The following is a 72,089-nucleotide window of genomic DNA, read 5'->3' on the forward strand; positions in this document are numbered from 1 at the left end:
TTCAACCAAACCCAGTTTTGGACCAAACCAGTTCCATCACAATACAACACAGAATGCAAAACACTTTACTGGCTGTTATTCATTTATTACCTGTTACATTACATAGGCTCCCCTTTAACTAAATAATGAGAACATGAATATCAATCATCATATTGAACCCAAGCATGTCTATTCTAGGGGTAAAATTTGCCAAAAAAAGCTTACAAGCTCACATCGTGTCGTGAAGAGATTTTGGTGTACACACAAAAAAAGGGTCCAAGTACGCTTGTAACTCTGGTCCGTTTGACTAAGAATAGAGGGTTAAAGTGGTTAAGTAATGTCTACAGTGCATATTGGGTAGAATTGCAGGGCAGACAAACCAGAGCAAACACATCAATTATTAAATGTAAAGTGTATGTGTTTGTTGTACCAGCACACCACATAACTGACACATTGTGAAAATGAGGATTTCACTATAGTAGAGCTGTTTGGCACTAAAAACTTTTTGAAAGAAGGCTGAAACTTTCAGCATAGATAGTAAATACCATAATATAAATTTTCAGACGGGGAGGGAAGTCAGAGATGGCCGTCAGTCTACTGGGTCTAAATGTCTAAATACTTAAGGCGTTCTTTCCAACTAAGTTGGGGTTGCCCATTCATTTGATGATATGTTGGAGATTGCCAGAACCCAAGAACATACATTAAATCATGGTCAAGGTCTAATTACATAGTAATAAGTATATTTAAGCTTTGACAGTGGGTACTGCAATATAGTGGAACTGTTGTGTGCCAATGGGAATAATACAAAACAAATGAACAGATTAAACCTATGGTGGTAGTCTATTTTAATACTAAATTCATAGTAAACTAGAAAATGTGCTCCTCGGAGCAACAGGTCTCCGCCAGTACTGTTCCTGATTAATCCTGTCTTACCTATTTATATTACATATTGTCACGTGTCACTTGACCAATGTTAGCTTGACCAATGTTACCTCACTTCAAAAACATAAAGGCTTTTTGAAGTGACACACCTATTTATAGGATTTTATTTCGTCATGCGTCTCGCTAGCCAATCAAAAGCATTGGTGACAACATATTGTCACGTGTCACGTGAAGCTTGACCAATGTTAGCTTGGCTAGGGGGGGGGACACACAGCGGGACGGGAACGAAAACATACTCTCCACCTCTGGCGGAGACAATGACAATAATCAAGGTTCTAGGCTTCTTTATTGTCACATCTTCTATACAGGAAAGAGAAAAACAAGATTATCTCAACAAGAAAGTTGTGATAATGATAATGGTAATAATCCAAATTTAGCAGTCTCCACAACAGAGGCACAGTGCAGTACATTTGAGTGCAGCTTTGGCACACTTGCATCGTCCAGTACACTCTTTTGTGCAGCGACAGTGGATTAATTCATGGCACGATTTGGATGCTTCAGAGAGAGTGGTCTAAAATGGTTGCCACCCAGTTGTTTCCTTTGTCCAGCCCCATTCAGATGGCTCTGGCATCTCTGGTTCCAGTACCAATGCCTGGTTCCAACAGTTTGCCTGGTAGCAAGTGTGCTTGATGTGTTGCTTGAGTGCTGCCTGGGTTGGAGGAATGCTCTCTAGTGTTCTTGACTTCTTCGTGAAGAGCTGTTTCCTGGCATCATTCACTTCCATGCACTCACTGGTTCGGTCATACATGAGCACCACAAATCGCTCTAGCAGGAACATTGATCCTTCACTGACCTCACTTGGCAACTGTAGGAGTTCACTGAAAGCCTCATTCACCTCTGGGAATGACTTCCAAGTTTCCCAGGCAGTCTTCTTTCCTCTGCCAGCAAACGCAGATACAGTGTCACACCCGGTGAAAGCGTGAAAGACTGGGAGAGTCAGACACTGTGTTGGAGTCATTGTGGCAACTATTTCATGAATAGCTATGTACCGAAAGCTTGATTCAACACCAAAGGCAACCCACAGCTCATCAGGACCTATCTTGATGAATGAAGCCACAGCCAGTACTACCACATCAGTATCAACAGTGCGTATGGTCACTTTCTTACACCCCTTTTGCACAGCATCTGCATCTCTTGCGAATATGGGGCAAGGCAGGCCAAGTTTGAATCAGCAGGAGAACTGAGGACTCCACTCCCATTGGTTGCATGAAGTTCCTTGCCCTCTACTAGAGGAATGTTAATAAATTAATTGTCTGAACCACATCAGGTGTGTCATTGTTGGTGTCGCCTGTATATGAGACCATTGATTGTTACACTGCCATTTGTTGATTCTGAGGAAATCACTGCATTTTTTGGGCACATTTTTACCTTGACCTCGACCTAATTGCATTTCCTTGAAATCTGGCGATCTCGATAGTATTACCACATGAAAAGGCATCCCCTATTTAGTTGGAAATGATACTTTAAACGTTTTTCTACTGTGTTTGGTTCCAAACTTAAGTTGGACTAGCGGCCATTTTGAATTTGACCTCTCACGGTCCTCAGAGGTCAAATCTGACTTCCCTCCCCGTCTGAATGTTATTCTTACCTTTATTATGACGTTATGATATATAAGACGAGTGGTGCTGTACAGAAATTCCATAACTGACCGGAAGTGTCGTGAAAGCTTGCCTTACGCTCAAGTGTTCAAGAACAACAGGTTGCATAATGTTCTCTCACTGTAAACATGAGATCTCTCCAGAAAAAAAGAAAAAAAAAGCTATTCAAATATGTGATTTCAAACAAGACCTTGGCACAGATTTTTAACTGTGGCGGATCCGTTATGGAGTAATGGAATTTCTGTACTGTACCACTCGTCCTAGGATATCATAACGTCATAATAAAGGTAAGAATAACGTTGGCCGTATTACTCCTTTAACCTGAATGTGCCTTGTTTAAAGGAATCTTAGCGTGTCAGTGCTCTTGGTGTCTTGCTTTTTTATTATCATTATGTTTTTTTTTGCAGAGCACAATGGAATTGGAATGGAATCAGAAAATGGAATGGAATGGAATCAGAAATTGTAATGGAATCAGAAATTGGAATGGAATCAGAAAAATCTGACTGATACATCTTGATCACACAACCCCAGAGATAACGTGTACCCATTTGTGTGGATCTCTAGGAGTAGTGTGTTTTGAATAAAAGGTTCTACATTTGTTTTACAAAGTTTCACTTACTAAATTTAATTTTACAAAGTTTCACTTACTAAATTTAATTTGGAAAAGTAATTATTTTACTTTTTTTTGTAGCTTACAACTGTAATGCCAATAATTAATTAATTCTAGGGGTAAAATTTGCCAAAAATAGCTTACAAGCTCACATCGTGTCGTGAAGAGATTTTGGTGTACACACAAAAAAAGGGTCCAAGTACGCTTGTAACTCTGGTCCGTTTGACTAAGAATAGAGGGTTAAAGTGGTTAAGTAATGTCTACAGTGCATATTGGGTAGAATTGCAGGGCAGACAAACCAGAGCAAACACATCAATTATTAAATGTAAAGTGTATGTGTTTGTTGTACCAGCACACCACATAACTGACACATTGTGAAAATGAGGATTTCACTATAGTAGAGCTGTTTGGCACTAAAAACTTTTTGAAAGAAGGCTGAAACTTTCAGCATAGATAGTAAATACCATAATATAAATTTTCAGACGGGGAGGGAAGTCAGAGATGGCCGTCAGTCTACTGGGTCTAAATGTCTAAATACTTAAGGCGTTCTTTCCAACTAAGTTGGGGTTGCCCATTCATTTGATGATATGTTGGAGATTGCCAGAACCCAAGAACATACATTAAATCATGGTCAAGGTCTAATTACATAGTAATAAGTATATTTAAGCTTTGACAGTGGGTACTGCAATATAGTGGAACTGTTGTGTGCCAATGGGAATAATACAAAACAAATGAACAGATTAAACCTATGGTGGTAGTCTATTTTAATACTAAATTCATAGTAAACTAGAAAATGTGCTCCTCGGAGCAACAGGTCTCCGCCAGTACTGTTCCTGATTAATCCTGTCTTACCTATTTATATTACATATTGTCACGTGTCACTTGACCAATGTTAGCTTGACCAATGTTACCTCACTTCAAAAACATAAAGGCTTTTTGAAGTGACACACCTATTTATAGGATTTTATTTCGTCATGCGTCTCGCTAGCCAATCAAAAGCATTGGTGACAACATATTGTCACGTGTCACGTGAAGCTTGACCAATGTTAGCTTGGCTAGGGGGGGGGACACACAGCGGGACGGGAACGAAAACATACTCTCCACCTCTGGCGGAGACAATGACAATAATCAAGGTTCTAGGCTTCTTTATTGTCACATCTTCTATACAGGAAAGAGAAAAACAAGATTATCTCAACAAGAAAGTTGTGATAATGATAATGGTAATAATCAAAATTTAGCAGTCTCCACAACAGAGGCACAGTGCAGTACATTTGAGTGCAGCTTTGGCACACTTGCATCGTCCAGTACACTCTTTTGTGCAGCGACAGTGGATTAATTCATGGCACGATTTGGATGCTTCAGAGAGAGTGGTCTAAAATGGTTGCCACCCAGTTGTTTCCTTTGTCCAGCCCCATTCAGATGGCTCTGGCATCTCTGGTTCCAGTACCAATGCCTGGTTCCAACAGTTTGCCTGGTAGCAAGTGTGCTTGATGTGTTGCTTGAGTGCTGCCTGGGTTGGAGGAATGCTCTCTAGTGTTCTTGACTTCTTCGTGAAGAGCTGTTTCCTGGCATCATTCACTTCCATGCACTCACTGGTTCGGTCATACATGAGCACCACAAATCGCTCTAGCAGGAACATTGATCCTTCACTGACCTCACTTGGCAACTGTAGGAGTTCACTGAAAGCCTCATTCACCTCTGGGAATGACTTCCAAGTTTCCCAGGCAGTCTTCTTTCCTCTGCCAGCAAACGCAGATACAGTGTCACACCCGGTGAAAGCGTGAAAGACTGGGAGAGTCAGACACTGTGTTGGAGTCATTGTGGCAACCATTTCATGAACAGCTATGTACCGAAAGCTTGATTCAACACCAAAGGCAACCCACAGCTCATCAGGACCTATCTTGATGAATGAAGCCACAGCCAGTACTACCACATCAGTATCAACAGTGCGTATGGTCACTTTCTTACACCCCTTTTGCACAGCATCTGCATCTCTTGCGAATATGGGGCAAGGCAGGCCAAGTTTGAATCAGCAGGAGAACTGAGGACTCCACTCCCATTGGTTGCATGAAGTTCCTTGCCCTCTACTAGAGGAATGTTAATAAATTAATTGTCTGGACCACATCAGGTGTGTCATTGTTGGTGTCGCCTATATATGAGACCATTGATTGTTACACTGCCATTTGTTGATTCTGAGGAAATCACTGCATTTTTTGGGCACATTTTTACCTTGACCTCGACCTAATTGCATTTCCTTGAAATCTGGCGATCTCGATAGTATTACCACATGAAAAGGCATCCCCTATTTAGTTGGAAATGATACTTTAAACGTTTTTCTACTGTGTTTGGTTCCAAACTTAAGTTGGACTAGCGGCCATTTTGAATTTGACCTCTCACGGTCCTCAGAGGTCAAATCTGACTTCCCTCCCCGTCTGAAAATGAACATTATGGCATATACTAACTATGCTGAAAGTTTCACGCTTCTTTCAAAAAGTGCACGATTTGCTCAAAAACGGGAGTTAAACAGCTCTACTACTAGATAACTATTTCACAAATCCAAGGGATATTTACAGAACATGATCGGTCGTTCCATGCTCCAACACCTGTATAAACCTCAACACAGTCTTCGTCTCCATAAGAGTCACTAGGATTATTCTTGAGCCAGTACCTGTAGAAGTAGGAACATTTAATACATCATAATACCGTTGCAAGAATGTTTTTTCTCTTTAAAAGTTAGTTTTTTAATCAAAACTTCAAATGATGTTATAGATTAGATATAACATAAAAATGTACAGGATAATGAAATAGACAGCCGACACAATATAATCATATTTTATTACAGCGTTTAATACCATTTGGAAAACAATGTGGAGAGGAAATGTAGTTAAAATGTTTGATGAAATGAAGAGTAGAAGAAGGTAAAGTCTTACGTTGGTATGGTCAGTGGTGTTCCATCTACCCACATCCAGACTCCTTCTACGTCTCTGTCAGTCAATCCCAGCCACAAAAAGCTCTGAGTCTGGGGGAGACGGACAACAAAGTCCTGCAAGGACAGAAGAGCAGTAGTAGTACAATAGATGTATTTCTCAACAAAATGGAATAGGTTACACCATGCACTAATGGACACGCAGGCGCGCACACACACGGACACGGACACGGACACACGGTCGCACAAACACACACACACACACAGGCACACACACACACACACACACACACACACACACACACACACACACACACACACACACACACACACACACACACACACACACACACACACACACACACACACACACACACACACACACAATCATACTGTACCTGTTTTTCTTTGCTGTTTATGATCATCAGGTCAGATTGTTTGGCAGTACAGTATGCTCTGCTCTCCTCCCAGGTTTTCCTCTCAGTAGAGATGTAATAACACACACCACCATCAAAGGTAAATCCACGTGATTCTAACAACAAAATATAATGTTAGACACTGTTTTTGTGTCACAGCATGATAAAAGAATGTATAAAAAACTGTGATATCTCACTGACCACAAAAAATCTTGGTCTTCCACTGGTCTCTCTGTTCAGTCAGGTTGTCATGTCTGGTCAGTAACTGGTCAAAACTGCTCTGTAACTGGTCTTTCTGTTCAGTCATGTTGTTAAGTCTGGTCTGTAACTGGTCAAATCTAGTATTCCACTTGTCTTTCATTTCGGTCAAGTTGTCATATCTTGTCTGTAACTGATCCTTCTCTTTAATCAATACACAATCTGTAAAAAGGAGAATCAACAAGCTGATGAGTTTCACGTTCTGATAGTTATCTTCATTTGACATCAATGATACAGAGGGCCTTATTTTGGGGAAACAGGTGAACTGGCATGACGAGCCGTCAACAACATGGTCAGTGGTGGAATGTAACTAAGTACGTTTACTTAAGTACTGTACTTAAGTACAATTTTGAGGCATTTGTACTTTTTGCGCGTATTTCCAATTTCCAATACTTTTACTTCTACTCCACTACATCTCGGAATAAATATTGTACTTTTATTTCGGCCATTTGAAAATAATAACTTGAATTTATATAGCGCCTTTCTGAAACCCAAGGAACGCGAATGCGAAGCATTGTGAGCTTGTAGATCTGCCATTTTCAAAAGATCTTTTTACATTTGAAAACTTGAAATGGGACATTCTGCACAATGAATATTTTTACTTTTGGTACTTTAAGTACATTTTGATGCCAATACTTTTGTACTTTTACTCAAGTACATTTTGAATTCCGGACTTTTACTTGTAACAGAGTATTTCTATATTGTAGTATTGATACTTTTACTTAAGTAAAAGTTTGAGTACTTTTTCCACCACTGGGCGTGGTGACAGACATTTGATGTATAACATTAGTGTGGAGCACCTGCAGCCAATGGTGAGGCAGGAAGGATCAGACTGAATATATTATCAGTCGGTTTGTTGCAGGTGGATTCAATCATGACCAATCGAATGGAAAGGGGAGTGTTTTATCATCACTGAGGAAGAGGGACTTACAGTACATACTGGCAGTGATGGAAGAAGTACTCAATGTTATTTACTTAAGTAAAAGTATCAATAACACAATCAATATGTACTTAAAGTACCAAAAGTAAAAGTACTCATAATGCAGAAATGTCCCATTTCAAGTATTCAAAATGTATAGACATCTTTTGAAAATAGCCTATCTACAAGCTCACAACGTTGTGAGCTTGTAGATCGGCTATTCTTAAATAGCCGAAGTATATATAGGGCTGAGGTTAATGTAATATTAATGTAATAATAATACAAATCTGCAAAGTAACTAGTAACTAAAGTATTCAAATAATTGAAGTGTACAATAGTTTTGTTTGAGTTGTAGAGTAGAAGTAAAAGTATTGAAAAAAGAAAAAACTCCAGTTAAGTAAAAATACCTACTTAAGTACAGTACTTAAGTAAATGTACTTAGTTACTTTACACCACTGCTTACTGGACATCTGCATAGTAACTTCTGCACAGACCTTCCGGCGGACATCAGCTCAGATTCTTGGGTGGACAGATGGTGGACTCTGAGTAGAAATCCGTCTAGGAATGTGTCATGATAATTTTGTTATGAAGCACTATGAGTATTTATGAGTTAAAAGCAGAATATAATGCATTCTAAGTATGCTTAAAATTAGGGCTGGGACTCGATTAAAAACATTTATCTAATTAATTAGATGCTTTGTAATTAATTAATTGAAATTAATCGCAAGGGAACAGTGAGAAGCAATTTTTTTTTATGGATTTTGGTATACATCAAGTACATGTACTCAAGTACTTAGGTACAATTTTGAGGTATTTGTGACTTGTATTTGTGAGTGACCCGCACTGCATCGCGCACCCCCCCAGCCAATCTGTAATGGATCTGGTCTAGGAGGTCCATACAGCAACATGAGTCACTGAAATACCAAACACGCAGGCACGGAAAAGCAAGGCACTTCGCCTATACAGACATTTAAAATCTGTCCGTCTACTGCATGTCTCATGCCAATCCACCTGCCTCACAATAGAGCCCAAAGTATTTCAATCAACATCCATCAACATTAAAAATAGTGTTCTATAGAATGCTACTTACAGAGTATGACCAGGACAATGATGCCAGCCAATAGGAGAAGACACAGCAGCCCCACACACACTTTCACAGCTATGTAGAGATTCTGCTTTGACTCTTCACAGCCTGAAAAACATATAAAACAGCAATATTAAGTCTCATCATCACACTTATAGGTTTAAAAACGTTTTGTTCCAAAATAAGACTTTTAAAATAAGTGACACGTTTTAACAAGTTGTAATGGTATACTGTAAGTAATTTATTGTATTAATTGACTGAGCTGAAACGCATGTAGAGTAGCATTCAGAGTTACTGATTATTATCATTATTATAATTATTATTATCATTATTATCATTATTATCATTATTACCCTTATTATCATTATTATCATTATTATCATTATTATCATTATCATCATTATCATCATTATTATCATTATTACCCTTATTATTATTATTATTATCAGGGCACGGAAAGAGTAGTGTATACCCACTTCTCCAGACACCACTACACTGTCCTTGTGTAACACCATACATAATGTTAGTTAACCTTTTTGTACATAATTATTTAGTTTTACCTCCACGCTGCTCTTGTGCTGTGTTCTTCTGTGCAGCATCCTGCTGTGTCCCAGGGTCAAGGTCGTCTGCAGTCGCATTGAAGTCGTCATAGATGGGGTCTCTGTCGTCTGGAGCGAGATAGATATCTTCTATCCTCTCTTCTCTCTCTCCTCTCTCCTCCATCTCCATCTGGCTCTCTCTATATGGCCCGGTGTTGACATACACGTCCTCAGACATTGTAGTTCAGTGTCGAACTGCATGTGTCCTACAACTTGTTGGAAAACTTAAAGTCACAAAAGAGGAAGATGAAGATGAATGCTTTGAATGAATAGTGAAGTATTATTCTTCTGTCAGTTGCGCAAACTTCCCATTATGTAAATGCAGGCAGCTGGCCTTTAATGGGACAATGGTAGCAGATATATCCTCAGGCCCTCTGGTCAGTAATGTGAGGTACTGTAGCTGTCACACTTGACAGCTACAGTACCTCTTTTTCTTCTTCTCTTTTTGTTTCAGCCAGCTAGGCCAGATGGCCGAATATATCTCTGCTGTCCGGCAGAAACCAGCTAACTCCAAAATGTTTTGAGCACCACTGATATAGCAACATAACTTGTTAGGATTTAGAAGACATTTGTAGAATCAAAATAATCAATAGATCTACAAGCTCATAGCGCGGCACTCGGTGCCGCACTATGAGCTTGTGTATCTTCTAAATCTTAAAATGACACAGATGCGGTCCTGGATTTAATGGGTTAAGACAGCTTTTCAATCCATCGTCTCAGAAACCAGTCCACATAGTGTACACTGATATCAGCCCCAGATCAGCTACTGCTCGTACATCTTTGTCCAGCTACATCCAACAGTCTCCAATATCATTGGAAACAAGACCGCAAGGACTTTCATGAACGGACCTGTTAGACAAAGTATTTTAAATGTAACTGTGCTGTTTTAATTTTTTTGACTAATAAAATATTCAATCAATATTCAATCAATCAATCAATCAAAAGCCAGAGTAATTGGGCTGGACCAAGACAGAAGGGGGGGTTGTAATGTGTAGTTGGAATTGCTAGGGATATTGTGTAAATGTTGTAGTAGAATCATTATTGGTGTAGTTCATGGAGTTTTAATAGATGTTAAGAGAGTTAATGTTATCTGTATTCATGTATGTGTATTATTCGGTAATCTACCCCTTGACATGGTTGAGTCCAAACTAATTGCCTCCAGCTGAGTATAAAAGGCTGCCAGCCACAAACACACTCAGCTGGTGGTATAGTAGGATGGGAGCTGGACACCACCATGTCACCTGTGTGGAGAACTTCCTGTTTTCATGTATTGTTTGTATTGTCTGTGAACAATCGGAATAAATACACCTTTTTGGTTGCACCCTATCAAGGCCTCTGTACTAACTCCAACCGCAAGTCGGGCATTCTCACAGTCCTATTTTAAACTTAGCTATTCAATTATAGCAGCTCTACAAGTTCGCAACACATGGTGATGTAATGCGTTGGGAACTTGTAGATCTACTCTTTTCTTCTAGAACATTGTGAAATGGGAGTAGGTCTATATTTAGATTTTCTACATTGTGCTACTTTTACTTAAAAAAACGAATCAGAATACTTCTTCCACCACTGTAGTTTATTTCTTTACATTGTTAGGATGGGTGAATGCGAAAAATAGCCAACATCCCAAAATTATTACGATCAATACATTCTGCAATAAATTCACCCTTTCTTGGAGCTCTTTGACTTTAACATGACTGCTCTCTCTGTCACTGAGTATCTCATTCACCACTGTGTGCACGGCGCGTCTCACTCTGTCGTCGTGCTTGTCTACTGTCAACCCAGACCAGTCTCTGGTGGGTGGTGGGGTGGTGAGGGAGGGGAACTTGAGGAGGAAGTCAAGGTGGTCTTCTGTTGTAGACAGTTTCTCTATCGCTTCCATTCTCTTCAGCAACTCTTCCATTTCCTGTGTAGAAAGAAAGAAAGAAACTAGCAACCCCACTTAAGAAAACAAATTAAAAAGTCAGAATATATATACTTTTTAAACTAATGTAAAAAGCAAAAACTGTAATAACCTTTGTGAGTTCACTCTGAAGTTCAGTCACCAAGCTGAACTCTTTGTCCTGTATCTCATTCAACTGGGCCAGGCTTCTGTCCACTGATGCCTTGTGGTCGTTGAGTGATTTGGTGCCCTCTTCTGTGTCACTTTTGAGTCGCCGCAAAGTGCCCTGCAGTTCCACGACCCTCCTCGCTCTCTGTGCTGACATCTGACCCAGAACCACGGCTGTGGAAGACAGCTTGGACCTCTTGCCTTCGCAGGCTTCGTCCAGAGGAAGGGTGTCGTCGTACTTGTGGTTCATCTCCAGACAGAAGCTACACACCAGGGTCTGATGGGTTCGACATCAATAATAATAAGGTAATAATAATATAAGACATCTATCTATCTATCTGTCTGTCTGTCTGTCTGTCTGTCTGTCTGTCTGTCTGTCTGTCTGTCTGTCTGTCTGTCTGTCTGTCTGTCTGTCTGTCTGTTTGAAACAAAAAAAAGGCATGGGTTTAGTGAGTCCAAAGCACCACCTCGTGGTAGTATTTGGAACTAAATTTACTGCGTGACGTGGGTTAGCTGCATGGAGCAAATGAGAAACGTGAGTCACATGAGAAACGACAAACTCACAAGGCACCAACTGTACTTCTTGTTAATAAACAATGTGTGACAATTTCAAGCAATAATATGATGACAAGCACCTTTCAGTCACGTGCTTATGGATACCACCGATTTTCGAGGGAGACCCGCTGTGATTGGGGAGTAGTCGCTGTGATTGACAGTTCTCGTTTTTGCATCTATGCCTAAACCTAACATTAACCCTAATCCTAACCTCAGTAAAACTATGTCTGCCAGGGAGCCAATCAGACACAGGTAAGGAGGGTCTATCGCATAACGTTGGTGGAATTCATAATAACGCCTCAGTCACTCTTACACACTCTACTATGATTCATTATGCTAGACACTAGGGGGTGGTGCTACTCTGTTGAATGTCAACAAATATGGCGTACGGACACGTGTTACAAACGATGTATGCAATGCAGTCAAATGTAGCACTGCCTTGTTTTCTTTTCTTTCTTTTTTCATTCAGGCTTGCTTGGTCCTCAACACATATAATCCAGATAATGATTGAAACACTGGTGATTCAACCTCACCGCTCCATCACTGTTGACTGAGACACACCCAGGCCCTGTTTCACTAGAAAATACGTCACGATATAAAAGTGAAATGCCATTTCACCTGGTCTTTCAGGACAGACAGAAGACACCCGATCCTCTCTCCCGGCATCTCGTAAACGTTCGGCGACGTCCCGCAGCGTCGTGTTGACCTTCAGCTTGGACTTCTGCTTTTTGCTGAACTGCTCGCCACACAGCGGGCATCGACACTGGGGGGCGCTGTTCCAGTGTCTCTCGATGCAGCTTTTGCAGAAGCTGTGTCCGCATGGCAGAGAGGTGGGGTCTCTGAAGACGTCCAGACAGATGGAACACAGCAGCTCCTCCTCAGATAGGCCACCACAGTTGTCACTCGCCATATGGAAACGAGACACTGTGATGTGAAACATCCATGAATTGACTCACCCTAAAGCCTTTAACTTAACTCAGTTCAACTTGCCTTTCCTCAGTGTGATTGCTTCTGTGTATAAAGGTAAAGTTTCAGATCGATATCTTTTAACCCTTCCATTGTGTTAGGGTCTTTTTTGACCCTGTTTTCAAGTTTAAATAGGTAAAAAGTACCCTTTACATTTCTTTATTGGAACGAGGCTTCATGATATCCTCAGAAATAGCCATTTTAACGCAACAAAATTCTGTATCATCATTTTAATTAATTCTGATGGTCTCAAAAAAAAAAGTGACACTTGTGGTGTTAGGGTCCGAAATGACCCGGCAAAGAAGTGTGGCTCAATTCCCCCCCAAATTGTCAATATTCAATGTTTACATGTTTGAGAGTGAGAGAGACTTGTCCTCAATTAGCATTTGCTATCAGGAGTAAAATAAAGTTTGAGTTTATGAAAAATAAATGACTTTTTACCTTCTATTGTATACGGGTCATTTCGGACCCTAACACCACTAGTGTCACTATTTTTAATAATTCTAACATTTAAACAGTTAAAAAACAAAAACAAGTATTTTTTTAATTTATTTATTTTTTAAGTTTGTTCTAATTATTATTCTTAATTATTATATTCTAGCTAGATAACATCATTATCCATTGCCTTCATTATAGGAAATTTAATGAGTGATTTTTTACATTTTTATAATAGAAAACGAGATATTTTGAAAGATGAAACCCTAGCCCTAACCCAACATAATATCTGAAAAAGTGTTTACATGGATATGAATGCATTACAAGTCAGCTATGAGGTGGGAGATTTTTTTTTATGAAAATACTTATTTTTTGAGTATTTTGGGCTGATTTAAATCACGGGTCAAATTTGACCCGCTAACACCACAAGTGGATGCAGTTTTCTAACACAATGCAAGGGTTAAGAAATAAAAGGTGCATGTTTTGCATAATGTTGATGGATAACACTTTTGTACATGTGTGTGCAGTGAGGATTTTTTTCTGTGATGTCACACGTGCACGCACACACACACACAAGCACGCACGCACGCGCGCGCGCACACACACACACACACACACACACACACACACACACACACACACACACACACACTTAAAATAATCATCAGACAACTTGTGTTTAGTTTAGCTACTGTCTTACAAAAACAACATTAACAACAACATTAATGTGTGCAGCATTGCTTCCTTCCACAGAAGTTGTGCCAATGTATAGCTAACAATAGCAAACACACAGACTCTGTACCAATTCACAGCAAACCAAATGCATGCAGTCACGTATGTATCAGACAGACCACCATAATAGCATTGCATTTGCTTGTTATTCAACAATATCTCTTACATTCGTATCAAAACAGTCAAAGCAATCACCACACTGGTTGGTTCAGGGGGATGTAGGCTGGTCCTGTTCCTTCAGCTGAGCAATGGCATCTCAGCCAAGTTGTCACATATCCTGTCAGATCCCACTGCTTTTAGAGGTGGCCTCTGTACTGTAGCTTGATGAACACCAAGGCTGATACCCGTTCAACCTGTTTTGCGCAGGTAGGCGTGATTTACATAATATATTTGCTTTGAACGAATGTTTTTTCTTCAGGTGGCTATCTGCCCTGCCAAGCCAAAGTGCAGTAACTACGTTTTTGGACACACCCACTTATTTGTGTATCCCAAAGGTCAAATTAGCCTTCGTGATTTGGGGGGGGATGAACAATTACCTCAAGAACAGATGTACATTTATTGTAGTATCACTTCATGCCGATATCTCATTTGGCTGACCAGTTGAATCACTTTTAAACACATTTTTCAGTGATTTTCCCCCCGTAGTTACTGCACTTTGGCTTGGCAGGGTACTGCTCTGTGTGTTTATACAACACAGCTCTATGAGCTACCACCCACTGCCTCTCCCAGGATACAACTAACATATTAACTCTTCCATACAATCAGGCATATATTCCCCAAATCCTTCAAGATAGCTCTCTCAAAACTCAAGCTCAAGAAGTCCAATCTGGACTGCACTGATCTAAACAATTACAGGCCCATTTCCAACCTCCCCTTACTCAGTAATATGAGTACACTCCTTGAGAAGATGGTTTTTAATCAACTACTTAACCATCTTATTCATGTTAGATACATTTAAGTCTGGTTTCCGATCCCAGCACAATACTGAAACCGCGCCACTAAAAGTAGTCAGTGACCACGGAATTGCAAGCGATAAAGTGTCTGTCCTCGTCCTTTTAGATTGACCACAGCATTTTAATTGACAGACACAAGAAATGGGTAGGTCTCTCTGGTAGTTACCGGTATTGATTTTAAAGCCCTTTTATGTGTTTACAAAGCACTTAACAACCTGGCACCTTCATATATTACAGACTCTATTGCATTTTATGTTCCAACCAGAAGAGTCAGGTCTGTCTCCAACCTCCTTTTAGATGTTCCCAAGGTGCTTCATGAAAACACTGGTGAGGCCACATTCTGCTTCTATGGTCCTAAAAGTTGTGGAATACGCTACCACTTGAACTCATAATGGAAAGCTCTCTTGTTGTTTTTAAGAAAAAAACTTGCTTTGGCAATGTAAACGTATGTTAATCATGCCAATTATGCTCCTTTGAATTGAATTGAATATGGCATTTAATTAAAGGACGACTTCACCCATTTTCAACCTATCTTCATGTAATTGGTCCTCACTAATGCTCATGATGATATGGTACCATATTCTTCTACTCTGTCTGCGTCTCAGGGCTGTGGACACTTCAGAAACCCACCTACCAATGACATCATTATTAGTCAGGTTTCTATTTTCAAACATCTTTTTTGTTTTTGTTTTTGTATTAACACGAGAACAATGGCTTCCATTATACCATGCTAACTTTCCAGGAATAAAAAGCCTGCCATTTCTATTAGCTTGGATTCCCCATTAATGATGTCACTGGCAGGCAGGTTTCTGAACTGTCCACAGCCCTCCTCCGAAACACAGACGGGGTAGCCAAAAAATATTATAATGACCATTAGTGAGGACCAATTATATGAAGATAGTTTGAATCAATCTCGTGTCCACATTTTATACTTTTTTGTCTTGCTCTTTAACTTTACTGTTTAATTGTGTTTCTTTTTGCCATCTTTGTATTTTCTTTTGGCATTCTTTTATTTGCTATTTTAATGTGAAGAACTTTGGGCTCATTATTATTACTTTGAGTGTGAGGACGTAGACCTAATGTATTGGTCTTTATACATGTGGTGGGAGGGTTCGTTGTGAGCTTGTATATCTATTGGATTTATCCAAACGAGGAACCACGGATGGTGACGTACGTGCTGCACTACATGCACGGGAATGTGGGAAACTACCCATGCTGACCTCCAGAGAACGATCAGAAAGGCCAAGCGGGACTACAAGGTCAAATTGGATGACCCGTTCAACAGTGGCGACACGAGGAGCATGTGGCGAGGGCTACTGTCAATAACAGACTTTAGCGGGGGAACCAGATGTGCAGAGAACCTCTCTGCTTCCCTCCCCAGAGAGCTAAACACTTTTTTGCCAAATTTGAGATGAACAGGACCAACACCAACCAGCCAGTAGCACCACCACCTGAGGAGATTAACAACACCAACAGCAACCAGCTATAGAGCCTTCACCATCTGAGGAGGCCAGCCCACTAACCATTCGTGGAGGTGTGCATGCAGCAGAGTGGCTCAGAGCTTCTGCCTGTAGATCAAATGACCAATAACTCCAATTAAGGGGGGGATTCCCCTTTAGGCTAGTGGTTAAGATCTTTAGCTTTAGTGTCCCTCCCCGCAGGGGACACCCGGGTTTTAATCCCATGGCTTACATTGGTGCCGTGACCTGGATCGTGTTTCCTGGTGGGGGGAGGTCAAAGTGGGGGTGAGTATAGCAGAGTGGCTCACATCCTCTGCCTGAGGACCAAAAGCCTAATATCTCCTTTATAATATCAAGTTCTGGACCAGAAATGAAGTCACAATGACCTCACCATCACCAAGTTAATAATAATAATAATAATAAAACCATCTTATCAACAGATAAAACACACATAAATCTTATCAGAGGATACTTTCCACTTCTGCACTAATAACACTAATAACACAGTTTGGACAGGAGATAAACCTGTTCAGTTATTTATTTCACATTCAAATTCAAATAGTTACGTAACGTCTCTCTTCAAAGGAGGACTTCTGGACTTTGTTGTTTGAAACACTCTCATTCTCTCTGGGTTTGATTTGTCCCCTTAAGACTGTGGTTATAACACACGCACGCACGCACGCACGCACGCACGCACGCACGCACGCACGCACGCACGCACGCACGCACGCACGCACGCACGCACGCACGCACGCACGCACGCACACACACACACACACACACACACACACACACACACACAACACACACACACACACACACAGAGCATGATGAAGGCCAAAGGAGGAAGCAGGTGAACGAGATGACAGCAGCCCAACGTTCACGGTCAAAGGTCAAGAGCAATGCACTTTGGGGGGTCCCAGGAGGTCACTGGACTGGTTACCATGGAAACACTGCTTAAGTTGTATCTCAATACTGACTCACACACTTTGTATATTTAAGTTATTTGTCATTTTCTGTCTTGTGCAAGTTTTTGTTTACAAAGCCTAAAAGGCTCTATTTATATGTTCCAATGTTCAATGCCAAAAACCCAATTGAATAATTAAACACAATTATTTGTATGACAATTATTTGAAAACTAAAATGTCAGACAGACAGACAGACAGACAGACAGACAGACAGACAGACAGACAGACAGACAGACAGACGCTCAAACAAGCATTAAATTAACTACTCTGTTTCAGTTTGTAACATGGCTGCAGACAGTACATAATACTCTTCATGAGTCTGTATTAATCAGTGGTGTAAAGCCACCAGTACAAGCCAAAACTAATCAATAGAATAGTGGAACGTCTGAGGTCTGAACATCAATTTGTTACTTGTAGTTTTACAGCACCCTCTTGTGGTCTTCTATATACAACACACACACACACACACACACACACACACACACACACACACACACACACACACACACACACACACACACACACACACACACACACACACACACACACACACACACACACACACACACACACACACACACACACACACACACACACACACACACAGTGAAAATAACAGATGATGGAAAATATGAATTGACAACGAAATCAATAACATCCAAATCTCCTTTGTGTCACTTTATGTTAATAACTGTTGCAGTTTATTTGCAATATGCACGAACACAGTGATATATTTACATATTTGATTCATACATTTTATATGATTTCCACTGAAAGTAACATTCAAGATTTTCTCATTAAAAATATCATGTTTTAATTTAATGCACACTCACTGATCTTGTATGTATGGATGAATCTAATCTGTGCGAGTGGCAGGAGAGATGATCAGAGGAGCAGAGTTTGTACACCTTCATTAAGATAAGGACTGAAATAGTTCTCAGTGAAGGTGCAGCCAGTGAAAGAGTAGAGATGAACTCTGGTCTCTGGCCACTCCTAAATCCCAGTCAGTTTTATCTTTAACCTGAACCTCATAGTAAAACCTTCCAGAGGAGAAGCCTTGTTTCCCCAAGACATGACACAATATGAGAATCTCAATTTGTTGTCTGGGAGATTCTTATTTACGTCTCCATCATTCACTTGTTTTCCATCCTCAGACAGAATGAGAAAGGGAGTTGCTGTATCAAGGTCCAGAGTTACATCCACTGCATATTGCTGGATCCTCCTCAGCTCAGCATCACATAGCTTCTTCTCTGGACATTGACCTTGGTGGGTGGAGGGGTGTTGATGGATGTGAAGTTCTGGAGGTGGTGGGGGTGGTCTTCAGTGTGTGAGAGCTGCTTTAGCTCAGAACTTCTCTTCTTTAACTCAGTGATTTCCTGTTGCGGCTCTTCAATGAGGCCTTAACTTCTGACTCAGTGCAGAACGGACAAACAAACATGTGGTCTGTCTTACAGAACAGCTCCAGAGGTCTGTCATGTTTCTTACACATAAAGCCTTCCAGTTTTTCACAGGGTCACTTTGTTTGTGTTGTTTTAACCCTGAGACTCTCTGATGTGGCACCAGGTGAGTCTCCAGGCAGGTCTTCAGGGCTTTGAGTTTGGTCTCGGTACAGACGTCACAGGAGACTAAAGACTTCATCTGGTTTAGCAGGTTCTTGGTTTGTGCTGGAATTTATTTTCAGCTGCAGTGACTTCCTGAACTGATCAGCCATCTCAGAAATGAAAGTATTGACAATTAAAAAATATTTTCGGTTTAGACTTACTGAGAAACTCCTCCTTGTACAGTAGCTGTTAACCCTACGTAGCCTCCACTCTTCTCTGTCCTTTTTGGCCAGGCTACACAGTTTATGCCGACAGCCAATACATCACATTTAATTTCTTTTACAAAATAATCCCTGCTGGCAAATATCTGTACTTCATTGTGAACTTGCTGCACACTAGTATAGAGATGTGAGCTTGTAGACGTGTTGTGGGCTTGTAGATCTGCTATTTTCACTCTAATATAGTGAAAATAGCAGATCTACAAGCTCACAATGCATCACATCTCTATGTAAGCCCTATTTAAAATATAATTTAAAATAGGGCTTAAGTGGTTAATTCATAATAATGTACCTTTTCTCTTCCTAGAAATGTAGTGGAATCAAAAGTACAATATTTGCCTTTGAAATGTAGTGGAGTGAAAGTACAAAAATACAAATAGCCAAGTAAAGTACAGATATTCAAAATATTTACTTAAGTACAGTACTCAAGTAAAAGTTACTGACCACCACTGCACACTACCTGATTTCATCTGTTATTTCAAGTATGCAACAAAAAACAAAACCAGTCTGAGATCTCTGTGGTTCAGATGTACATCATTTTATGATTCATATGATAAACTGTCACCTGAGGGCGCTATAAAGCAACCAAACACAGGTGTGGCAGAAGCTATGCCTGCCTGTGTTGTGTTGTGTTGCTTACAGTAGTAACCTACTACTACAAGTAAGTAACTTAAGTACTTTGAAGCTAAATCAGTCTGAAAGAAGTGACACTACCCATAAGCTATACTGGGAAATGTAAGCTGCCAAACGTAGGCCTACTACTACTACTACTAGTATTAGTAGTATTACTAGTAGTAGTAGTAGGCGACTTACTTTGAGAACTGTTCCTCTCTGCTCCTCTCTCCTCCTTCCTCCTACTTCCCTGCAAATTAACTATGTCCTGTTTCCTGTGTGTGTGTGTGTGTGTGTGTGTGTGTGTGTGTGTGTGTGTGTGTGTGTGTGTGTGTGTGTGTGCGTGTGCGTGTGCGTGTGTGTGTGTGTGTGTGTGTGTGTGTGTGTGTGTGTGTGTGCGTGTGCGTGTGCGTGTGTGTGTGTGTGTGTGTGTGTGTGTTCGTGCGTGCATGCGTGCGTGCGTGCGTGCGTGCGTGCGTGCGTGCGTGCGTGCGTGCGTGCGCTTTACCATTTCCTAGTTACAATGTTCATTCTAGTTTTACATCTGGATCTGATAGAATAGAATGCAATAGAATAGAATAGACTTCCTGGCTGGCATTGCACAGCTGCACATGCTCATTTGTAACATGGCACAACTCCTGTACTTGCACCATGACCAAAATGAACTACAGTATATGTGTCTTGCATCTGAATATATTTGGAATAGAAATATAGAATTATTCATTGAGCTTTCCGACCTACAAGCTCACATCCGCTACGATGCGCTTTGAGCTTGTAGATCTGCTATTTTCAACATTTAGAGAAATAATTGACAGTTTGTGAACCAATTTCACCTATAATGACTTGCTAATCGAATACATCAATAGTTCAATGAACTGTTGCACCCCTAAATCCAGTGATGGAAGAAGTACTCCAATTTTTTACTTAAGTAAAACAAAAGTATCGATACCACAATGTATAAATACTCTGTTACAAGTAAAAATCTGGTATTCAAAATGTCCTTGAGTAAAAGTACAAAAGTACCGGCATCAAAATAGCCAATCTACAAGCTCACAATACGTCACATTGCGACACATCGTGAACTTGTAGAGCTGCTATTTTCAAATGGCTGAAATATATTTAGGGCTGTAATGGTTAGTGTGTGTTTTGTAATAATAATAAAAATGTACAAAGTAACTATAGCAACTGGAGTTTTCATGTAAATGTAGTGGAGTAAAAGTACAACATTTTCTTCTGAGATGTAGTGGGGTAGAAGTAAAAGTATTGAAAATTGTACTGAAGAAAGTAAAAATACCTCAAAATTGTACTTAAGTACTGTACTTGAGTACATGTACTTAGTTGCTTTACACCACTGATTAATACAGACTCATGAAGAGTATTATGCATTATTATAACATAAAACAAAGGGCAGATGGAATAAGGGAACAAAAAAAACGTATTCATGTATTTATTTATTTGTTCATCTGGTTAGTTATTTCGCAGGCAGCCAGGCTAGCAACCATGTGGCATTGTTGAACATTGTTGTTTGATTGATTTGAATATGATTTTTATTATGTCCCAATAGCTGGACTTCCTGTTGGTCTATTTATGTTGCCTCAGTGAGAACCTGCAAAGAAAATGTCAATACAGTTGAACTCGTTTTCACAAAGTAACTCAAGCAGCATTTTAATGCAGCATTCAAGAATTAACTTCTGTCAGTACCTGCTAAACATGACTTCAAAACAATATTAAAAACTGTTAAAAGAGACATCTTACTAAATCTGACTAAATGAACTGTTGCCCCACAGGCAAGAAACCTTGGTGGTATTTTTGACCTTTAACCATGACATTGACTTTGAGTAACACAGCCAACTAATGGATATTTTTATTACCAGCAAATATAACTATTGTAGTACACCAAAACAACAACAATTAGATATATATAATACATTCTAATCGAGCCCTCAAATCCACTGACTCCAATTTTTTGCTCATCAAAGAAAACAAAGATAAAGACATTATGCTGAGGCTGTTTTCACCACTTTCTCCATTTATGAACTGAGTCAGCTGAGTCAACTTCTGAGATCAGCAGTGTTGGAAGAAGTACTCAGATTTCTTTATTTCTTTGTAAGAAAGTAAAAGTAGCAATACCACAATATATTCATGCTGGAGTAAATGTACAAAAGTAATGACATCAAAATATGCATACAGCACCAAAGCAAAAGTTGAAGTAGTGTGAGTAACCTTTTCAAAAATGCGACGCCTTGTGATCTTGTAGAATAGATCACAAAGTATAAAATAGGGCTTAAGTGGTTCATGTACGTTTTGTAATAATAATCTAAATACATCAAATAGACGACCATCGTGTTGTTTTGAGTGCTTATTAAAACTTACCGATTCCTAGTCTGGGCATACTTCATCGTATATCACTGTTTCTTTACCTGGCTCAATCTGCTAGAAAAAGATAAAAAAGCAGTCTACATATTTATACAACTTATAAAACTAATCAGGAAGCCCTGCTATAAGTGTAAGACTTGTACCATTTGTTGGGTCCAGCTATCTGTTACGATGGTACCGTATGTCACACCCTCACTAGGCGTTTGGACCTGCTGGATAGAGATATGGTCAAAGTATCTTTTGATGTTGTATTTAACTTGTACTTTAGGGAAATAGTAGTGTTTCTGGGGCCACCAGATGGAAAACCCAGTGACAACATTTTGGAAATTTACCTTCGGGACTGTTCGTTGCAGTGGAACCACAGTGGTGTAGACCACGTCAAGATCTAAAGGAGGACTCTATGTGATGGATAAGAATAGGACATTAAATTCAATTCAAAACTTACACTTTTTAGTATAGTCATGTTCCAGTGCTAACATTTTTGTGTTATCAAAGGATTAAGGTTGATCAAATGTATCAACCTTAATTCTTTAATAACACAAAAAAGTTAGACCATGCTAGTCCATTCACAGTAAGTGATTGATCATGTTGCCATTTACAAGTCGAATACTGTCATAAGAAGGAACTAGATTTTAGTTCCTTCAACAGTGTTTATTCTGTATACCCTGATCAAAGTGGGTTGGAAAAGTCTTCATATTAACATAATATAGCAAGCTATTATGGATTTCCCATCATCAAAAATGGCATGTGGAAATGCATGGATAAAAGGAAAATTAATAGGTTTATCTTACCACTGTGATGTTTGATGTTTCACGTTTGGCCTTCTCTTAACAAGAAAAACAACATTAATGATATTAATATTAATAACCTGATTCCTTCAAAGAAATGAATCTATGATGACAGAAATACTTTGAATCTGACTTTAGTTTGACTATAGACTTACTTTATCTTATGAACACGGGCATCAAGGCAGCAATTAAAACCACCACCACCACCACCACACTCAGGGAGCTAGCGAGAATGGTTACATCCATGGAACTAGCAAATGAGCATTGAGAAACACATCAAATAGATTTGATTAAACTACAAACACTTTGCACATGCGTGGGCTACGTTTACCAACACACAGGAGGATGTGTTGCAACTATCGCTGACGCTTTTAGGATGCAGACCAATGCAGACACCCATTTTAAATGTTAGAGGAAATGGGGGTACTTGGGCAGTGGATGTATCATTGGGGTCTTTAATCACGGATGTTTAATTTAATTATATTTATCATGACAATGCCAGAAGGCTCACCAGTGAATTATCTACAATTCCACAATCTGCCCCACTCTCATGGGGGTCCTTGAAACGTTTGCAAACCACTGGTATAATTTATATGTTTTTTCATATGTTGCTGATTTGCAGCGAGCGATGAGGTTTCACAATGCAGTATGAATTCGCTCACAACATCAGCAACAGACTAACGATGGGACAGCGGCTGGCTTGAAACAGCCTGCTCAGCAGCTCAAAAACCAAATTGTATGAATCATCACAGGTTATGGCAGTGTTTATCAAGCACCTGGATGCAACCATCTGTCCAAGAGTTTTGGTTTGTCTCCTATAGCAACATTTATATGGGCAGTGCTGGACACTACTGTGTTGTATTGGGCTGTGGACAGATTCACACCACTGGCTACTGAAGGTAAACACTAAAAAGTATTTCAGTTTGGAGTAAGTTGATTTTTTCAATATTTCAAGTACATAGTGTACGTAATTTACTTGAGTATATCCATCTTTCAATACTTTATACTTTTTGTCCACAACATCTCAGAGGCAAATATTATACTTTTTACTCCATTACAATTATTTGAAAACTTTAGTTACAAGTTACTTTGTAGATTTAGATTATGATTAAAGCATGCATTAACCAAGTAAGCCCTATTACGTTGTATACTTTGTTTATTGACAATTTTGACACATTTTGTGGGGAATTCTGGATAATGAGTACTTTTATATCATTAATATCAATTTATTAATGGAGCTTGTGTATTGGTGTAAATGATGGGTTTTCCCCATATGAAATGATATTATTATCATTATTATTATTCATTCATTATTATTACACCCTTACAGCCCGTTACGCAGTAGAATGCAAATTATATCATCAATCAACAGACTTTAAAGATGATACTACCCCTTTACATTATGATGTAAAATTATGTTTATGTTAAACCATGCTAAGGCGAATCCTGCTGACCTGTGTCCTACTTGGTGTCCCCCTCCAGTGGTTCCAGCTGCGGTCAAGGCTGTGGGTGAGGTGGAAAGTGTGCAAGTGGTTTGTGGTTGTGTCCCTGTAAAGATCCAGTATGGAAAAGGTCAACCGCCTGGTTTTCATCATAATCCAAATCTTAACCACTTAAACCCTCAAGACTTAATAAACTGGATCTGAGTTGGCTCTGCACTTGGACCACTTTTTTCGCTCTAGTCAGGACCAAAACATTTTTGGCCAAGCTCACAATGTGTTGCTTTGCGACGCATTGTGAGCTTGTAGATCGGCTATTTTTGGCAAATGTTCACCCCAGAATATGGACGCTGGGGTTCAAGTGGTCGATGAAAGATGAAAGGGTTTGAATCTTACTCATTGTTGTGGTGGTTGGTGCAGTTGTGGGTGGTTCATTGACAGTGATGTGCACTGGCATCTGTAAGCCTTGTCCTTTCTCACACCAGTACCAACCAGTGCTCTCCATCCTCAGTGCACTCATTGTCACAACCAACATATTAGGGACACTTGTATCGATAGTCACTGATGTTTGATTCATCATTCCTGAGGCTGCCGTTATACAGAAGGGCTGGTACAGGCTGGGCCTACACCACTTTGCTTTCCCAGATTGTTTTGTAAAGTTACAGATGACAGTCATATTCTCTCCTTTAAATCCTGTTCTCTTCTGATCGTCCACATAGAGCACATCATTACCTTCTACAACTAAAAAAAACGAAAAATAAACAATTAGTACAGAGAAATCCGGTGTTTCAAAAACAATTCGATTCACACCTATCTTGTTCAGTTTCCCCTCTCTTCTCCATACGTTCTGGATTTTGGTTTATTAATAAACAAATAAACAAAATGTTAATAGTGTATAATTCAGATGTTACACCTCTGTGTCTGTTAAGCTTAATTTGTCCTCATGTCTGGAACTGAATCTGTGTACAGCCGAGACTCTCTGCACACGTGTGCACACACATACACGCGCGCGCACGCACACACACGCACGCGCACGCACGCACACGCACACGCACACGCACACGCACACGCACACGCACACGCACACACACACACACACACACACAGTATTCATAGACATGCTAATAGGGTCTCTTACTTTCGTTGACAGACAGCTGAAATCTTTTCTTAATATCTCCTCCCATTGGCTCTTTCACAGCACAGAAGTACCGTCCAGTGTCTTTCTGTGTTAGATTGTTAATGGTCACAGTGAAGATGTTGCTGTGGACGTCATCAGAGATTAAAAACCTATTAGAGCTTCTTGATTTGTTTGTAGATACTAGATGGGGACAGCCGTTAAACGGTGCTTTACACAAGTATTTCACGTTGTCTTGGTATGTTGGACGGTAGAAGCACGGGATAGAGATGGAACCTCCTGTCTTCACTGAGATTCTTTGCACTGTTGTTATACTGTAAATTCCTTCAAAACAAACAAACAAAGGTGATGAGTGATATGCCTATACAATTGAACGTATTATAGGTCTGCTTAAAATAGCATAATACTATAATAATTAAATATTACTGATATTAAGCATAACTTTCCTCTTCTACCCCGGATTTGAACCCGGTTTCCTGCGCAAGTGCTGAAACTTTCACCATTGAGCTAAAAGAGCCTGCCTGCATGCTCAGGGGATAAATCGAATCTTGACCATCAGGTTAAAATTCATGTCAGATCCTGTGTCTAGGTGAGACATGATCTTTGACACGATCTAAATGTCTCAATAGAAGAGCAGGGATACAAAATACAACCACCCCAATTGTATACGTTATATTGTATTAACATGCTCTACCATATAGATTGGATAAAATTATATTTTAATAATTTAAAAAAGTTACATAGTGCTGCTTTAACTATATAATCGGTGGTGTACTTTAGAAATCCTCAAATGTCATTACTCATTACCCACAGAAATGCATCTCAATCAATGATATAGTAAAAACGTCCTTAACTTACGATTAAGTCCAAGTAGGATGAGGAGAAGAATATAGTGAAAAGCCATGCTATGCTGCATCAAAGTGAGTCAAATGAGACACTCTGGAAAGTGGAAACCTTGATAACATTAGATCCAAATCTAGACAGACTCTTCCTCATTTTTGACCCTTTAGCTCCTGTCATAAAAGCTGCTGCCAGATAGCTATGGCATGTGTTGACGCGGGGTCCGTTTTCCAGTTAAACATTAACCAAACCCTATAGTTAGTTCAAATCAAAATAAATCCAAACTTTGTAATGCATTTTATTCGTTTGTTGATTGAAAGAAATATTTTATTTACCTAAAGCCTTTATTTTAAAAAAGCGGATCTACGAGCTCACTAAACATTGTCTTTATTCATAATCTAAATAGGCTAATTAACCATAACTAAAGCTGCCAAATAAAGGTAATGGAGTACACTAATTAACTCTTACATGTAGTGGAGTAGAAGTATATATATATCAGAAAAAGGAAGTAATAAATTAAAAGTACCTCAAAAATGTACTTAAGTACAGTCTTTGAGTAACTGTACTAGTTACTTTCCTTCACTGCTTGTATGCATACAAACACTAAACTAAACAATGTTATATGGGCTGGACACTTTAAATCGAAGTAGCCTAATTAAACACAGAAATATAATCCTTCTAGTAAGATTTTGACTGCAGGACTTTTACTTGTAACAGTACTTCTTCCACCACTGATTATAACCACTATGAGTACTGTCTGTGTCTGCGAGGACTGAATGCCTTTCTCTACCCCATGTCTTTATGATCAGAGCTATAGAAATATACCGGTATGTGTGTCAAGGATGGAATGGTTGTTTTATTGCAGTAAAAATGAATAGATAAATAAATCAGTCCCCTCAGTGACACAAATCAAACTTTTCTGTGGCTCCCAATCTTCTCTGTGATACTGCACTGTATATTACTGCTGAGCTGTGGAGACTGATGAAGAGGAAGATATTTGGAGAACTATACTGTGTCAAGCATTAAATGCTGGTTATGAAACCACTTTTATTGCATTATTTATTTATCTTATTTGATGATATACTGCAAGTAGGCTACTCTCGTAAAATCCCTAATCTCAATCACTAAAGCAGTAACCTGCAGTGACTTTTTAATTTCAAGGACCGCCAGTTCTATATGCATTCGGCCACGGACCCCCATTCTTCTCTCTGGAACCCTATACACTGTAAAATCCTCAGTGTTCATTTAACTCTGAGAGAGTACAAAATGGAACCAAATGGACCATTTGGGTCCATTTGTACACTCTCGCAGTGTTACAGAAGGGTCCATTTGGCTCCTAATGATCAATTATTTAGCAGGGGACCCCCTGGAACCCCCTCGATGCGATGCAAGTGTGTGGACTAGCCAACACTAACACTCGTGACTCCTGAATCGCTGCCCTCCATACCCTCCTGTCTAGCATCAGGGTCTTGAGCTCTGCAGTGTTGTTAGCTCCGCTGTCGTGCGGCAGTGTGTCTACTTATGTGGTGCGCTTCTTTCCCTTCCTAGCCGTACCTTGTGTTGGCTCCCACAATGTCAGTTTGCTCGCCACCAGTTCTGGGTGCCTGACACAGTGCCCATGCATCCTTCTCTCTCCGACCTTGTCTGTGACCCATGGGAGGCTCCTGTAAAGGTACTAGTTTTATATGTAGTCCGCCCGTGTGACACCAAGTGCCGTTCGTAGCACTCTTGTGTGGACGCCGTCCAGGGCCTTTTGCTGCTGTGCTGTGAGCGTCCATGTCTCTGCCCCATACAGCAGCACTGACTCCACTGCACCTACGAACTAGCCTCTTGAGGTTATCTCCCACGTCACGTCAGATTTCAGCATTCTTGGGATGAGGCAAGTGCCCTCCTCAAGGGCCCATTGATAGGGAAAAGTGAATGAATGGCTTCATATGCCCATATTGATACCACATTGACATTGATACTTATGCCTATAGTGCTTGCTGCTTGCCAACGTGTCGTCACCACGGGGGCGTGGCATAGTAGCTGCAGACATACTGGTTGGGGGTCAATGTTAAGTGAACCTGTTTATACCCCACCAAGATCTCCGCGCCAAATGACACTTGTTGACGCCCCCTTCAGGATTTTTTGGTACGCACTATACATTTACATCTATTCATAGGTCATGGGTTTGATCCCGGGCACCTCCAACTCAACGTATGAGTACTGTAGCACGCCTTGGGTCTGGCAAGTCCTGTTGTTGGTAAGTGGTACTGGACGCTGATGGTAGGTGTTGCGCTCCACCTCAGCAATCCATCTAGCAGGGGTCTAGCACATTGAAACTGGGTTCTCGGCTGATACAGACAATAAGCCACTCTGACCCTACTTACTTACTTATCTACCTGTCTGTCTATTCTATCTATCTAAGCTGGGACTGTTTGAAGCCTTGCTATTGGTCAATGTTCATGATTCTCGTTGACTTTCATTGCTGATGTCTGATTGGCTCCATGATTGCACCTGTCTTCACTTGTTCATCAATGCATGCCTCCACTGTGGAGCATATTTTGGTTTGTGTCTTTTCACTCTCCATGTGTTCGAAAGAAGGTAATGTTACCAAAAGCTCAACAAATAAACCATTGTTGTTTTCAGTACTGTGTTGTATTGAGTTTATTTTTTACATAATAGAAATAGAATAGAATAAAATAAAAATAAAACAGACAACATATAACACAAGAATAGAGTAGATAGACACCTATACAAGTCTCATAGAGTCAGTGTATTGATATGTTTATTGTCTAGGCTGATTTTTCATTGTACAGTAGAAGACCCTTCAATAGAGCGTCTAGGCTGATGAAAGATAAAGGAGTTAATGAGTTAATAAGATTAACACAGGTGATAAGAGGATTCTTTCCCTTCCCCCGCTCTGTCTCTCTCTCTCTCTCTCTCTCTCATTCCCTCTTTCTCCATTTTCTGTCCATTATCGCAACTTTTCACACACACACACACACACACACACACACACACACACACACACACACACACACACACACACACACACACACACACACACACACACACACACACACACACACACACACCCCCACACACACACACACACACACACACACACACACACACACACACACACACACACACACACACACACACACACACACACACACACACACACACACACACACACACACACACACACACACACACACACGCTGGGCTGGGAAGGCAGTGACCCCCCTCTTGTGGTCACCTTGAGGTACTGCATAGACCACTTCACTTGTCGGGGATCTCTTTTGAAATTGATATGTATTTGGGCCATTTGTCGGATATTTTGTAAAAAAAAAAGTAATTACTATTTAAATACATACATAACGACCATCAAGCGTTTTGGCAAATTACAATTATGGATACATTGTCTTTACAAGTAGCTATACCGCTTTAAAACCAGATAAATGATGTAAGAAAGAACTGAGAGGGGCGAGAGACCAGCAGCTGACAAGCGCTCCCGCGCGCGCGCACAGACACACACACACGCACACACACACACACAGAGCGCGCGCGCACACACACACACACACACACACACACACACGCATTACAGGACACAGATGGTGAAGCAAGCTCATCTCGTCTCGGCCCTGTAAAGCCCTTACTCAGAATTGGAAGGAGTAGAAGCAGCCACACATTTATTTAGGATCACAGCGATGGAGGAGCGTTGTATAAATCATATAATATTAGGAAAAAACATTACACGACGTTCTAGTGTGAGACTCAAACAGCTGAAGATTCACATAGGAGGCGAATGCGCCATTAGACCGTGAAACATGCACGTGGTTTATGTAGGCCAGAAGAACATTGTAGCCTACATTTAGATGATCTGACGATCACTAAAACCCCTTGCACGTACAATAATGTGAGAACACCGATTACAGTTACCAAACACCGTCAACAAACTATACAAGTTGCCATTTATATACCAAGATTAAACATGATCTGTCGAGCGTGCCTGTTCTATGCGAACTAGTTCTGTGGAGGAACCCCCCCATAGACGTTGGCAGTGGAGTCAAGATCCCATTGCCTGGGGTGACAGTAGCCCTGTGGTTGGCTAGTTGGTTGTCATGGAGACAACGTTGCCCAAATGAGCATGCAATAATCTACCTCGAGTCTCTGGCTTTAAAGTTGGGGTAAACATTGTGGTAAAACTCACATTCAAGAAAAATCACGTCTATTTTAACACATCGTTGGTGTGAATATAAGACTAGGGTTATCATTAAGTATTTTGTAGAGGGAAAATATATATACATTTATGGTTCAAGTTTTATGATGAGCAAATTGCAGAACTATCGTCAAAACAAACCATCTTGTGTCCTTGGCTACTAAAATAGCCAATCTTGTGTGACCGTTCCGTCGGCCTATGGGATTTAGACTCTTGCTGTCTGCGTGGCTCAGGGACAGAAGACAGCCATTTTATGTTCACACACTCCTGTGTGTATCCTCTACGGCTGCGATCAAATGGAAGAAGACACTATGGAGAAGCATTGTATTGTTCTGGACAGGAACATTTGCATAACAATATTTCACTTAATGTGTGTGTGTGTGTGTGTGTGTGTGTGTGTGTGTGTGTGTGTGTGTGTGTGTGTGTGTGTGAGCGCGCGCGCGCTCACACACACACACACACACACACACACACACACACACACACACACACACACACACACACACACACAGGGGGAGTGCAGCAGCAATGGCAGCAGACACTAGGCTACAAAGCCATTGGGTCAAGGTTGAATAAGGTTGAATGATCAATATTTTTAGTAACAGTGTTACTGCTCAATTTGTGACCCTGTCAAATTCTGTGGTGCCAGGTTATGGCTGTCAGACAAGTTTCTGTTTCTGTTTATTTGTAGGCTAAATCAGGTCACACACATCCCGCGGTGGCTATTATCGACCATGGTATAAAAAAGGTGGGGGGCTCTAACTCACAACCACAAACTAAACATAACTGCGAATAAGTCACAGAATTCAATAGGTCACCAATTTCGGTCTAACAGCTCATTTCTTTAGGTTGTGAGACGTCATGACAGACCCAGGACATGCGCGCGCGCGTGCGTGCGTGTTGTCTGTCTCTGAGTCTGATAAACGTTTCAGGCAATGACCATATGGCGGGAACGAGTGTACATTCAAATGTAAAATAAAGAAAACTTCATATACATCTCATAGTCATAACAATAAGGAATATCTGACAGGCTGCTGCATGTGGTCACCATATAAATAAAATTCCTCGCGCGCTCCTCTTGTTTCACATAGGATACTTTTTTGTCTTTCACTCAGGTTTCCTCTGAAGTCACAGTGCAATTAGGTTTAGAACTGCTTAAGTGAAATACTTACATTAAATGACCCTTAAAACACACACACACACACACACACACACACACACACACACACACACACACACACACACACACACACACACACACACACACACACCTAGGTCTATATATATATGTATATATATATATATATAGATATGTATTGTTTCCCTTCGTTTTCTTTTGTCGTTGGTGTTCCGTGAGACAGCAATAAATATACATCAATGTAATAATAGAGATAATAGTGGATTGTAATTATATTTTTTAAAAATGAACAAAATAAGTTACAAAAATAATGTTTAAACGGTACAGTAAGACACACCAGAAACCCTCTTTAAAAAATGCAAACATCGCTTACTTGTACTTGTACACTAAATGTAAAGAATATCCTACGATGTCAAATCTTGAATTTCATTCAGTGTTGTACTAATCCAACCTTGTACAAACCTATTTTTCCAAAATATAAAAGTAAAGCAATACATGTCTTGGAAAAGGGTCTGAAATAATGTAAGTATACATGATTCAAACATGCACAGTACATCATTATTAGACCTAAAGTTACCCTACAACTTCTTGTTAATTCCCTCCTAAATGATCGAAAATCATGGAAGATCAAAAATATCCATAGGTTTGTAGCATTTTTTTTTTAAATATTAGACCGTAAATGAGTATTTGGCCTTCAATTTAGCCTATACAATTAATGTAAAATAAAATAAAATAGACAAATTTAATATAAGATAAATGGTAAAACAAATGGTGCCCAGACTTCTCAGGGGCCTACCATTCTGGTTACCACCCCTGCCTTACGAACCCAGTTAAAGGCACAAAACATTACCCTCCACCCTTCCCTTCGCTTCCACAACCCCCACTAACCTCCCTCCCTCCCCCCCACCCCCCATCTTCCTTCCAAGCCGCGGATTACGTCCGTTCGGGCACGATCAAAAAGTTTGACGGACGCGCCGCTCATCCAATCGGCGTCGGAGCAAACGGGACGGACCAATCGGCTCCCGCGGGGGGCGGGGGCGGGAAAGTGGGGGCGGGTCGCCGTGTATCATGGAGGATCAGTAGACCGAAGTGTGTGAGTTGTACTCAAACACATCACATTCTGATCCTGTCACCATCATCCACTTCACCGTTCGCCTTTTTTTGGAGGATTTATTCATATTATTTCCAGCATGGAGATGAAGAAGAGGATCAGTTTAGAGATGAGGAACAAGGCGCCGGCGCAGGTGAGAACCATCTTTATACATTTTGATCACATTTTTTTTTTATATTCGCTATCTCCGTAAATAGAGCGAGAGAGGTGATGTATGAGAATGAAGGAGGTCTTCGTTATCACATGTACTTTAATGATGGGAGGCTTGGAGAGAGCAAGTTCTGTTCATTACTAGGCACCAATCATAAAGTCATAAAGACATAATTAGTTTCGATTATTATTAAATCAATCAACTACCAGGCCGGTAACATCAACCACCGTGGAACCCCGGGGATGTGGAAAGCATCTTAGCGGACACCGTCCGTCCTTCCGCCTCCTTCTTCTCCTCTCCGGGCTGCAGAAATCCCTTCGATCAACACGGGTGGCTGAAAATGATCCGTGATCGATGTTCACCAACCGTTCACGTTCAACCAAACACTTAACTCCCGTTTTAAAAAGAAGAAAAAAAGTTAATAACGACTCGCATCGATCATCTCTAACGTGCACGGGCGTGCGTTTAAAGACCCCCAAGAGCAACTTCTTCTGACAAACTCACAAGTTTAAACGGCTTTTCTAAAAGATGTCTTATAGGCACGTGCCCGTTGGATTTAAACGATACTTTTAGTGAAGTTATTAAAGTGATGATTCAGAGACGTGATCGGTCGACCCCCCCCCCTAAAAACAACGACGTTGTTTTTTTGGGATGTGATGATCGCACCGCACGCGGACAAGCCGGTGACCCCGAACGTCAACGCAACAACAACGGCGGGGCATTTTCTCTTCCATCGTTCCGCTCGGTTCTCGTCTTTTTGAGCAGACATTTTATTTAAAACTCTTAGTTCAACGGATTTTTTAAAACTTTTACTCTGCTGTTTTTTGTTGTTTTGTTAAGTTATGCATTCAACATTTCCTCGTCGTTCGTAGTTGGAAGAGGAATGGGAAGAAAAAAAACGACACGGTATTAAACGAGTTATTACACCAATTCAAACGACGGTTTTAACGTCCCGCCGTCGACGACGTCGTTCTTCCCAAGCCGATATATGTATTTATATATAGATATAGATATATTTTAAAGTGGGTTAATAATAATCTTCGACCTATTTAATTGTTTGTCTTGTGAGCTTGTTTATCTATGGATTCCTCTGCCATTTTGGGCCGCGGCGACGGTCAGATTGAATGCCGCCGTCGCTCGTGCTTGTTCTCCATCTCATTGCACTATGGGTGGCGCTTTGTGGCGCAAGCCGCTTAGCCCCAGTGGTGGAAAAAGTACTCACACTTTTTTTTACTTGAGTAAAAGTATCAATACTGCAATGTAGAAATACTCTGTTACAATTAAAAGTCCGGAATTCAAAAATTATTTGAGTAAAAGTACAAAAGTATTGGTATAAAAATGTACCCAAAGTACCACAAATTTGAAAGTACTCATTTTTCAGAGTGTCCCATTTCAGCAGGTTTTCAAACGTATAAAAATCTTTTGAAAATAGCAGATCTACAAGCTCACAATGCCACGTATTGTGAGCTTGTAGATCGGCTATTTTCAAGTTGCCGAAATGTATACAGAGGCGAATTGATTAATGTATGTTTTGTAATAATAATCAAAATCTTCAAATTAACTAGTAATTAAGTTGTCAAATAATTGCAGTGGAGAAAAAAGTATAATATTTGCCTCTGAGGTGTAGTGGAGTAGAAGTAAAAGTACTGAAATTTGAAAATACTCCACTGAAGTAAAAATACCTCAAAACTGTAATTAAGTAAATGTACTTAGTTACTTTACACCACAGTGCCGCCTAGCCCCCTCCAAAACAACTCTGTAGTACGACGGTGTCGCGTGTGCCAAAAAGAACAGACCTACAAGCTAACAACGCATCACGACGCGACGCGTTGTCAGCTTGTAGATCTGTTCTTTTTTGCAAAAAAAGCACTCAAAATGAAGCGCCAGCTCGCGCCGTTAAAGCGCCACCTGCCGCCCGTTGGAGGAGGTGTCGTCAGATGATGTGTGACGGTCAGGGAGGGGGAAGGAAAGAGAATGGTGGGAGTCATTTTGTTTGGTACAATCAAAGTGTTCAAATAAATGGAATTTATGAAACGTATTCATGATTCTGCCCGATTTAACCGGCCCCGTTTGAATGATACTAATAAAAAAGCACCGTCCGACCGACGGTTTAACGTCGAAGCTCAACGACGGCGGACGGTCGATAGTGTTTGAGCCGTTTTATTTGAACCGTTAATGCGCGTCGTCTTTGTGTGCGGCGCAGCAGCAGCCGTTGTTTTTGTGCCTCCATGATGTTTTGTTGGTTATGTTATGTAATGTAACCCTGCTAACCCGCCCGCGGCACGCGCTGTTTCACGTGCCAGTTATCGCCTAAAATATCGTCGTCGATTAAACTTCAAACGCACATAATTTTGATTTGTACGTTTGTGGGTGGCGATATTTACTTTTTTAAGTTGGCTGAGGAAAGTCGATCGTTGAGATCCCATATCCCGGATGGACAGTCTCGCCGTGGTTGGCTAGTTCGTTGTCAGGGAGACAAAGGTGTAGCCTAGTTGGCGTGTAGATGTAGGCAACGAATATTTATTTATTTTGTATTTTTGTATCACGTATATACATTGATGAATATGTTTCGGATGTTATAACATAACTATATTGCTTCACGTCCACCCCAATTCCATTAACAAATCGAGGTTCCTTTGACAACCAACTGACCAATCACAGCTTGACTCCCCACGGGCTATGGGATGTAGACTGTCTTGGAGGGAGGTCGGCAGATGGTGTGTGTGTAGAGGGGGGGCGGGTGTCTGTGGTGTCCTAGACCAACCCCCCTATTATGTGTAGATTACTGTGCAGGCTACCCCCCCTCCCCCCAACACACACATAAACATATTTCAATATTAATAAAAATGTTGGTGGAAACATTTATTTTCATGGTGGTAGTATAGTAGTAGTAGTAGTAGTAGTAGACTGACTACATGGATGAACATATGTACAGTAGGCCTATAGGACTGAATATACATTCATATCATAAATTAATATTATAAACGGTATCAATGAGTATGCAGGTGGATATATGCATGGTCTATTAACAATCTATTAACACTATGAAGCTAGAATGCAGAATCACAGAATTGACTTCATTGTCACATCAATGAATGAATACATAATTACAATTTAGGCATTCAGCAGACTTGGAAGTGCAAGATCAGAGTAAATGTCATGAACTCTAGTAAACAATCAACAGGGTAAATGGTCACTTGAGTACAGTGCAAAGAAAACAATTAATTGTTACTAAAGTAGCTAGGATACCATTACTAGGTAGACATAAAATCTAGCATGTATTCAAATAAATAATCAAACTATTCTATTCTTGTTTGTGGTCAAGCAAAAGTATACAGTATGTCTATCTAATTGACATACAAGTGTAAATATTTTCAGAGAGCACCAATAGTTTAAAGAATCATCACATTATCTATATCAAGGTTTTTGGTCAAAAATATCCGGATGTTTGACTCTCTCTCTCTCTCTCTCTCTCTCTCTCTCTCTCTCTCTCTCTCTCTCTCTCTCTCTCTCTCTCTCAACAATGAATATGAGAATGGATATATATTTACATATATTTACATACAAACAGTGAATATGTGAAATAGAGTACAGTAGGCCTATCTATACGTTGATGGTCTGTCAGCAGACTTTCAGCAGTGAGTATCTGGGTGATTGTATACAGTATGTACAGTAGTGGTGTCAAAAATAATCAGTTCATAGATTAATCGCGATGCGGACATGGACGGTTATGAATCGATTCATAAATATCAAAACTATTATTAATTTTAAAACAATTAATATATATATATATATGCAGTAATATAGAAAAGTGTGATGCATCACACGTAATTAAGGTTAATCGTAATCGAATCGTTACCTGGTGAATCGTAGTCGAATTGAATCGTGAGGGCAGTGCCAATGCACACCTCTAATGTACAGTGACTGCCTCCTTAACGGGTATCTGTCAACGTTTGGCAGGGTCCTAGTAGTCCATGTGCAAATGTGCCAGAGCCCATGCAGGAGTCACTTATCAATAGTCTGTAACAGCATCCTTTCCTCTTTGTATACAAAGTGAAACATTATTATTATGTCATAAATGCAAGGCAACCAGGACATCAACCACTTTAACTCTATATTCTTAGTTGACCGTGGTATCTCTTCACCGAAATAGCTGATCTACAAGGTGCTCGCATTGTGAGCTTGTAGATGTTATCGGCTATTTTAGCCAAATGTTTGCCAATTATCTGACATATCCATAATAGGAAGGCTAGGGTTCTAGTTAAAACCATCCTACATTCCAATACCAAGAATGCTCTTAAAACTGTTATCTGTCCTGAATTTGAAATATTATTTATTAATTTTTTTATCTCCTGACTTTGACATGTCTGTGATTTGCTATGAACCAAGGTTCTTCATAAAAAATATATAAATGTCTCTTATGTCTCTCTCTCTCTCCATCAGGTAGCAGAGTTGGTTGTAGATAACTGTCGATCCACAGATGGGGAAGTAGAAGGATTGACAGATGAATTCAAAGAGTTGGAATTTCTCAGCATGGTCAACGTAGGACTCACATCCCTGGCCAAGCTGCCCTCCTTGCCTAAATTACGCAAGGTAACACACACTTGTATTTATAGTGGCCACTGCTCCTAATAGTTGGGATGGTTAAATGTAGAGGACGACTTTCACGTATGTGCAAATGACAACAACTAGAGGTCTTCACGGGTGCAACCGAAACCTGAAAATCACTCACTCACTCACTCACTCACGCACACACGCACACGCACACACACACACACACACACACACACACACACACACACACACACACACACACACAACACACACACACACACACACGTATAACTACCTAATCCTTCACTCTTAATTTTCCAAATCTCTTGTATATTATTCTATTCTATTGTACTCCTGTTGTACTCCCATTTTATTCTATTGTACTCTCTATTGCTTGTAGTTGGAGTTAAGTGACAACAGCATCTCTGGAAATCTGGAGACTCTTTGTGAGAAATGTCCAAACCTGACGTACCTGAACCTGAGTGGAAACAAGATTAAGGAACTCAGCAACGTGGAGGCACTGGTCAGTAATACAAACACACACAAGATACATTATGATTACATTGTAATGCCACAGACTACAAATGAAATGAGAACCGACAGACATAAATCTGCAGTTAAGATACCCAACCGCTCCATTAGAACTAACCACCTTCAACCTTATGTCCCTATTTGGGGTATATCTTTATAGGCAAAAAATATTCAAAAATAGCAGATCTACAAGTTCACAATGCGTTGCATCGTGCAGAGCTGCTATATCTGCCCTTCATTGATTGATTGATTGACATCTGTATTGACAAAATCACATGTTCATGTGAATACAGGTGCATACAACGGGCAAAAGGATAGACACAAGAAAGCTCAAAAGCTTATTTCCATTGTGATCCTGAAGTATATAGAGATTAAGTGGTTAAATATAAATGGACATCTGTAGAGGACATTTAACCTCGCCTAGTTGTCTTGTGGAAAAATATGAACCACATAACCCTATACTTATTTGACTAGGGTCCCCCAGAATTGCTAGTATTTCCCCCAACACTCTTCTGCAAAATAGCTGGTCTTCAAGCACACAGCGCATTGCGACCCGTTGCGACGCATTGTGAACTTGTGGATTTGCAATTTCCACCACCAGAATAGAGACGCTAGGGTTCAAGTTGTTAATTTATGCCAGTGGTTCTCAAAGTGGGGTCCAGAGACCCTGAGGGTTTCTTGAGGGTATTCCAAATGGACCCTTACAGTTCTGTTAATCTGAGACCGTTCAAATGGAACATTCCATTTGTTCGTGGACGTTCCCATTCGTACGCTCTCAGAGTTATGGCAGTCTTTGAAATTAAAAACTTTGAGAACCACTGATTTATGTTATATATATATTTGCCAGATTCTGTGAGAGAAACAAGCAACCAGGTCTAGGAAAACAAGCCCAAAAGAAGCGACTATGGGCCACATGAGCACTTAAAAACATATACATCAGCTATATATTTGAAAATAGCAGATCTACAAGCACACAACGCGTTGCGATGCGACGCGTTGTGAGCTTGTAGATCTGCTATTTTCAAATATAATCTTGGGGGGAAATTATAATAAGCAGACCTGGCGGCAACACTGATTGTAATGTATATTTGTGTTTATTATTGTCTTGCCTTAACAGCAAAACCTGAAGAGTCTGCGTAGTTTGGATCTGTTTAACTGTGAGATCACCACGCTGGAGGAGTACAGAGAGTCTGTGTTTGAACTGCTACCCCAGGTCACGTACCTGGACGGTTTCGACCAGGAGGACAACGAAGCTCCCGATTCAGAGGCCGAAGACGATGGTACGCTGTGTGTGTGTGTGTGTTAGGGGGTGCAAGACCCTCTAAACTTAGTGACCTGAGTGGCACTGTACTTGGTGTGCTCTATTTTTTCTATCTACACCAAATCTCTTTGTCGAAAATAGCTGCATGGCTGCTCTAGGAGCTCAGCTTGTAGTTTGGCTCTTTTTGGCCCATTTTCCCTCAGAATAGGGATGCTTAGTTAATCGAACTAATCAATTGAATCAATTGCAAAAAAATATCGATTGGTTTTTGAAACTAGAGAAAATGGATGAGCTCTTTTAGCAATTTATTTTATACAAAATAGGGGTTTATCAGACTATTCAGGGGGGAAAACTTGCTTAATCAAAAAAGAATCGCTAAGAACATAATCGATAGTTGCAGAACATTTACCTTTTGGTGCATATGCTGGAAACGGTCATCATCGTGTGTGTGTGTGTGTGTGTGTGTGTGTGTGTGTGTGTGTGTGGTGTGTGTGCGTTGTTTTTCCAGACGATGATGAAGATGGCGAGGAGGGGGCGGGGCGTGGCTCGTTTGACGAGGACGATGATGATGATGAGGAGGAGGAGGAGGGGTCAGAGGGAGGAGAGGTGGGACTGACCTATCTGATGAAAAAGGGAGCTCAGGTGGGAGAAAAAAACACAGCTGACCACCTGGAGGTCAGAGGTCAAACCCCCCACTCATTCATTCATAGTCTCCTGACCTGCACTCAGTGTCTGGTTAACTGGTTGAGTTTAACTCCTTTTAATTAACTAGTTGTGCTTAACTAGTTCTGTTTAACTCGTTTTATTTAACTTATATTGAACTAGTTGGATTTAACTTGTTTTATTTACGTTAATTCCTTTTGTTTAGCCTAACCTATTTTATGAAACTACTTTTATTGAGCCAATCTCATTTTATTTTATTCAGCTCTTTTTTATTTAGTCAAACTAATTTGATTCCCCTAGTTTTATTGAGCTCAACTTATTTATTGATTATATATTTAACTTGATTTTATTGATGATATAACACTGATATGAAACAATGTAAAAATAAATGTCGTGGTAATTTTTCTTTAAAACCTTGAAAACTTAAGTTTTCATTGTGATATCAATGAATAGCAACTTAAAGTTGTTGGTTCCATTGGTCCAAGCCGGAACACAATCGATTGATTGATCATTAAAATACACTAAACATGATCTGAAAGGGCACGAGGCCCACCCATCTGACCACATAACACGGCATCCTGTCAGCTGCTGTGTTAAGTGGTCAAATGGGTGGGCCCTGATCCAGAAAATGTTGGGGACCACAGATCTGAAGAGTACCCCTAATGCTTAATATATCAACTTAAGCTTTAAACAGGGAGAGTAGTATCATAAATACAATAGATGATAATGTACAATACTTTATTACAACTGACATGGTTTTGGGAGAGCATATCAATACATGCAGTTACAGCTTTAGAATATTTTGTGTACGTAAAGAACTTAAACTGAAACAACAAAACTAACCTAAACTAAAAAAAAGCTGCTGAGTTTGAATGGAGGTGGATTGACCGTCTGACCCCAGGACTGAGGTGGGTTGACCTGGTTTGGCTCCAATATGGCCGTCTCAGACAAACTGTCACACAGCTATTCAGAAAAGTTACAGCTAGTCTGTCTGTCTGTCTGTGTCTGTGTCTGTGTCTGTGTCTGTGTCTGTGTCTGTGTCTGTGTCTGTCTCTGTCTCTCTGTCTGTCTGTCTGTCTGTCTGTCTGTCTGTCTGTCTGTCTGTCTGTCTGTCTGTCTGTCTGTCTGTCTGTCTGTCTGTCTGTCTTGTTTTATCCTTTTATAAAATCACATGGAAGTTCTCTTCTCTATTATTTGCTCAATAAAGCATGTCAATGTTTTTAGGGTTAGGATTATTATTAAAGATGAGTAAATTTACTCGTCTTGCTTGCATGTCTTTCTTGTCCACTCCTTGGTAGTCCCACCCCCTGGCTCAGGGGCGGGTCTACCCTGATGATTGACAGTTGTCTGAGGCATTTTGATTGGAGTAAAACTTGGTCAATGACTCTGTTAGTGTGAGTCGTTGTTGTGGTGTTGTTCGTAGGACAGAGTTGTCACCTCGTATTAACATCCACGATATGAAGAGTTTTGGTTCCTGTTCTTACGAAAATACTTGATAATTCAATTAAAGTCAATTAAAAAGGTAAATAACGTTTCTTTAATAAGAGACATTTAACTCTATATTGATACCAGCTGTAATAGTTAAATGTAATGATTGATGCCAGTCAAAATATTTATCTTTAATGATTGATTTCAGAATAGTTAACTTAAATTGTTTACTAGTGATTTATTTGTATTAGTTCATCTTAATTATTGTAACAGTTAACTTTAATGATGTAAATGTAAAACAATAAATTCATATCCTAGTGTGTGCTATCACATTTATGATGGCCACTGAACTCTCACTGAATGAGGTGACATTCTCATAACATCCATAGTATTTAATGACTACGTCGACCATGTGATTACAAAAAATATTATTATTTTAATAGTGAAAATAGCAGATCCACACTGGTAACTCCTCAGTGTTAATTGAACTCTGAGAGTGCACAAATGGAACCAAGTGGACCATGGTGCATTTGGGTTCATTTGTGCACATGTTGAGAAACCACTGTTTTAGACGGCTGGCCTCGCAGCTAAAATGTCACACCATGGAACTTTAATGACAGTAGATGACGTCTGGTTCATGCTTGTCTCTTATTAAACTGTAATTAAATATCCAACAACTAGAGGGAATGATTCAGAACTCTTCATTTAGTTAGAACACATTATGTGTACATCCTCCCTCCTCCATTTCTTTCTTTCTTTCTTTCTTTCTTTCTTTCTTTCTTTCTTTCTTTCTTTCTTTCTTTCTTTCTTTCTTTCTTTCTTTCTTTCTTTCTTTTCTTTCTTTCTTAGGTGATTTCTTTTCATCTCATGTCAAAGGTGCTGTGAATGATCGTATATAATACAGATGATTATCCTGTATTATTTATTTATTTGTTTGTTAAAACAAGTCCTAAATAGCTCTGTATTCTGATAGTAATCGTGTATAGAGTGTTTGTTCACTTACAGGAGTGTCCAGCTCTTTAGTGAGCAGAAAAAAACATTTTCAGTTTGGGATACTAATTTCCTCCAAGCAATTTTGGAACTGGAACACACACTGATAAATTATCTTATGGGGTTCTTTCTCCTGGTTGGATCAAATTTGTAACCCACCTGTAAATGTAATTTCTGTTTACTAAAGAGCTGGAGTTACTAAACACACACTCTAGTCTATTATAGCAATCATTACTATCAGAATATAGCTTTAACATTTTAACAATTGTTTGGGGTTTAACCTAAAAGTATCACTTGCAGCACCTTTAAACAGTAGTGCAAATAAAAAATAAATAAACTCACGTTTGTCTTTATGCCTCTCTCTCTCTTTCTCTTTCTCAGGATGACGATGATGAAGATGAGTTTGGAGATGAGGAAGAGGAGGGTGAGTGGATATATTATAATTTCTGACAGACACAATCTCTTCAAATAAAAGTTTAGTTTTTCTCTGCTTATGGAGATAAAGTGTACTGATTGGTTCACACATCCAAATGAAGACAACGTATTTTGATTGGCTGATAAGGTAGCTTGATTGATTGATTCATAGATCAATCAAAATGCATGCCAGGCAAGTGAGACTGGCCACGATTCTGTACGTAGACTTTTAATTGATCGCGGCATTGTGATTGGTTCTCAGCACTGTCAGTTAGGCAATACTGACGTCGCGATTGGTTTGGTTTTGTTTCCTCAGAGGAGGCGGCGGCTGGCGTTAAAGGAGAGAAGAGGAAGAGAGACGCAGAAGACGAAGGCGAGGATGATGACGACGACGACGACGACGAAGACGACTAGTCCCACCTGTCCGTCTGTTTGTCCCGTTCTGTCCATCTCAGCGTCAAACCTCTGGACCCCCCCTCCCCAGACCCTCAGCTAGAGCACTGGTCCTCAACACGGGGTCCGGGGACCACCAGCGGTCCAAATGGACCCTTGACGGGTCTGTAACTCGAGTTAAATGAACACTGTAGATTTTATAGTATATATTGGGGTTTCCGGTTTAGTAGGTTAGTACTGTGATTCTTAACCGTTTTAATTTCAAGGACCCCCAGTTTGACATGCATCAGGCCACGGACCTCCATTTTATTTGATTTTTTAATCTCTGGGACTCCAATAATCTACTTGGTAAAATCCTCAGTGTTCATTTAACTCCACAAGTGGTACCAAATGGAACCGTTAGGGTGTACCACTGTCGGGGAGTTACAGACCCGTAAGGGTCCATTTGGACCGCTGGTGGTCCCCGGACCAGACGTTGAGAAGCCACCAAGCTAGAGAATATAATAATACAAACAGTAACTATAGCAACAAATACAACAACTGTTGGTATCTATAGCAACAGCAAACGACAACTATAACAACAACGACGAGCTACTAGAAACGGCACCAGCGATGACATCGAAATCAACCTCGACGACTCCGAAGAGCGAGCGCTTTACGGCAACAGGAGGACGGACAAACGACATCGACTGATATGTCATATTTAGGATTTACCTACGCAACAGGGAGATTTGACCAGCCATTCATTCCCCCGGTTGAAGAACTCTTGGTGTCCCTATTGAAACATCGCTCACACGACCAGCCTGAGAGAGACCCCCTGGTCGAAATCCCAGCAGCGAAACGCCGGTTTAGTGTCAGTTCGGTCTGGTCATGAAACCATCGAGGGTCTACGCGTGTTCAGGTTTTCATTATAGATGTCACCAATCAACTTTGTTGTAGGACTGAAGACCCACCGCACATCAGACAGAACCATCTCACCCCCCCATCCATCCTCATACAGGCATACTTCCTTCCCATTAGAGCCCAACCGATATATAGGTTTGGCCGATATCTCGGCCATTGTTTGACTTTCTTGGCGACTTGGGTATCGGCAGTTATGCAGCCGACGTGTCCCGATTTTTAACCACTTTCAACCTGGCGTACCTATTTTTGGACATTTGATTGTAGGCCAAAGTTTTTCAAAATAGCCAATCTACAAGCAAAATACCTGTAGAACTGCTTTTATTTTATTTTATTTTTTTACATTTTTTAATAGGACATAAGTGGTTAAATAAACTCAAATTCAAATTATATTGGTTAAAAACATCAGTAATCGCTAATCGTTGGTCTCTCCAAAATCAGGATCTGACCCAAAAGTCTGGCATCGGTCGGGCTCTACTTCACAATTCATTTAACCAATGAAGTTCTGAACATTGCATCACGACCCCTTTGTTCCATCTCTAGACATCCGACAGTCGCAACTATAGATGATAATAATAGTTATAATATACCCCATTTTGTGTGTGTTTTTAAATTGTCATAGGGAATTTTACGGGGTGGGGTGGGGGGGTTGTTTGTAGTTGGATAGGAGCGCTTTGCAGGTCTGCCCGGATAACACATCAAAGAATTACAATATCCTGATTCAGGTTCAGCTGCAGCCGTAAGAAAGTCCTCACCATGGCCCGTCATTCTTGCTGCGACTTCTCCCCGTTGCAGTTCGGCTCCACCCACAAGAGGAAGCGTTTGGAGTAACCCTTGCAGTACCGACGCAGGACAACAAGGAAGGCTGCCACTGTAGGAACACTGTAGACGACCATTAGCTAATCCACTGTAACGTTTTTTAAATTATTTCTTTCACCCTGTCCCATCCACGTGTCATTATGAGCTCAGCCCTGTCCCGTCGAAGACGAAACACGTTTAGTGTGTGACTTTTCCCAAACAACCTGTATAATATTCTCCACATGCAATAATAAGCTGTTTGTGTAGGAACCCTCGTACGTAGGAGCTCTTACTTACTGTTAGAGCAACAACAAAACAAAGTCGAATGAATAGTGGTTCCAGGTGACCTGACGTCCCCGGTGTGTTATCAGAAAATGAACTTCAGTTTTAGGAGTGTAAAGGGTAATTCAGACCGCTGCGATTTTTATCTGAAACGTTGTAATGCTTAGATTTATGCTCCGTTGTCGCGCACTGAATATAGCCGACTTATATAAGCTCTGTGACGCGTATGAGCGTGTAGATATGCTACGTTCGGGCGCATCATACGATGAAGTATATATCGGGCTTAAAACTGTTTCTTTGGTCACGAATCTGTGGTCTGAACTGGGCTTAAAAGGTGAAGGTCTCATCAAATGGAAGAAACTCAAGTTTTATTCTGTCGCGCAACGCCGTCGCTTGTCGAAAAGAGCGGATCGACAAGCTGTCATAGCTTGTCACTCGGCTCTTTTCGGCAAGCGACGGCGTTGTGCGATGTGGTATAGATTGAGCTTCAGACTGTTGTCACGTTACTCTCTGTCATCTGTAGACCAAAGGAGACATAGTCGGTATCCAACGGTCATTTTGAACTGGGTCCGTGTGTTTTTCTTTTTTTCCAAGGCAATATTCTTGTAAATAGATTCTGCTTCAATCAGTCTTTCTTTTTTCCTTTTGTTTTTTTTTGTGTTTCATGTCAACAGGGGGATTAATTTTTTTTAATGAGAAATACATTTTCCAGAAGTTTTGTGGGGCTTATTTTTGTTTGTTTTTCTTCTTTTGGAATAACTGTCTCAGGACAATTGTGATATTTAGTTGAAATATCTGATATTTGACCCCTGACCCCATTGAATCACTTCCTGTAATATTGGTTGTATCGGTTAATTTTTCATCCCTTTCGGCTGTTTGTGACGAGTTTTTGTGTTTTGACGTTTTTGTGTGTAAAAAAAAATAAAACTACTTAAGAGGGTTTTGAATAAAAATATAGAAATGGATCAAAGTGTTGCTGTACGGTATGTGTTATGTGTATAGTACTGAACGAGCCCTGACTGTATATTTGATTTATAGGTCGATGACAGTATAGAATGACTTGACGGAACACACATCTACATGATACTGTTGTTCTGAGGTGTGTGTGTGTGTGTGTGTGTGTGTGTGTGTGTGTGTGTGTGTGTGTGTGTGTGTGTGTGTGTGTGTGTGTGTGTGTGTGTGTGTGTGTGTGTGTGTGTAATGTGATCTATAGCCATGGGCTACTGTATGAGTTACAGTTTGCTGCATATGCCACTGCTACTGTGAGAGAGACACACACAAACACACGATGAGGTGCAACATGGCTGCCATCTGGTGGATAGGCATTTATAATACATGAGAACAATTTCTGGAGTAGTGTGTGTGTGTATGTGTGTTTATCTGAGACAGAAGCATGTGTGACATGTACAACTATTCAATAATAAATATGGAGGAGAGATAAGAAGGGAATACAGATAAATAGAAAAATATAAAGGAAGAAATGAAAAGATGTTGGTGATTAATATCACATATCAAACGATAACTGTATCTGGATGGAGTATGATGATGTCACTTTTAGGGAGTGGGTGTGGCCCACACTAAAACATGGCATTAAATATTAATATGGCTGATGTCATACATCAGCCATATGTATGATGTATACATGTCATACATATTAAGGGGGGCTGTGTGTGTGTGTGTGTGTGTGTGTGTGTGTGTGTGTGTGTGTGTGTGTGTGTGTGTGTGTGTGTGTGTGTGCGCGCGCGTGCGTGCGTGCGTGCGTGCGTACGTGTGTGTGTGTGTGTGTTATTTAACACCTGTTGTCTATGCTGGTCATGTGAGCTACATGTGAGAACTCTTTTTCCCTCCTTTACTTACTATAGGTGTGGTAACTTTTGTACTGCTACTATGCTGGACAGGGCTCCCAGAAGAGATCTTGTCTCTTAATGGGATTTCACATGTATAAAGATACTAAAGGTCAAATAAAAATAAACAGACGGACGGACAGACAGACAGACAGACAGACAGACAAAAAGCAACAACTGTTGGGCCCCTGCCTGGGATTTCATCATTTTAGGGACAAGGCCACTTGGCCTTTGGTGTTGCACATTGTTTTCATTAAACATTGTTTTGAATGCACAGAGGCCAAATGCCAGGGCATAAGGCCATCAAATAAAACTAAGCATGCACCTCATGGTATGACTCTAGCACCACAAAGGCATTAAAAGCAAAACTTCAGACATCTCAAAACAAACTGATCAGGTTACTACTTAACCTCACACCTAGTACTCACCGTCCTAACCCCTGCTCATTATGCTAGGGTGGGATGGCTCAGGGTAGAGGTCAGAGTACAGAAACTTGCAATGGGCCTGGTCTTCAAGATACTTAAGGGATCAGTGCCCAGGTACATGATGTACCTGTCAAACAACTTCAATAACGTGAGAGAGACACAGGCACAACACCACAGGGAGCTCCACTGATCTTGTTCAACCCAGATTCGGCACATTTTATTTTTAGTACACAGTATATCTATCACTGAAATAAATAAATAAAATGCTGTATATCACCCGATAAATTACCAATATTTGCCAAATACTTTTTGAGGGGCAGAAGGCCAAACTGGCAACAGGCCATTCCTGCCCTAGTTTGGCCAATCATCACAAGTACATGAAACATCCTCTGGAAATGTCATTAAATCTCCTGTAGCCTATGTTTTATTATTAGGCCTGTTATTATTAGACTGTTGATGTTTCGGTCACTGTATGTCTCCACTTGTAGAGTGTGATTACACAATGTGACCTGTAGGTGTCACTGCTGTATTTATAGAGTATCGTTACTACCTGTGTCTGCAGGGCATTAGGGAAAAGAGACTCACAGACTCAACAACATCTGATATGCACCCATGAAATGATTGATGTATATCCACAAGTTTCCTAGGGCATTGTGGGCATCACTTCCTGTCGACTTGATCACTGAAACCTAATCAAATCGACAGGAAGTGATGCCCACAATTAGACAAACTCTGTATTTACATACAGTATATTCTCTATGTAAGTTAATAACAGTTATTAGCCTGGATGTATTATGGACCAGGCCAATTGGCCAGTGCCCAGAGACCCATTGATTACATGGGGCCCCTGGGGGGAGGACTTCCATTCGGACTTCTAAGCCAATGGTTCTCAACCCCTGGGGGTCCCCACATTATTTTGGGGGGGGTCCCCAGATGACAGTGAAACGACAATTTAAAGGACTTTTAAGACCTAAAATGTGGGCTCCTCAGGCTACAGTATAAGTCCCCTCCACAGCTGCCTAGCTGTAAAAGAAAAAGGTTTATACATGCAAATAAATATCGTATAAATACTGTATGTTATAGACTCTAAATCCTGTATGATACAATGTCTACAGGTGATTTCTTAACCCACACATGCTTTACAACTGGAGTAGTGTGTTGCCCATCCTGGGTCAGTGGTGTAAAGGAACTAAGTACTCAGTAATTGTACTCAAGTATTGCACTTAAGTACAATGTTGAGGTACTTTTACTTCTACTCCACTACATCTCATAGACAAATATTGTACTTTTACTCCACTACAGTTCTTTAAAAACTTTAGTTACTAGTTATTTAGATTACTAGTTACTAGTTACTTAGATGTAGATTTTGATTATCACAAAACATACATTAACCACTTTAGCCCTATTTAAAATGTAACCCTATAGCTGCTACGGTATATCATTATTCTAGTAGTAAGCCTATTAGTACACACGCAGTTCATTTTTTCATCCATTTGTAACAATCCATTTGGTTACATTTGTACGACTAAAGATTTAAATTAACATTGATTGAGGATTTTATTGTGTCGTAGCAGCAGCAAATCAAATAAAAAAGTGTTCATACGCAGTTTGTAACTACAACAATATTTCATATCCTAAACAATTCTGGAATCAGTTTCAGTAAAGGTCTTATAAAAGCCTGACCTACATACAATTAACATCAAATATTAACACTGTGTGTAATTAACTGATTCTATTGTAGCTCATTCATATTTTATTACATCTGTTATGGATGGAATGCTAAAATGTACTGTCACACACACACACACACACACACACACACACACACGCACACGCACACGCACACGCACACGCACACGCACACGCACACACACACACACACACACACACACACACACACACACACATGTAAGCATGCACGCACACACGCATCATGCATGCATCATGCATGCACCAATGTCATCAATGCAGTGTCAGCGTCTTTATTCCATATATGGTGTCTATAGGGGGTGGTCAAGCCAATCAATCAATCAATCTGAGAGGGGCGATTACTTTGTATTAAACTCTGATTAAATTGTACTAAACTGATTACAGTGTATTAAATTGTATTACATTTTATTAGTATCTGATTAGAATGTATAAAACAAATGATGACACGTTGTGAGCTTGTACAGTAGATCACCTATTTTCAGTTAACGTATTTAGTGGAGAGTGACCACGGTATAGGGGCCCTATTATAGAGCCCTGGGGGACTCCAGTCAACTAAAGTATAGGGTTTAAGTGGTTATCTAATAATTAGGCTTAATCACCTTTCTGCAGCTTGTTGATGATGATCAGACACTATCGATGGATAGTCTAATGACTATCCATCCGATCCGATGCCACGTAATTGATCACATGATGATATTTCATTTATAGTAATATTTTTAATGCTTCAGTTGACTGTTTTGTACTCTTACTGTAGTATTTACATTATTATTTTATTAACTTGTAGCTGCAACTTGTTAATGGAATTTTCGTTTATTCCTAGATCAGTGGTTCTCAAACATTTTCATTTTCAAGGACACCCTTAACTCTGAGAGTGTACAAATGGAACCACAGGTCCATTTGGTTTCATTTGTACACTCTCAGAGTTACAGACCTGTAAGGGTCCACTTGTAATCCCCTCAAGCCTCAAGGAATCCTGAGGGTCCCTAGACCCCACTGTCCTAGAAATGAGCTTATAAAGCATTATAGAGGCGACCTTCATAGAAAGTGTTACTGACTTTTTTAAATTACACACTGGTATCGGATAGGTACTTGGTATCGACCAATACGCAAGTTATGGATCGATATCGGGAAGGAAAAATTTGTATTGGTATATCTCTAATTTAAATAATGCCAGTTCCATGGCAGAGCTAACCTGACTCAGCCAGATGAGGGTGTGTGTCGCAAGCTTCTTCCATTTGGCGAAGTCAGGTTATGGCAGAGCAGCCAGACAAAGTAAAGCATTTATGCCAGTTCTTTATGTTGGTCTTTTCCATTGTGCTGCTGCTGCTGCTGCTGCAGCTATTTTGCTGTCTTTCACAGATTCCACTGAAATACTCTGCTGATCTTTTGCAGCTGCTGAAACCAGAAACTCAGCAGGTGTTTCAGTACAAACTGCACTGGAATGCAGCAGGAACACTTTAGCTCTGCTGCGGCTTTTCACACATCATGACATGTCAATCCGCAAAGTTGCCAAAAATGCAGTTCATAAAAATGTGTGCATAAGAACTTACAACTGCCTGCAGGTGCATATCAGGCATGAAATTCGTACAGAATAAGATCATGAATGTAGAATGAAAACCATGCTGCTATTCAACCTGTCACATCATCAATAGTACACATGGGACCTTGTGACCAGGGTGTGCAATTAGATGTTTGTGCATATGTTTTGCTGTCAATCAATCAATCAATCAATCAATCAATCAATCAATCAATCAATTAAAAACATGTTCATGTTGCTGTTTCTTAATTGTTTAGAGTCGAACATGACATATACGGCCCGAATATCTAGAGTTCTTATTACTCCGAGATATACGTGTGTGTGTGTGTGTGTGTGTGTGTGTGTGTGTGTGTGTGTGTGTGTGTGTGTGTGTGTGTGTGTGTGTGTGTGTGTGTGTGTGTGCGTGTGCGTGTGCGTGTGCGTGTGTGTGTGTGTGTATTCTCACTCTCACCTGACCGCCCAGCACACATGGGTTCTCATTAAAATAACATGACTAGAGCTTTTAGGGCAGATGTGAGCATGCACGCACGCACGCACACATGCACATGCACACATTTGTTGTATATGGGACATTTGAGCACCATTGCACTTTGATTTTGTCCATCCAGTATAAAAAAAAAATAAAAAAATCTGATTCGAAGGCTCTGATTCCATTCTAAATTGTTCTTCTAAAGTTTAACTTCTAACAGGTTCTACTGGTTCTTCTAAAGGATTTTACTGCTTCTTGTAAAGGTTTGTTTTTTCTAAGGGTTTTAAAGCTTCTTCTGGGTATAGGGTTCTTTTACAGCTTTGACATTACAATCAACCAATAGTAAGGACTGGAGTACAAGGATCCGACCCTAGATCAGCAGCATTACTACAATCAACAAACAGTATTCAGTATATGCATTCAGACAGTAGACTATACATTAGACATGACATGCTGACAGTAGACTATACATTAGACATGACATGCATTCAGACAGTAGACTATACATTAGACATGACATGCTGACAGTAGACTATACATTAGACATGACATGCATTCAGACAGTAGACTATACATTAGACATGACATGCATTCAGACAGTAGACTATACATTAGACATGACATGCATTCAGACAGTAGACTATACATTAGACATGACATGCATTCAGACAGTAGACTATACATTAGACATGACATGCTGACAGTAGACTATACATTAGACATGACATGCATTCAGACAGTAGACTATACATTAGACATGACATGCTGACAGTAGACTATATACATTAGACATGACATGCTGACAGTAGACTATATACATTAGACATGACTTGCTGACAGTAGACTATACGTTAGACATGACATGCTGACAGTAGACTATACATTAGACATGACATGCTGACAGTAGACTATACATTAGACATGACATGCTGACAGTAGACTATACATTAGACATGACATGCTGACAGTAGACTATACATTAGACATGACATGCATTCAGACAGTAGACTATACATTAGACATGACATGCTGACAGTAGACTATACACTAGACATGACATGCTGACAGTAGACTATACATTAGACATGACATGCTGACAGTAGACTATACATTAGACATGATATGCATTCAGACAGTAGACTATACATTAGACATGACATGCTGACAGTAGACTATACATTAGACATGACATGCTGACAGTAGACTATACATTAGACATGACATGCTGACAGTAGACTATACATTAGACATGACATGCTGACAGTAGACTATACATTAGACATGACATGCTGACAGTAGACTATACATTAGACATGACATGCTGACAGTAGACTATACATTAGACATGACATCCTGACAGTAGACTATACATTCGACATGACATGCTGACAGTAGACTATACATTAGACATGACATGCTGATTTCATTCATGCTGACAATTCCTATTCCTTTTGATTTTGTGTGCATGTTTGCTTTTCTTTATTATTGTCTCCGCCAGGCCGAAAGGCATTAGGCGGGCGCAGTTATGAAAAAAAAGCACCTTACCCAAAACAAATTGCAACAAAACGTTTTTCAACAGTTTTTTGTAGTATTAGGTGTCCTTAATAACATACTAAAAGTTTACCAAAGTTTGATCACTGGAAAGGTGTTATTTTCAAGATGGCGTCCAAAATGGCCAAAAAATCGTTAAAATAACCTAACTCCTTCATTATTTATCCTAGAAAAGTACTTTTTGTGTCTAACCCTATGTTTTGGGGGCATAGAAATCCACAGGACTTGTCCAAATTGCAGACATACATTTAGATAATTGTGAAATCCAATATTTTGTTTTTGACTATTAAAACCATCTGAAATGTTCACCCGTTTCAACTAGTTATATTTGTTTTACTGGAACAAGGCTTCAAGATATCCTCAAAACACAACAAAACAATAGTCACAATTTTCAGTCATTCAGAAGGTGGCAGAGAAAGAGAATATTGTCAGTTGATATAGTATTGCTTGCAATATTGAAACATTTTGGATAGCTCTGCGGATCAAATGTGAATCAAACTGTCATCTTGTAGACACAATATTTTATTTTTTAACACATTAGGAAGGCAATCAGTGTGAGTGTGTAAAGAGGGGTGGCTACGGAGGTTAGTGCAGAGCTGTCAGAACCCATTTCTCTACTGGGTGCCTAGGCAGAGGGGAGTATGAAGGTGGGGTTGTGTGAGGAGGTAAAATGGGGTCTGGTGTAGAGTTTAGTGGGCCTAGGGTTCCCCTCAGGTGGGTACAGGGGAGTATGGGGAGTGGGGGTCACTGGGTTGCTCCCTGGGCACTTGGAGCACAGAAGAGCAAAGTTATAGGAGCCAAGGAGACCCTGAGCTTCTCCTCTCCCCCATGTCCGAGGTGCAAAACCTTCAACAGTTGGCTCAGACATGTCCCATTAAAGCTATAGTGGGCACTTGGGAGCTCAGGACGAGTGCTCATAGGCAGCTAAAGAGAATGGGGCTCGTCAGCCCTGATGCACGTTGTGCATCGCGATAGCCAAATTCCAATTTTCAAGTGTCCATCCTCAAGTCCTCCACTCCCGCCTAAGCCCTGCCTCCGAGCGAGGAGGCGAGGAGGCAAGGAGCGTCATTTTGAAGTGACAGCAATTATGACGTGTCACACAGTTGGATTGCTAGACTATTCCAGAGCTCGGAGGGTTGTCATGTGGAGGAGGAGAAATTATACGCCACGCATTTCAACGAAGACAGTTCCCCAAACGATACATGAAAGATACACTTGTATCTTGCCAGATTTCACTCCAAGTGGCTTAGGGAGCCTGCGCTCACCTCACGCTGGAGGACAGAGTGAGGAGGAGGCAGAAATGAAGCTTATGCGTTAGGCTGAGAGGAGTATCCCTATGTCGCCTGGCTCACTGGATAGTCCCACTGGTCCCAAGTGGACCTCCATGCTGGCTCCTATGCCCGAGATGGGCACTCGTGAGTGGGCATAGTTAGTGAGGAGGGACCCCCCCATAGTTGTGGTTGGAAGAACTCCACGTGGTGCATGACTGTGTGTCAGGCAGTCAGGGGTGTCCCTATGTCTGACTGGCTCACAGGAGAGTCGGTGTCTGGTTGGTGGCTGACCATTAATATTCCCAGGGGCCCCCAGTGACTTATCATTATGGGCCAGAGCGTCCTCTCCCCTCAAATCAATTTTTAAAGTAAAAAGTATCCAGAAAAAAAGATTTTAAAAAAATATCAAAGTTCAAGGTTATTGCCAGCAGTACCAATCACAAAATAAAAGACATGTGAAATAAATTTTGCACAAAAACCCCACACAACTACTACAATCTCAGGAATAAGATGTCTGTGACAAGCAAATCTGAACCCGATCCGGCCACACTCCTCTACCACCCCTACCCAAGACAGTAGACACTAAATGTTGTGATAGCTCTGTGCTGACTTACAATGTTTACAAATGTCACAGTACCACCCAGTAATAATGAATTTATTCCTTTTTGGTATGAAAAGAAATCTCCTGAAAGCTTCAACAGAATGTGAATTACCAATTCACCAATCCTGGGCATTATGTAGAAAAGGGAGAAATGTCAAATTAAATTGTTATATATATATATATATGTGCTTATAACCATGCTTATAACCAATTCCTTTATAATTGAACGTGTAATCACTTGACTATAATGTATATATGCTAATTAGATTTCAAGGTTACCAAAACATGGGGTTAGGCACCACCATTACTTGTCTAGGATGAATAATGAAGGAGTAATGGTCTTTTTAAGGAACTGGCGGCGGCCATCTTGAAAATGTTACCTTTCTAGTGGTCCGATTTTGGTAAACTTTTGATATGTTATTAAGTACACCTAATACTACAATAATCCATTGAAAAACCTTTTGTTGCAATTTGTTTTGGGTCAAACCATAACTGCACCCGCCTACATGGCGAGAGAGTATGTTTTACCCCCTGTCTGTCCGTCCGTTTGTGTGTCCGTTTGTGTGTCCGTCCGTCCATCTGTCTGTGAACAGCTAATCTCAGGCACCGTTGGCCCGGTCGCTCCGAAACTGTGCACGCACACTCCCTGGATGCCAATTCAGAACCTCTGCCCCAAATTTTTCACATGGGCCTGTTATAGCGCCACCAGGAGGCCGATTTGTGCAACACCCATTTACTCCTACAGATTTTATCCAAACGTCATGCAAATCGGTACACAGTATCTCTATAGTCATGTGATCAACACGGATCTGTCCAATTTTCCATATTCCATCCTCATTGGCTAAGGTTGGCTTCCAAAATTTGCAGGATTGGTCCGTTTTGAACAAAATGCCTCAAATCATGAACGCAGCTTGCGCTTTCCGTGCAATTTCACACGCACATTGCACTAGGCCGAGGAAGAAATGCCACCCTTTTCACATTGGCCTGTTATAGCGCCACCAGCAGGTATAATTTAGCAAAACACATTTTTGGAACAAAATGCCTCAAATCATGAATGCAAGGTCCGATTGCCGTGAAAGGCCCAAGAAGAGATGGCAGCCTTTTCACATTGGCCTATTATAGCGCCACCAGGAGGCCACAATAACCTACCTAACCTGGCGGAGACCTGTGCTCCGAGGAGCACTTTTTCTTGTTTCATTTGAGTTGCAGTGCTTTGAAGCCAGTCTATGGTACCAGTGTCAGTAGTTCAGCATGGAGGACTCCCATTGGATAATTGATGGAACAGGTGCAGGGAATGAGCTAATTAGGAAGGCTTTCCCCATTTAAAGGCCACTGTTGGAGAGCACGGCAGTTTTGCCCTGGCCACGGAACAGCACAGACCTACAAGGACAGAGGAGGAAGGACCTGGACTCACACGGAACCCCCCCCCCCCCCACCATTGGAAAGGGAAGTAGATGCACCAGACACTTTATCCTGCTTTGATTGGATTTTAGACATTGGAACCCCTGGCATTTAATGACTCTGCATCTTACAGTTTTAATGGCTTTTAACACTGGACTGCTCTGAAAGACCCCTTTCCCCATTGGACATTGGATTTGTGCATTCCCCTCCTACGCCCCTTCCCCATTCCACTGCTCTGCTTTTATTAGTTTTTAGGTTGAATAAAAGAACATTTACTTTGGGCTTTTTGGCTTATTTTATCGTTCACACTATGCTGTAACACCGACAGTAGACTATACATTAGACATGACATGCTGACAGTAGACTATACATTAGACATGACATCCATTCAGACAGTAGACTATACATTAGACATTCAGACAGTAGACTATACATTAGACATGACATCCATTCAGACAGTAGACTATACATTAGACATGACATCCATTCAGACAGTAGACTATACATTAGACATGACATCCATTCAGACAGTAGACTATACATTAGACATTCAGACAGTAGACTATACATTAAACATGACATGCATTGAATAAAAGAACATTTACTTTGGGCTTTTTGGCTTATTTTATCGTTCACACTATGCTGTAACACCGACAGTAGACTATACATTAGACATGACATGCTGACAGTAGACTATACATTAGACATGACATCCATTCAGACAGTAGACTATACATTAGACATTCAGACAGTAGACTATACATTAGACATGACATCCATTCAGACAGTAGACTATACATTAGACATGACATCCATTCAGACAGTAGACTATACATTAGACATTCAGACAGTAGACTATACATTAAACATGACATCCATTCAGACAGTAGACTATACATTAGACATTCAGACAGTAGACTATACATTAGACATTCAGACAGTAGACTAAACGTGTCAGAAATGTCAGCATCAACATTCATGCATTCATGTGAAGCTTGGAGTTCAACATTGGTGAACTTTGACCGGGCATCAACCAACAGGAAAAGTTTGACTCCACTTGGGAGCCATTTTACTTTTAGTTTTCTTTCAGTGAGCCAACACTCCAAAGTAAGTCAAGTGAACTACAGACCATAAAACTGGCACTCCTGCCGACACTGCCCACAGCCAGCAAGACTACGTGGGAAATTGACGTCTCGGCTTGCGTTGGCTAAGATGTGCATGAAGCGCACGTGTGACCGTGGCCTAATGCAGTGGTTCCCTTTCCCTGGTTGCTGAATCCAAGTACCCCCTTCACCCGACTACAACATTTTGCATAGAAAATATTTACATCAAAAGTCCAGTTTGATGTCTATATGTTCCAAATAAAAGCATAATGGCAAATACGTATTTCTTATTTTGGGGGGCTTTTATTTGACAGGACAGTAGACTGACCGGTAATGGGGAGAGAGATGCGGAGTGACATGCAGCAAAGGACTTCGGGTTTGGGAGTCGAACACGCAACGCGTCTGGTTTATTTTTGGGCTTTTGTGCCTTTATTGATAAGACAGTAGGCTGACAGGAAATGGGGAGAGAGAAGGGGAGTGGCATGCAGCAAGGTCGTCGGCTCAGGACTCAAACCCGCATCAGGCTACATTGAGCCTAGGTACCTGGACCGTCCAGGCCTGATCTGGGCTCCTTTAGCGGGAAACACTTCTTCACTTCGTCTGGTTACACTGAGCCTAGGTACCTGGACCGCTACGCCAGCGGTCCAGGCCAAGTAAGTGTTTCTTTCTATTCAGTAACAACTAACAGCAACTCAAAAGCACTAAAAGACAAATCCAGAGTAGAACAGGAAAGTTACATAATGCAGCTGAAGGCCAACATACAAAAGAACACTTTTACAGTACTAAGAGATATCGGCTGTGAGTAAATGAGTGATGGTGTAATCGGCTAATTATCAGACTTCCAGCACAGGCAATCCCTGTCCTCCTATATGTCAATGCTGGAGTGTTTTAACATTACTAACTCAAAGCTAACATAATACAAGTACGCTTCAAGAGTACTAAGAAACGTCTGCTGAGTGTGACTGATTGACAGTGAAGTAGTCTAATGATAAGACTTTCAGTACAGAGATTACATGTTCAAATCCAAGTCCTTCAGTGCTGGAGTATTTCAACTTAACTTTACTTAATGAAGGCTAACATAATAAAATAACTCTTCAACAGCACTGAGACACATCTGCTGAGTGATGGTGTAGTGGTCTAATCATCAAACTGTTAGCACGGAGATTCCATGTTCAAATCCCAGTCCTCCTAGATCAATGCTGGAGTATTTCGATTCTAGACTCTCAGCACAGAGATGCCATGTTCAACTCCCCATCCTCCTATAGGTCAATGTTGGAGTACCTTGGCCTTTTCAAGGCTAAAATACAAAAGAAGACTTCAACATTACTACCAGACTTGTGCTCTGAGCGCCTGAGAAGTAGTCTAGAGGTCTAATGCTCGGACATTCGGCGCAGAGGCTCCATGTTCAAATCCCACCCCTCGTATAGTTTGATGTTGGAGTACTTTGGAATTTTCAAGGCTAAAATACAAAAGAACAACTCAAAAGCATTAGAAGACACCTGCCGAGGGCCCAAAGGTGCCTTGGCGCAATGATGCTGTGTGCTTGATCGGTTGCCACTGCTACAGACAGATCGCAGGTTCAAGTCCCATGCCATCAAGGTACTGGAGGACCATCAGGGGGGACCGTGTCCCTCCTCCTGTTTCCTGAGAAGTAAGGGTGTGGGGATTATGTCTCTCACCCTGATGGCCACCAGTGTCCCCTTTCTCTTGTGCTGTCCAATGCCTATTGACCTATTTGTTTTAGTAAAATTTCAGCTGGACAGGTTCATTCATCCTCCTTCATCCTCCTGAACAGTGGTGTCATGGTGGCCGGTAAATTTTTCAAGGTACGGCACGGTACGGTACAGAGCACGAGCTTGCACGCACGTGCAACCCTAGATTCACGAGGCAAGTACCCAAATGGCTACTTTGCATAACAGGTTTACAAGTGAGTGTGAAAATGTGTCCTCACTCCTCACATCTATAGGCTACACGGTAAGCAACACAGCATGTTGGCATCAGTAGCTGCTGCTGCCAGTATCCTATCTGCACGCAGCAATGCCTCAGCCACCGTCGAAGAAGAGAAAGATACTCTTTCAATGCAAACTTTTAGTTTCAGCTCTATAATTCATGGCATTCCTTGAATTTGTATTAGTTTAAAAAGACTAAAACTAAGCTAAAAAACATTTCCTATACAAACATGTTAACTACTTTAAGGTAAAATAAAATGCGCACGGTGTGCGTGCGTGTGACGTCATTAAAATACCGTTCGGACGGGGGAAAAAATCACACCCCTGCTCCTGAACCCACCTAATTATCCTCCTGATGCATGCAAACTGTGCTAAAAAAAAGGGAAGGGAGAAATTTATTTCTATAAAGCATTTGCTGGACAGAGCTCTTTCAGACATAACCCCCACACCTTTACTTCCCAGGAAACAGGGGGATGGTCCTCCAGTACCTTGAGGGCATGGGACTTGAACCTGTGAACTGTCTGTAGCAGAGGCAACCGATCAAGCACACCACACGACAGGTGTATTCTAGTGCTTTTGAGTTGTTCTTTTGTATTTTAGCCTTGAAATTTTCAAAGTACTCCAGCATCGAACTAGAAAAAGTACTCCTCGGAGCACAGGTCTCCGCCAGGTCAGGTATATTGTGGCCACCTGGTGGCGCTATAATAGGCCAATGTGAAAAGGGTGCAATTTCTTCTTAGGCCTTGCACGGCAATCTGACACTGCATTCATGATTTGAGGCATTTTGTTTAAAAAAAAAAGTTTTGCTCAATTAGACCTGCTGGTGGCGCTATAACAAGCCAATCTTAAAAGGGTGGCATTTGTTCCGCAACTTAGTGTGAAAATGGGTGCAAAGTTTGACCGCAATCGGACGCTGTGTTCATGATTTGCGGTATTTTGTTCAAAACAAGCCACTACTGCAAACTTTAGATGTGAATCTTAACCAATCAGGATGGAATATAAAAAATCTAACAGATTTGGCTTGATCACATGACTATAGAGATCATGTGTACCGTTTTGCGTGAATTTTTGATAAAATCGGAAGGAGTAATATAAATAGATTTGTTTTACATAAGTCGGCCTCCTGGTGGCGCTATAAAAGGCAGATGTGAAAAATGCATTGCAAAGGTTTTTCATTGACCTCTAGGGGGTGCACATACAGAGTTTTACAACAATCGGTGCAGTTATAGGTAAAAATATGAATCGGCCTGTTATAGCGCCACCATGAGGCTGATTTGAAAAATTCCAAGTGGCATTTCTTCCTCTGCATAGTGGGAATGTGCGTGCAAACTTTCATGGAAATTGCATGCTGTGTTCATGATTTGAGGCATTTTGTTCAAAACGGAGCACTCCTTTAAACTTTGGAAGCCATTTTTAGCCAATCAAGATGGAATTTGAAAATTCTGAAAGACCAGTTTTGTTTAATGACTATAAAGATACTGTGTACCGATTTGCGTGACGTTTGGACAAAATCTGTAGGAATACTGTGAAAAAATGTGTTTAGCAAAAAGCGGCCTCCTGGTGGCGCTATAACAGGCCCATGTGAAACATTTGGGGCAGAGGTTCTGAATTGGCATCCAGGGAGTGTGTGTGCACAGTTTCGCTGCAATCAAGCCAACGGTGCCGGAGATTAGCTGTTCACAGACGGACGGACGGACGGACGGACACACACACACACGGACGGACGGACGGGGGGCAAAACATACTCTCTCGCCATGCCTTTCGGCCTGGCGGAGACAATTATAGGAGCTAGGGCCCGGATTTGAACACGGAATGTCTGTGCTGGGGGTCCAATCATTGGACCACTACTCCATCGATCACTCACATTCAATAGATGTGTCTGGGTCTTAATAATCTTGGAGGGTTCTTTTGTTTGTTAGCTTCAGTTATCAAAGTTGAAATACTTCGGCATTGAACTAAAGGAGGACTGGGATTTGACCATGGAAAGACTGTGATGAGAGTCTGCCCATTAGACCGCTACACCATCACTCAGTCACTCTCGGCAGAGGTCTCTTAGTACTGTTGAAGAGTTCTTTTGTATGTTAGCCTTCAATTAGTCAAGTTTAAATACTCCAGCATTTAAAGCTGCATTATCTATCCTGTTTAGTGCTTTTTTTTAAAGGTTTATTGTTGGGCTTTAATGGATAGGACAGTAGGTTGACAGGACATGGGGAGTGACATGCAGGAAAGGCCGTCGGGAACGGGACTTGAAACCATGACATGTCAAGCCAGATTCAGTATAGGTGCCTGGAACGCTACACCAGCAGCCCAGGCCTTGAGTTGTGCTTTTGAGTTGTTGTTTTGTACTTTAGCTGGCAAAACATTAAAATACTCCAGCATTTGGTTCAACTACGCATCCGTAGCCTTGGACTTAAGAATGGAAACTCTCGGCTGAAAGACTGAGTATTACTACACCATTACTCAGTCAATGACTTAGTACTTTTGAAATGTTTGTTTATATGCTAACATTGAAAAATTCACAGCCCTTTTGCATTCCACTACAGTAGGTCTGATATCCAGTTTGAGCATTTAATAGTCAACTAAACCATCAATGCAAAACCGTTTGATGTATAGAAGAAGTTCTCTTCTAATTAAAACCAGCTAAAACCAGCTAAAACTAAGTATATTGTGTTAATGCCGATACTTTTGTACTTTTACTCAAGCAAATTTTTAATACCAGACTTTTTCTACAGTGTTTCTAGATTGTGGTATTTGATTACTTTTTAGAATGTTCGAAAGCTTAGTAGCTACTAAATAGTATGTGAGAAGCATACTTGGGCCCGTCCGAAATCACATGCTAACATACTATTTACACACACTTAACAGGTGTCCGCTAGTGTGTTTGAACTGAAGTGTTCGTTTGGAACAAATGTAACTACAGTAAAAGCCTGGGACTAGAAACATGGAAACTCTGTGTTGAACGAATACACACTGACTAGACCATGTTAGTATCATTGTTAGTCATGGTCAGTATCATGCAGGTGTTTCCAATTGTGCTCTCCTCTTTATAGTAGCATCCTGTACCTGCATGTGAGGTCAGTAAAGTGCAAAGCGTTTCACTACAACACGGTCTCATCCATTGTGTCAGCAATTGTGTCACAGCAGCACTCAGTGTGCTACAGTGACATAACGACCAATTGGCAGATGGTGACTTTAATCCATGCCCATGCATTTGTCTCCTCTGTGGGTTGGTATACTGATGTGAAAATTATTGAAGCTGATGTTCATTACATTTGGGATTGTAATTGTGATTTTCATTTTTTTAATTTGGTGTGCACATCCCGGGGATGGACTAGTAGGACTATATAAGATTCTCCTCTTCTCTGTGTTACAGTGTCGCTGCTTTTCTTGCAGTAAATTCGGTGTTGAAGGTTTTTTTGGAGAGAGAACCTGGCGGTGCACAGACTCCAAACCCACCTCCCCCAAATCCTCTCATTAGAAACATACCAAGCCTTATGAATTTCACATGAAGACATAGATTTCAGTCCTCCTCCTTGCACATGAATTTGGACAGGATTAAAAAGCAGATGATTGGTTCTGGTGTCTACTTTTCAATATATGGGTGCAAGCAAATTGAAAACTGGTTGTGAAATATCTTCTCACAGATTCAGATTTCCTTTATTTTTCAATTCCCTATGCACTTTAATACATGCAAAAAAGAAGAAGTGTTTCCCGCTAAAGGAGCCCAGATCAGGCCTGGACGGTCCAGGTACCTAGGCTCAATGTAACCTGATGCGGGTTCGAGTCCTGAGCCGACGACCTTGCTGCCACGCCCCTTCTCTCTCCCCATTTCCTGTCAGCCTACTCAACTTATCAATAAAGGCAAAAAAGCCCCCCCCAAAAAAAAGGAGCACCAGATCAAAACAGTGCTTAAGTCAAAACAGTGAAACAGGCTGTGTGTGTGAAGAAGGAGAGGGATCTCCGGTGGTGCTGAAGATCTCCCAGCACCACCAGTGATATGGTGGAATATGTCCTGCAGGGATGCATGGCACTTGGCAGCTGTCTGATCTGATCCAGGATCTGATCCTTGTACTCCTTACTATTGGTTAGTTGTAATGTCACTGAACCAGGATCTGATCCTTGTACTCCTTACTTATTGGTTGATTGTGATGTCGCTGATCCAAGATCTGATGTTGAAATGTCTCATCAGATTAAGAGGAGTGGAACCATGTGATCTGTGTTGACCTTTCACAGCGGGATAATGGGTGATTGATAGCTGGCTAAATGGATTCTGATTGGGGGATTTGGAAGAAGCAGGTGGAGCCTAGGGGGTGGTGTGTGTGTGTGTGTGTGTGTGTGTGTGTGTGTGTGTGTGTGTGTGTGTGTGTGTGTGTGTGTGTGTGTGTGTGTGTGTGTGTGTGTGTGTGTGTGTGTGTGTGTGTGTGTGTGTGTGTGTGTGTGTGTGTGTGTGTGTGTGTGTGTGTGTGTTTTTGCGTGCATGAATTTGGGGAGAGAGGGGGGTATCCCAGGAGACCAGTAACAGACAGGGGGGCTCGCTTGGGTAAGTTGTTATGCAGGGAGGGGGTGGTGCGTGTGTGAGTTTGTGTGTGTGCGTGCGTGCGTGCGCATTTAGAGCCGTTAACAGCTGCTAAATCTGGGCCTCTGGAAGTGTGATGCTCAATTAAAGGACAGTTTACTATTTAGAGGAGGGGAGAGGAGAGATGCCCTGTCAGACAGACAGACAGATTGTCAGGCAGTCAGTAAACTGGGTCAGTGTGTTATCTTTTGTTATTTTGCGTTAGATGTGGTGTTATCCTATTATCCTATAAAACAGAAAAACCTCGGTCCATCTGTCCACCCTCAGTCCATTTAGTCTAGCGTAGCCAGGCGATCAAACATCGTCAGAGGGGAGTCAGTGGCTCAGGAGGTAGAGGGTTCCCAATTCGATCCCGGGCTACCCCAGAGTTAGCGTCAAAGTGTCCTTGAGCAAGACACTGAACCCCTTTGCTCCCGACAAGCAGGTTGGTGCCTTGCATGGTTTCCTCCGCCGTCAGTGTATCAATATGTGGGTGAATGTAATGCGCCTTGGATAAAGGCGCTATATAAATGCATCATTTACGATTTACAGACACTACAGTCCATTCATCTCCTCAGCCAATGGATCTGAACTTGCACATTAGCACTGACCATTGGCATATGCTACGCTGGGCAAGAACGGCTACTGAAAGTGTCTAGGCGGAAGTACAAGAAGTCCCAAGTTAGTTACGTTTTGATGCTCTGCAGATCGGCTTACATCTTGCGTTGGTCGTCTCTGTGTCTCTCTTTGTCTTCACTACCCACCCCCAACCCCTCAGTCTGCCATACAATTTAATTCAGAGAAGACAGATGAAGAGATGGAGGGATGATGGGGGGGATGATGGGGGATGAGGTAAAAGGAGAGAGCTAGATGGAAAGAGAGAGGAGATAAGGAAGAGAATGAGGGATGGAGTATGAACCAGATGCTGCAGGCTGTTGACGCTTCTCTCTCTCTCTCTCTCTCTCTCTCTCTCTCTCTCTCTCTCTCTCTCTCTCTCTCTCTCTCTCTCACACACACACAGCCCTGAATCAACCTTGTATGTTAAATCTGTCCTGTTTTAATGGGGAGAGAAACATTAACTCCAATACATCTCTCTCTCTCTCTCTCTCTCTCTCTCTCTCTCTCTGTGCACCCTCTCTCTCTCTCTCTCTCTCTCTCTCTCTGCACCCTCTCTCTCTCTGTGTGCACCCTCTCTCTCTCTCTCTCTCTCTCTGTGTGTGTGTGTGTGTGTGTGTGTGTGTGTGTGTGTGTGTGTGTGTGTGTGTGTGCGTGTGTGTGTGTGTGTGTGTGTGTGTGTGTGTGTGTGTGCGACTGCGCGTGCGACTGCGTGTGCGTGTGTGTATGTTCCTACCCCCTACTGTGTGTTAGGGAGGAGAGAAAAAAGGAAAGAGAAATATAGAGTGCAAGCAATATTAAGTGCATGGCAAAGGGTGATACAGTCAGTAAGAGCAACATGGCACATGCAGGTATTTAGCCTTCATTTGGACAGTGTTGGGGAAGCTACTTTAAAATGTACTCAAATATGGCCATGGTTGGGCCAGCGACAGACTGATCCATGACAGGTCGAAACAGAGTAAAACACCCGATAGACTGATCCATGACCAGTTGAAACGGTTACATGTCATTGTTCCGACATTACTAACCCTATCCCATTCCCTAACCCTAACCGCACGCGGAAACCACGTAGTCGGAGTAGTGGGATGTCGGACTTATGAGCAGTCACCGTTGAAACAGAGTAAGACACCATGCGATAGACTGATCCATGACATGTTGAAACATGTTGAAACAGAGTGACACCAGGCGATAGACTGATCCATGACCAGTTGAAACAGAGTAAGACACCAGGCGATAGACTGATCCATGACAGGTTGAAACAGAGTAAAACACCTGGAGATAGATTAATGAAACATGACAGGTTGAAAGGGAGTAACAAACCAGACTATACCCTGCTGAAAAAAACAGCAAAAAACAGCTTATGATGGTTGCTGGTTTTAGCTGGTCTTAGGCTGGTTTAACCAGTTTACCAGGCTGGTCTTGCTAGTTTGTCAGTATAGTTGATCAGTTGGTCAGCCGGGCCAGGCCTTGCACACAGATGGTCCTGAGTTCAAAACCAGCAAGGACATCTTTCCAACTTTTACCTGGGGCTTTTACCTTTATCTAATCTTTCAGTGAATACCACACAAGTTAACTGAATAAATAAGAACCTTCGTGGTGTAGTGGTTTAGATACAGGGCTTGCAACCAGAAGGTTCCCGGTTCAAAATCACCCAGGATGTTTTTCCAACTTTTATCTGACTCTTGTGGTCTGTATCTAATCTTTCACTGAAGAGCGTGCAAGAGGCTAGAGGAAGTATGAACCATGGTGGAGCAGTGGTTAAGATACAGGCCTTGCACACAGAAAGTTCTGAGTTCAGAAACAGGCAAGGAATATTTTCCAACTTTTACGTGTCTCTTTCACCTTTATCTAACCTTTCAACGAAGAACATGCAAGTGAACAGAATTAGGATGAATTACAGTGGTGCAGTGATTGAGATACAGGGCTTATAACCAGAAGGTTCCCAGTTCAAATCCAGCTTGGAAATGTTTCCAACCTTTACCTGACTCTTGCACCTTTATCTAATCTTTGACCTAAGGGCGCAAAACAAAAGACAATGGAATAAGTACAGTATAAACCACAGTGGTGCAGTGATGAAGATATAGGACTAACAAACGGAAGGTTCCATGTTCAAATCCCAGTTGTCCCATATTTCAATGCTGTAGTACTTTGAAATGTTCAAGGCCAAAATACAAAAAAGCAAGTCAAAAGCACTAGAAGACACCTGCTGAGGGCCCAAAGGTGCGTTGGTTCTCAAACATTTTCATGTTCCCCAAATTGATATGTATATGGCCGTGGACGCCCATGTGAAAATATGTAGTGCAGGACCCCCCATAAGAAAGATTTATATTAAAAAAAAAAAAAAAAAAAAAAAAGCAAGATGCTATAGGACACCTTGACACAATGTCGAAACTAGGAATCGAACTTGCAACCTCTCCTTTCATAGGTAGGCGCCATTACTCAGTGAGACGCTGAGCTTTTGTTTGATACTTAACTAAATGCCCTCAGTTTTAAGCCATTTCACTGTATACCATGTTATTGTCCCTTACACCAGTAGGGATACTATACTAGTCCTGTGTAGTGGAAGAAATCTGGCATTAAAAGTGCTGTGCTGGGGTGGCCATAATAAGGATTTATTTAAAATGTGAAGTCTTCAAAATGTTGAGCAATTATTTGTGAGACTTGAACACAGGACCTTTAGGACATGCAAAGAGCATCTTTTCTCAGTGAGCTATTGTGGTGACTGCTAGAACAGCCAAATAGATTTTTAATAGATTCATCACAAAAAAGACAGAGGATACAAGAACTAAATAATGTTAACTGCATATTTTGATATGTATTTTGTTGCAGTAATTAAGGAAGTGAAGGGACAGTGGGAGTTACAGTGGTTCTTCTTCTTTAATCTGAAGCATGTTTTCAACACCACACTTAAAAGCACTAAAGAAACATGTGGAAATGTGTGGAGGTGCCATAGGCAAGCGAGTTCTGGCGTGGATACCTAGGCGACCTTGTGAACAAGGCCAAAGCAGGTTCAAATCCTGCCTAGGCACTGAAGCACATACTCATCGATGTACTCTGTTACCCCTGGTGTACGGGGATGCAGTACAGTGGGGCCGGGGAGCGGTTTAGCGCCCCGGTGTTTCCACACAGTAAAACGTGGTGGTTATGGAAAAAGAAATGACACCTATCTGAACTTTTATGTAATCACAATTAGGTGAAGTCACTTCCTGAACTGCACTCCTGCATGGGTAACCAGATTGTATAGGGACACACATGGGGGTGTAACGTCGTGTTGTCGTGATTCTAGGAGTTAATAAAAGCAACTGAAAGACTTGCTTTGTGTCTTGGTTTAATTCAGGTTGTTGCACACTAAATATTTAACTAACACGTTGACGCACAACAGTTGTTGTATGGAGGTAGTGGTAGGAACCTATGTGTGTGGGCCGGGAGGAACAGTTTAGGTGACGGACCATTCATTCATCATCTGAAGCTACTGAAAGGATTCTGGTCTGTTAACTAAACACATTCATAGAGTTATTATTAAACACATTCATAGAGTTATTAAACACATTAGTAATGAATAGAGCCTGTTAAACGGAGGCCTTGAAGAAGGACGGTTTGTTGAAAACTAAAACGGATGGTTATCTGCTATAGCTAGTATGGTTAGCATCACAACGCAATGCTTAATGAGTCTTCCAGTTTAGTAGACCTTGTATTGTGAATTTGTACTTCCATGTACTGATGTTCTCATGTCTTACTAAATAAAGTACACTAACTTTAACGTTTGATGACATTAAGACCTGGATTTGTATCTGTCTCACTGACTGACAGCATAGAGGCTAGTATGCTGCAGTGGTCACACAGCACTAGCAGCAGCAGCGTACAGGTAAAAGTGCCTTTTATTTTACACATAAACGCCACTAAACACATGTAACATTGTGTGTTAAAACTGCCTGTTTTTTTTGGTCAGCTTTGATCAAGGGAGGACCATGCTAACGAAATGTTGCGCGTTAGCATCGTCTATTTAAATAAGGGTTTAAAGGCTCTGTGAGGCCGTTTATAACATGGTAAAGCAAACGATTTTATGCTCACTTTATAAATGCTGGTGAATACAGTGGATTCGTTTTTAGATCGACCTGGGATTTTATAATTGTGTACTGGGCTGTCTGCAGCTTGGGCTTAAAGCTAACAACAGTCCATGTTAGACAAATGTAATGATTCATAAATATACTCACTGATCACTATCGTGCTCCTTAGAGTGTTTAGCTTAGTTTAAGGGTCTGATTTGTTGAAAATAGCTGACCAACAAGCTTGTAGATCAGCTATTTTCAAATAGCTGATGTATAGGGTTTATAGTGGCTATAGCTGATGTTGATGCTATATAAAAAATACAAAATAAAAGTCTGGGGGCCCTGGGGGTCCCCGGACCCCAGTCTGAGAATCACTGTGCTCTTGTATAGTGTGATTACAGGTCAAATCACTAAACACCGAAGGAGAGCTGTGTTGGTAAAGCCAGGTTATTTATATCTTTTCATACATTTTCATGCAAGTTTGGACATATGGTGTCAACATGGCAAAAAAGCACTGGTAGTCGGTACACCTGGTTTCTGCTAGGAACAGGGTTCGATTCCCTGCAGTGCTGTGCTTACTGTTTCACCTTTGTCCTGTTGTGTATGTTTACATTAAATGTTAGCACTCAATTCATTGATTCATAATACCTGAATGCACTTCTTATTATAATATATCAAGCAGATAGCCCTGTGATTACAGACCAAAATGATGGCGATTTATAAAATACCTTGAATTAGATAGGGTTTTCATTGTGTACATTGCACTGTAAATTATGTCCCACAGAAAGTAATGCTCACTCATGCACTTTGATGTCATTATTGAATGCACGTCATCCTGGCTTGAAACCTCGAAATTTAGGAACATTATTTCGTTTTTATTTATCATGTACAATTATTTCATTCGTTTAGACCTATTTATGTTTGCTATTAGCCTACAGCCTATATTATGTGTGCAGTGTGCTTGAGATACATATATTTTGTAATAACCTAATAGCACAATATTTCGCATGCATCCATTCTTCTCAAAATTTCTCTCCTTCTCCCTTCTTACAGTCCAATGTTCCACATCTTTAGCTCACAGAGGAGCAGTTGTGTCTAGTTTAGAGACACCCAGGCGTAGTCGGGTCTTGAACCTGTGACCTTCTGCTCACCAGACAGTCACTCTGCCCATTCACCTATGGCTGTCTGTTTGATCACTGTGGTTCTCAAACATTTTCATGTGAAGGACCCCCAAAGTGATGTATTTGGCCACGGACCCCCATATGAAAAGATGTAGTGCTAGACAGATTTATATAAGATTTATATTTAAAACCTTTTAGAAAAATTGTCAAGGAACCTTCTTTTTTGTTGTTAATCAAAGCAGATTGAGGACTGTAAGAAGACTGCAGTGCAGGGAGGCAGCAAATAGCTCAGCCTGTTAAGAGGCTGTCTACATGAATCAGAGGACGTGGGTTCAAACCCCACTCTACTCTTTAACCTGAGGCTTTCCTTTGCTGGCTGACTTCCAGGAGAACAAGTTCAAAGCAGCACAGAAAGCAGTGTTAAGCGCGCTGGACCAGTGGCGCAGCGGACTAGTCCGCAGGATACCTTGCCGATGGTTGCTCCATCGCTCGGTTCAAATCTCGTGTCGGGTCCTGAAAAATAACCCATCGATGCGTAAGCAGTGGGGGCGAGGGGGGCCGTGTCCTCCTCGTTGTTTCCAGATAATAAAGTGGTGGGGTTATAGCGAAAGAACACCCAGCCAGCTGAAATATTATAGTAGGATTAGAGAGAGAAAGGGGCGGGGTTAGAGAGATGAAGGGGTGGGGTTAGAGAGCGGAAGGGGTGGGGTTAGAGAGCGGAAGAGGTGGGGTTTGATAAAGGAAGGGGTGGAGTTAGAGAGGAAGGGGTGGGGTTAAATGAAGGAGGAGGTGGGGTTAAATAAAGGAAGAGGTGGAGTTAGAGAGAGGAATGGGTGTGGTTAGAGAGAGGAAAGGGCAGGGTTAGGGAGACAAAGGGGTGGGGTTAGATAAAGGAAGAGGCGGAGGGGAGATAAAGAGAGAACTATATAATAGATGATATAACAAATTATAATTTATAAATTTGTTACTAGATATTATAATATGACACCTATATCCGCGGGAATTTACTTGAGCAAAAATCCTGTGTGGGAAACATCCTGCGGACGGACCGGAAGTAGGAATTAGCAGCTCAGTGTGTTTACATTTGCCAGCAGAACGTAGCGTCACTGGTCGCATCGCTACAGCTACGTTAATATAATATAGATATTATGTCATGTAATTATCTAGCAATAGATATTATCTATTAGAATTTGTCACTCTCCAACCTTTTCCTCTCTGTAGCTCCTCTTCCTTTATCTAACCCCACCCCTTCGTCTCCCTAACCCTGCCCTTTCCTCTCTCTAACCACACCCATACCTCTCTCTCTAACTCCACCTCTTCCTTTATTTAACTCCACCCCTTCCTTTATCAAACCCCACCTCTTCCTCTCTCTAGCCCCACCCCTTCCTCTCTCTAACCCCACCCCTTCATCTCTCTAATCCTACTATAATATTTCAGCTGGCTGGGTGTTCTTTCGCTATAACCCCACCACTTTATTATCTGGAAACAACGAGGAGGACACGGCCCCCCTCGCCCCCACTGCTTACACATCGATGGGTTATTTTTCAGGACCCGACACGGGATTTGAACCGAGCGGTGGAGCAACCACCGGCAAGGTATCCTGCGGACTAGTCCGCTGCGCCACTGGTCCAGCGCACTTCACACTGCTTTCTGTGCTGCTTTGAACTTGTTCTCCTGGAAGTCTGCCTGCAAAGGAAAGCCTCAGGTTAAAGAGTAGAGTGGGGTTTGAACCCGCGTCCTCTGGTTCATGTAGACAGCCTCTTAACAGGCTGAGCTAATTGCTGCCTCTAAGCACTACAGTCTTCTTACAGTCTTCATTCTGCTTTGATTAACGACAAAAAAGAAGGTTCCTTGACAATTTTTCTAAAAGGTTTTATATTTTTCTAAAAGGTTTTAAATATAAATCTTATATAAATCTGTCTGGCACTATATCTTTTCATATGGGGGTCCGTGGCCAAATACATAACACTTTGGGGGTCCTTCACATGAAAATGTTTGAGAACCACTGTGATCAAAGATACAGCCATAGGTGAATGGGCAGAGTGACTGTAGACACAACTGCTCCTCTGTGAGCTAAAGCTGGGGAACATTGGACTGGAAGAAGGGAAAAGTGGAGAAATTTGAAGGGAATGGATGCAATTCTAACCAAGCTTCATGTAAAATCCTGCTGCAAGCAATTATGTATCCGAATATTTTCAAAAAGCACTGAAATGTTAAAACTAGCGTTTCTAAGAAGGGGAGGTATGGATCCCAAAGATGTGACACAGATGATAATGTAAACATACACAACAGGACAAAGGTGAAACAGTAAGCACAGCACTGCAGGGAATCGAACCCTGTTCCCAGCAGAAACCAGGTGTACCGACTACCAGTGCTTTTTTGCCATGTTGACACCATATGTCCAAACTTTCATGAATATGTATGAAAATATATGAATAACCTGGCTTTAACAACACAGCTCTCCTTCGGTGTTTAGTGATTTGACCTGTAATCACACTATACAATAGCACAGTGATTCTCAGACTGGGGTCCGGGGACCCCCAGGGCCCAGGGTCCCCAGACTTTTATTTTGTATTTTTTATATAGCATCAACATCAGCTATAGC

The 72,089-nt window shown here is 41.0% G+C and overlaps 3 protein-coding genes across 5 annotated transcripts; 1 reads left to right on the forward strand and 2 right to left on the reverse strand.

Annotated features, from left to right (window-relative positions):
- Positions 1-5,561: 5,561 nt before the first annotated feature.
- LOC308095549 (uncharacterized protein) lies at positions 5,562-9,509 on the reverse strand (the record flags this gene model as incomplete). The annotated part of the gene is made up of 6 exons (XM_080442604.1): positions 5,562-5,797; positions 6,060-6,172; positions 6,454-6,587; positions 6,673-6,891; positions 8,739-8,840; positions 9,293-9,509. The coding sequence occupies 6 exons, from the start codon at positions 9,507-9,509 to the stop codon at positions 5,665-5,667; spliced, it is 918 nt and encodes a 305-aa protein (XP_080298730.1). The 3' UTR covers positions 5,562-5,664.
- A 793-nt stretch (positions 9,510-10,302) lies between these two features.
- On the reverse strand, positions 10,303-11,664 carry LOC308096012 (uncharacterized protein). The gene is made up of 2 exons (XM_080443264.1): positions 11,344-11,664; positions 10,303-11,234 (listed from the first exon to the last, which is right to left on the reverse strand). The coding sequence occupies exons 1-2, from the start codon at positions 11,626-11,628 to the stop codon at positions 10,905-10,907; spliced, it is 615 nt and encodes a 204-aa protein (XP_080299390.1). The 5' UTR covers positions 11,629-11,664; the 3' UTR covers positions 10,303-10,904.
- A 21,074-nt stretch (positions 11,665-32,738) lies between these two features.
- Positions 32,739-46,253, forward strand: anp32e (acidic (leucine-rich) nuclear phosphoprotein 32 family, member E). 3 transcript variants are annotated; one of them, XR_013934098.1, is made up of 8 exons: positions 32,739-33,051; positions 37,513-37,662; positions 38,024-38,146; positions 39,272-39,434; positions 39,924-40,057; positions 42,878-42,920; positions 43,227-43,411; positions 43,761-46,253. XR_013934098.1 is itself a non-coding variant. In XM_080443253.1 (7 exons), the coding sequence occupies exons 1-7, from the start codon at positions 32,998-33,000 to the stop codon at positions 43,322-43,324; spliced, it is 765 nt and encodes a 254-aa protein (XP_080299379.1). In that variant the 5' UTR covers positions 32,740-32,997; the 3' UTR covers positions 43,325-46,253. The 3 variants fall into 3 exon arrangements, 2 of the variants coding, with proteins under 2 accessions (XP_080299379.1, XP_080299380.1); XM_080443253.1 differs by having other exon boundaries at positions 32,740-33,051; positions 43,227-46,253; XM_080443254.1 differs by having other exon boundaries at positions 32,740-33,051; positions 39,924-40,021; positions 43,227-46,253.
- The last annotated feature ends 25,836 nt before the right edge of the window (positions 46,254-72,089 follow it).

This window comes from Gymnoscopelus braueri (assembly GCF_963280865.1).
Source record: "Gymnoscopelus braueri genome assembly, chromosome: 11".
In the NCBI taxonomy this organism is placed as follows: Eukaryota; Metazoa; Chordata; class Actinopteri; order Myctophiformes; family Myctophidae; genus Gymnoscopelus; species Gymnoscopelus braueri.

What these genes read in the sequence shown, in the direction of transcription:
- LOC308096012 (XM_080443264.1), bottom strand. Translation starts at nt 11,628, where the DNA reads ATGAACCACAAGTACGACGACACCCTTCCTCTGGACGAAGCCTGCGAA. An exon ending in TTCAGAGTGAACTCACAAAG is followed by an intron (nt 11,235 to 11,343) that starts GTTATTACAGTT and finishes CTTTCTACACAG; the next exon opens with GAAATGGAAGAGTTGCTGAA.
- anp32e (XM_080443253.1), top strand. Translation starts at nt 32,998, where the DNA reads ATGGAGATGAAGAAGAGGATCAGTTTAGAGATGAGGAACAAGGCGCCG. An exon ending in CCTTGCCTAAATTACGCAAG is followed by an intron (nt 37,663 to 38,023) that starts GTAACACACACT and finishes TATTGCTTGTAG; the next exon opens with TTGGAGTTAAGTGACAACAG. An exon ending in TCAGCAACGTGGAGGCACTG is followed by an intron (nt 38,147 to 39,271) that starts GTCAGTAATACA and finishes TTGCCTTAACAG; the next exon opens with CAAAACCTGAAGAGTCTGCG.